This window comes from Lynx rufus, unplaced genomic scaffold (genome assembly GCF_022079265.1).
Source record: "Lynx rufus isolate CCGP_SWC_20201006 ecotype Redwood Valley unplaced genomic scaffold, mLynRuf1.p SCAF_1, whole genome shotgun sequence".
Lineage (NCBI taxonomy): Eukaryota > Metazoa > Chordata > Mammalia > Carnivora > Felidae > Lynx > Lynx rufus.
In genome coordinates, this window is record NW_025814823.1 from 187831770 (window position 1) to 187903858 (window position 72089).

A 72089-nucleotide genomic window follows, 5' to 3' on the forward strand; every position below is an offset into this window, starting at 1 on the left:
AACCAGGCCACCAGGCCTTTATCAATGATATTCTTTTTCTTTTTAATGTTTATTTATTTTTGAGAGAGAGAAAGACACAGAGCGTGAACAGGGGAGGGGCAGAGAGAGAGAGAGGGAGACCCAGAGTCTGAAGCAGGCTCCAGACTCTGAGCTATCAGCACATAGCCCGATGCGGGGCTCGAACCCACAGACTGAGATCATGACCTGAGCCGAAGTTGGATGCCTAACCAACTGAGCCACCCAGGTGCCCCTGTCCATGATATTCTTTCTCCATCCTTCCTCCCTATCTGCCTGGAGAACTTCTACCCATCCTTTAAAACTACTATCACTTCTTATCAAAACTTCTTATCAAAAATCCTCTCCCACATACCTCCTCAGAGCAAACACAGCAGCACATCTAAGACTCCATTTCATCACTACTATTTCTCATTCCCTATGCCCTATTCACTGAATTTCCAAGAGACCCTTTTAACAGAATCCTGGCTCCACCCTGAGAATGAGACTTTCTCTAAAGACTCTTCCAGTATGGACTGTACTGTCTCCCCTCCACCAGACCTGCAGACAGGGTAGTATCCTTTATCCTTTCTTCTAGACTACTCCCCTTCCTTCCTCAGTAAAACCCCTGCAGCTTTGAATTACCAGTTATCAGATTACACCACTCACCACCCCTCCTTATTACAGTCCACTCCCTAGGTCCCACCCTTTATTCCTAAAATGTTTACCCCTGGCTTATCTTCCCTCCCTCCAGTACCAGTTCTGTCTTAATTATTGGTGATTTCCACATCTACATTGTTGACCCTTCCAATATCCTGTTCACTCACTTCCTTTACTTTTCTCACCTGCAGTGAACTGGTTCTCCATCCCACTTCACCAGTCACTTCCATGGCCTCATCCCAGACTCTAGACTTTGTCATTACCAATCACTGAAACCTCTCCAAACTCTCACTTGCAAGCATACCACTTTCCAAGGGAGGACATGACACAGGGGACAGGATGAGTGACAGTGACAGAGGCTCAGATTCCCTAGTCCATTGTCATCATTGCTCCCTCTTGTCCAATTCTCTGGCCTCTTCACTTTGTCATACTGGCTAAACAACACATCTCTTCATTGGAATTAAGTCTCTGCCTGCTCAACCCACAACCTGAGAGCTAAGAGTTGCTAGAGAGAAATATAACCATGCTGACTGGGTCGCCGAAGTCTTGATTGTAAACCTCAAGCAGGAGCCCATTCATTCTTCCACCCCCCTTGATGATTCTTTCATGACTTTTCCTCTTTGCAAACCCCAAGTCCCCTTCTCAATTTTCAGCCCTTGACTTGACTTCTCTAAATTATTAAGAAAATAAAGGCAATCAGGAACTTCCACTAGCTCCCATGTCATCTCACTCTCCTGCCTGCCGACCTACATTCTCCAATGGGTGTGATGTCACGCTCCAGACACCTTCCACTCTGGCCACCCAAGGATTCCAGACCCTGTAATGCCACTAAGCCACATTCTGCCCTCTTTGAGACAAATTCTCTAGCTCCCCTGGATAGGATGATACCATGGAGACAGCAAATAAACTGTGGTGGGGATGTGGATCTCTTTTCTTCTGTTAAATTAGAAATTTAAATTATTCCTTTGTGCTTTGTATGCAAGTAGAGGATAAGGCCCTTGATATGTTACTATTTCAACAAGTGAAAGGCTAGGCATCCCTATATTGTATTGTTCCCTGTATTGTTCCTCCTATTCATCTGGTTTCTACTTATTTCAAATACAGTGGCCCAGAGAAGACAAATAAAATAGGATTTGAGTCCTTAATGTGTTGTGTGTTTATTTGGATTTACCAAGACCAATTGTTCAATTCAATCAGTAAAAATAAAATCTTATTCAGTCTTTTTCCCTTGTAATCATTGGAGCATCTCAAATGTGAATAGTGTTTGGGGGCGGGAAGTATGTGTGGGGGTGAGATGGAGATTGAAATGTCACTTGATGTGAACTTTCAAAAAAATTCTTCACTTTTCACAGACATTTTTTGAAAAAGAGTACTATATATGATATTTCTCTCCTTCCTTTCTAGCCCTGTCAACAATTCAAATTCCCATTTTCCTATTACATTAGTTAAGGTTATAGGAAAGAATCTTCTAAGGCTATTTGCATTTTAATTTACATTGAACACTTACCATCTGCCTTGGCATTATTCAAGTGCTTTATGTCTGTTATTTCAATCTTTACTCTCATCTTCACAGGATAGGTAGTATTTTATCATCATCCTTATTTACAAATTTGGAAACAGGCTTAGATAAGTTCAGGGATCAGCCCAAGGTCTCTAGCTACTAAGTAGGGGACCTGAAGACCAAACCTACGCAGTCTGACTTTTAAGTGTGTATACCAGGGATGTCCCAACATTTTCCATTTCCCTCTATGTGATTCACTCCTTTGTATCCTTCAGTCCATTGAGTATTTAAGAGGAGAATGGGATAAATGGGGTCCAGTTTCACTGAGAGGATAAAAGATGAGTTAAGTCATACAGAATAGATTGACTTCCTCAGGATAAGAATTAGTAGAGGTAAAATGCAAATTCTGCTGATGGAGAAACCTCTTCCATTTTATTAAGAAAGACATTTTATTTGTTTTTAAATATAATTACATTTGCATAGTAAAATTTCTGAAAACTATATATATTCAAGTGGAAATAGTGCTTATTTATGAGTAATTGACATTTAAATACTTTTTTATAGTTGAGGAACTTTTTGTTTGTCTCAAGTTTTTATTTATACATATCAATATGATGAATCACTAAATTCTACTCCTGAAACTAATATTACACTATATGTTAACTAACTGGTATTTAAATAAAGAAACCTCTTACATTTTAAATTCTTATCTGCTAACACAGTGGCAAGGACAGGACAAGCCCAGTCTCTAAGTATCTTAAGGAGGTAATCTGAGATAGTGATTTCTGGAGTGAAAACTGCCAAGGTTAAAGTCAGGCTTTTCTTACCATGTGAACTTGTGCCACTTACTTAACTCTCAAGTACTTCCTAGGCAAATAAGGATAATAATAATAATAACAGCAACTTCAGAGTCAAGTTGGTACCAAGTGTTCACCAAAGGGACAACATTAAACTGTGAATGCAGCATGAGAGACTAAGAGACAAAGGCTAGATCATCTGTAAAAATAAAATTCTAGCCTACTATCTGCACTCAGCCCAGGAAACCAACCCATTATCTATGGTAATGAGCCCAGGAAACCAGCCTACTCACTATTTATAAGTGAGACTTGCAAAAAGTCAAAAGACCACTAATCTCTAGAAAAAAATCCATGAAACCAAATAACTCCTGAAACAATCATCCCCCAATAGGCAGAACTTCATTAGTAACTTGCACCTTCATTAAATTTTCTCCTTATAACTTAGAACCAACCAGAGAAAGCCAAATAGTCACCCTTAACCAATCACACAAGATGTCCTGCTTCTGGTTAGCCCACTTACAACTTCCTCATGCTAACAGCCTCTAAGTTGGATATACCTGAAGTCTTCCCTTTTCTCCCCTCTAAAGCTTTCCCACTCCTCTGCCTGCTTTTGAGTCACAGCCAAAACAAAAGTAATGGTGGCTGGATCCCTTGATACACAGCAAGCCCTGAATAAATAGCTTTCCCATGTTCCCATTATGTTGGTCTTTATTTTCACAAACCCTAACTAAACTCATTCAGGTGAAAAATCATGGGGTCTTAGATCAAGATGGTAACAATGAAGATGGCAAGAAGTGAGCAGATTCAGATAGAACCTGAAGAGGTGAGGTAAGAGAAAATAAGAATCAAATTCCAGTCAGCTAACTCAGTGGGCAATGGTGCCATGTACAGAGATGGGGAAGGCTGGATACCTGCGTTCCCAAACTGGAAAAACAGTGCTTTAGGCTTTCCTACTCCCTGAACACACAGTAATATAAATAGCTCCAAAAATCTTTAAGAGACCATCTCAGCCAGCCCAACATGTGGGCAGAGGATCATTTCTTTGGATGGAGTTCATGAGTGTCATAAGCTCCCACTGCCATGAACTTCTTCTCCTGCCTCAAAAACAAATCTTTGCAATCCCCTGACTGATACATGAAATTCTACCCTTGGAACTGGCTTCAACCACAATTAAAAAGTTAATAAAACAGCATAATCTTAATTTGTTCTAAAATACATGTATATCTGGAAGGAAATAGAGAAAAATGTTAACGACATTTATTATCTCTGGATAGTGGTATTCTGGGTGATTTAAATTTTCTTCTTAACACATTTCTGTATTTCCTAAGCCTTTAATAATGAGCAAGAACTTTTCTTATTTAAAAAAAAATGCATTTCTTAAAAATAAGATCTCTGGGATAGTTAACAAATTAAAAGCTGTCAGTCATTTCTTCCCAAATGGAGTGTATATCAAGCATGTACAAGTTCTAATGGGGAGTGTAGAATATATGAGAACTGGCTAATAGGGTCAAAGGCACAAGGAGGAATATGTTCCCCAAAACTTCAAAATAAGGCCAAGACAGCCCTGACTGCAGCTATGTGAGAAAAAGTGGCTATAGAGTTCAGCCCAGAGACATGAGCTGTGATACAAACATATGCAGTATTTCCAAACACTTTTTCAGGGGGGTCACTACCAGCCTGAGAACAGGGAACAGCCTATTTTTTAACTAAATAATTAATTTTAAATGCAAACAGAGGCAAATTCAGAAATAGGCTGTCCCAAGAGAAGCCAATTCAGCCCTAAACCAGACCTCTTGACCAAGGCCTGGACTTGGAGAAGCACCAGGGTGTGTGGCCATGTTTTGTTACTTGGATGAGAAAAGGAAGTGAAATGATATCAGGCTCTTCTCCCCTCCCCCAAAATAGAAGAGGAAAGCTGTTATTGCCCAACGGCCACCCCTCATACAACAGGCCCTCTGCTCTAAACTTTACATCATTGGCTTATTTCCACTCATTCTTTGCTAAACTGACAAATATATCTGTTCACTTTGGCTTCAAGCAAAGACTAGACCCCTCCAGGGCCTAGGATTTAAAATGCTCAGCAGTGTGGCTAATTGATGCTGGGAGGATTATTGAAAGGGAGTTTCTCTTTCCTAGGACAACTTTCTCTGGCATTGTGTACATAGGAGATAGACAGATGGATGGACTCTTGAAGTCAAGGACCCAGAAAAGTCCAGAAGCACATTTTCCTGCTCAACAGTAACACCAGGGGGACATTCAGACACATTTTTTTCCAACACATCCCATACTAATCCCAAATTATCCAAAACTTGGAAATAAATTGAAGTGAGAAATGTTTGTCCTTTCAATGCCATTGTTTCTCAGACTCATGAGAGGATCATTTAATTAGGACTTTGATCTTGCCTTTCACTACTTGTTTAGGGAACAAACATTGTGAAAAGGATGTTAACTTATAGATTTCTGTCCCAAAGGTTACAATTTCATTGCCCTGTAGAACATTAACCAATTTTGTATCTTTTAGCAAATTCATTTCCACATTCCTTGTGACTCGCTTATGATATCAATGTCTGTTCTTCAAATTTTCTTTTTGAACCACCTCTACCCTCTTACTGAGTCAGTCATTAACGAGTTGAGTCAAATCTTTACACATGCTTATTGTCTTTCATATGAGTCATGGTTCAGGGAGCAAAACTTTTCCTCTACCCTCTCACATTCAGAAATTAGAGTCTACAAATTAAACCAAATGGGAAGATCAGCAAGAGAGAAAACAGATTTTAATCCCATATGTATGGTAGTTTATACAAAAAGATGTGACCAAAGGGTTTATATATCATCTTAATAGGGGAGGTGGAGGGGGAATAGGCACTTGTGGGAAGAAAATGACTTCTTAGAAGGACAGCAGGAGGGGCGCCTGGGTGGCTCAGTCAGTTGAGCATCCAACTTCAGCTCAGGTCACGATCTCGTGGTTCACGAGTTCGAGCCCCGCGTCAGGCTCTGGTCTGACAGCTCAGAGCCTGGAGCCTGCTTTGGATTCTGTGTCTCCCTCTATCTCTGCCCCTCCCCCGCTCATGCTCTGTCTGTCTCTCTCTCTCTCTGTCAAAAATAAATAAAACATTTTAAAAAAGTAAAAAAAAAAAAAAAGGAATGCAGGAAAAGAGCACTTAGAAGAAATGGGGATATGATAGTTTTGTGACAATGCCTGTTTTGATGTGGTACCAACTTCTCATCACCAAGATTAGAAGGAAAGGATTTGTGACCATTGAGTTCTCCTGAGTTCTTTTGAAAGTCTCTTCTCTTAGGCAGATAAGGGAGTTGAGGATCTCAAATCCTTCTGCTCGAAGTAACTTTTATGCAACCATAGCATATTCTATACCTTCACATGTATTAATTTTTTTTGGAAACTTAATTTTCCAATTTTCAGGAAATTTAAGTCTCAAGGATAGCAGAAGAGCCACACCTCAGCAGAATAAAAGCCATACTTTAAAACAAGTTCTGACACTAAAGTTCTTCCCACATTGCCAAACTAAATAGCTTGTGGCCTTAACCAAGTCACTTTCCCTCTCTGGGCTCAGTTTCTTCAGATGTAAACTAGGGCGGGTAGAAGAGGTGATCTCCACAGTTCCTTCCAGATCCAGTGATCTTTGATAAAGTTAATTCCTTGGCAAAACGATAGAAACAAGCCAGACTGATCTTTATGTCCTCTTCCCATTCCACTCCTAATGATGTCATTTCATAGATGAGCCCATGGTCCTGAATTTTCTCTCTCCATCAAGACTGTGTCCTATCCATCAGGGTACCTTTCCAACAGGGAATCTTGTCATGTTATAAACTATAAAGTAATCAATACCAAGGGAAATGGCTCTTAAGAGATTAAGGTCTCATGCACATATACATACTATCCTTTAAAAGGTATCTATATTTACATTCCAAGAAAGATAAAAATTTTTACCCCGTTGAGTGGTAGAATCCCAGGCAATGTGACAAGCAAGTAGGGTAGATTAGTGAGAGCAGGAGAATTTTAACACTTCTACACCAAATGTATTTGGAGGGTTGAGTTTTTGTCAAAACAGGCCAGCAATGAGTCTTGGCCAGTATCAGTCCCCATGACACACCAGCTGTTATATGTTTTGGACATTACCCTTGCTTTTTTGTCTTGGTTCGTTGAGTCACATCTGCCTCCAAATACATACAACGATGATAAAATCTCTGCATCTGTTGCTAGGCATTCATCTTCTCCAACCCAAAATGTAACATTTGCACACTGCATTTGATTAAGATGATTACACTTCATTCTCATTATTCTTCATTAAATAAAAAATAGATGCTTACGTAGTTTTCTTTTTACTTATTAATCTGTCCTAATGTTTCTACACTGAATATTTCTTCAATGTTAGAGTTTAAATAATGAAAACAACTAACACAGAGACTCTATTAAGGATAAGGAATGAGCTACCATCCTGATCCCTTCAATGAAGCTTATCTTTTTAATGCTCTTTTCCCCTTCTCCCTAGCAATTAAAAGACAAGCATCGGTGCTGCAGAAGGGTGTGTGTGTGTGTGTGTGTGTGTGTGTGTGTGTGTGTTTCAGAGCAGAGGAGAACTAGTAGGACAGTTTTTTCCACTGCCAAAGTTGTAACAACATACCATGTCTTGACTTACAGGAGAATTATTTCAACATCGATTTTAATAAAGATATTGATGGGTCATCTTTTGGGTTAGCATCAGTTCTCAAGGGAATGTCCTGGCCTAGACAAGACACAGCACAAGTGGTCAAAGATGCATGTACAACAATATTTCTCAATCCTGGCTGCACATTGGAATCACCTGAGGACAATTTCTTTTTTTTTTTTTTCATATATGAAATTTGTCAAATTGGTTTCCATACAACACCCAGTGCTCATCCCAAAAGGTGCCCTCCTCAATATCCATCACCCACCCTCCCCTCCCTCCCACCCCCCATCAACCCTCAGTTTGTTCTCAGTTTTTAAGAGTCTCTTATGCTTTGGCTCTCTCCCACTCTAACCTCTTTTTTTTTTCCTTCCACTCCCCCATGGTTTTCTGTTAAGTTTCTCAGAATCCACATAAGAGTGAAAACATATGGTGTCTGTCTTTCTCTGTATGGCTTATTTCACTTAGCATCACACTCTCCAGTTCCATCCACGTTGCTACAAAGGGCCACATTTCATTCTTTCTCATTGCCACGTAATATTCCATTGTGTATATAAACCACAATTTCTTTATCCATTCATCAGTTGATGGACATTTAGGCTCTTTCCATAATTTGGCTATTGTTGAGAGTGCTGCTATAAACATTGGGGTACAAGTGCCCCTCTGCATCAGCACTCCTGTATCCCTTGGGTAAATTCCTAGCAGCGCTATTGATGGGTCATAGGGTAGGTCTATTTTTACTTTTTTGAGGAATCTCCACACTGTTTTCCAGAGTGGCTGCACCAATTTCCATTCCCACCAACAGTGTAAGAGGGTTCCCGTTTCTCCACATCCTCGCTAGCATCTATAGTCTCCTGATTTGTTCATTTTGGCCACTCTGACTGGCGTGAGGTGATAGCTGAGTGTGGTTTTGATTTGTATTTCCCTGATGAGGAGCGACGTTGAGCATCTTTTCATGTGCCTGTTGGCCATCTGGATGTCTTCTTTAGAGAAGTGTCTATTCATGTTTCCTGCCCATTTCTTCACTGGGTTATTTGTTTTTCAGGTGTGGAGTTTGGTGAGCTCTTTATAGATTTTGGATACTAGCCCTTTGTCTGATATGTCATTTGCAAATATCTTTTCCCATTCCGTTGGTTGCCTTTTAGTTTTGTTGGTTGTTTCCTTTGCTGTGCAGAAGCTTTTTATCTTCATAAGGTCCCAATAGTTCATTTTTGCTTTTAATTCCCTTGCCTTTGGGGATGTGTCAAGTAAGAAATTGCTACGGCTGAGGTCAGAGAGGTCTTTTCCTGCTTTCTCCTCTAGGGTTTGGATGGTTTCCTGTCTCACATTCAGGTCCTTTCTCCATTTTGAGTTTATTTTTGTGAATGGTGTGAGAAAGTGGTCTAGTTTCTACCTTCTGCATGTTGCTGTCCAGTTCTCCCAGCACCATTTGTTAAAGAGACTGTCTTTTGGGGCGCCTGGGTGGCTCAGTCGGTTAAGCGTCCGACTTCAGCCAGGTCACGATCTCGCGGTCCGTGAGTTCGAGCCCCGCGTCGGGCTCTGGGCTGATGGCTCAGAGCCTGGAGCCTGTTTCTGATTCTGTGTCTCCCTCTCTCTCTGCCCCTCCCCCGTTCATGCTCTGTCTCTCTCTGTCCCAAAAATAAATAAACGTTGAAAAAAAAAATTAAAAAAAAAAAAAAAGAGACTGTCTTTTTTCCATTGGATGTTCTTTCCTGCTTTGTCAAAGATGAGTTGGCCATACATTTGTGGGTCTAGTTCTGGGGTTTCTATTCTATTCCCTTGGTCTATGTGTCTGTTTTTGTGCCAATACCATGCTGTCTTGATGATGACAGCTTTGTAGTAGAGACTAAAGTCTGCGATTGTGATGCCTCCTGCTTTGGTCTTCTTCTTCAAAATTACTTTGGCTATTCGGGGCCTTTTGTGGTTCCATATGAATTTTAGGATTGCTTGTTCTAGTTTAGAGAAGAATGCTGGTGCCATTTTGATTGGGATTGCATTGAATGTGTAGATAGCTTTGGGTAGTATTGACATTTTGACAATATTTCTTCTTCCAATCCATGAGCACGGAATGTTTTTCCATTTCTTTATATCTTCTTCAATTTCCTTCATGAGCTTTCTATAGTTTTCAGCATACAGATCTTTTACATCTTTGGTTAGATTTATTCCTAGGTATTTTATGCTTCTTGGTGCAATTGTGAATGGGATCGGTTTCTTTATTTGTCTTTCTGTTGCTTCATTACAAGTGTATAAGAATGCAACTGATTTCTGTACATTGAGTTTGTATCCTGCAACTTTGCTGAATTCATGTATCAGTTCTAGCAGACTTTTGGTGGAGTCTATCGGATTTTCCGTGTATAATATCATGTCATCTGCAAAAAGTGAAAGCTTGACTTCATCTTTGCCAATTTTGACGCCTTTGATTTCCTTTTGTTGTCTGATTGCTGATGCTAGAACTTCCAGCACTATGTTAACAGCAGTGAGAGTGGACATCCCTGTCGTGTTCCTGATCTCAGGGAAAAAGCTCTCAGTTTTCCCCCATTGACGATGATGTTAGCTGTGGGCTTTTTATAAATGGCTTTTATGATGTTTAAGTATGTTCCTTCTATCCCGACTTTCTCGAGGGTTTTATTAAGAAAGGTTGCTGAATTTTGTCAAATGCCTTTTCTGCATCGATTGACAGGATCATATGGTTCTTATCTTTTCTTTTATTAATGTGATATATCATGTTGATTGATGTGCGAATGTTGAGCAAGCCCTGCATCCCAGGAATGAATCCCACTTGATCATGGTGAATAATTCCTTTTACGTGCTGTTGAATTCGATTTGCTAGTATCTTATTGAGAATTTTTGCATCCAAATTCATCAGGGATATTGGCCTGTAGTTCTCTTTTTTTACTGGGTCTCTGGTTTAGGAATCAAAGTAATACTGGCTTCATAGAATGAGTCTGGAAGTTTTCCTTCCCTTTCTATTTTTTGGAATAGCTTGAGAAGGATAGGGATTATCTCTGCTTTAAACATCTGGTAGAACTCCCCTGGGAAGCCATGTGGTCCTGGTCTCTTATTTGTTGGGAGATTTTTGATAACTGATTCAATTTCTTTGCTGGTTATGGGTCTGTTCAAGCTTTCTATTTCCTCTGGATTGAGTTTTGGAAGCGTGTGGGTGTTTAGGAATTTGTCCATTTCTCCCAGGTTGTCCAGTTTGTTGGCATATAATTTTTCATACTATTCCCTGATAATTGCTTGTATCTCTGAGGGATTGGTTGTAATAATTCCATTTTCATTCATGATGTTATCTATTTCGGTCATCTCCCTTTTCTTTTTGAGAAGCCTGGCTAGAGGTTTATCAATTTTGTTTATTTTTTCAATAAACCAACTCTTGGTTTCATTGATCGGCTCTACAGTTTTTTTAGATTCTATATTGTTTATTTCTGCTCTGATCTTTATTATTTCTCTTCTTCTGCTGGGTTTAGGCTGCCTTTGCTGTTCTGCTTCTATTTCCTTTAGGTGTGCTGTTACATTTTGTATTGGGGGTTTTTCTTGTATCTTGAGATAGGCCTGGATTGCAATGTATTTTCCTCTCAGGACTGCCTTCGCTGCATCCCAAAGCGTTTGGATTGTTGTATTTTCATTTTCGTTTGTTTCCATGTATTTTTTAATTTCTTCTCTAATTGCCTGGTTGATCCACTCATTCTTTAGTCGGGTGTTCTTTAACCTGCATGCTTTTGAAGGTTTTGCAGACTTTTTCCTGTGGTTGATTTCAAGCTTCATAGCATTGTGGTCTGAAAGTATGCATGGTATGATCTCAATTCTTGTATACTTATGAAGGGCTGTTTTGTGACCCAGTATGTGATCTAGCTTGGAGAATGTTCCATGTGCACTCGAGAAGAAGGTATATTCTGTTGCTTTGGGATGCAGAGTTCTAAATATATCTGTCAAGTCCATCTGATCCAATGTATCATTCAGGGCCCTTGTTTCTTTATTGACCATGTGTCTAGATGATCTATCCATATCTGTAAGTGGAGTGTTAAAGTCCCCTGCAATTACCACATTCTTATCAATAAGGTTGCTTATGTTTGTGAGTAATTGTTTTATATTTTTGGGGGCTCACGTATTCGGCACATAGACATTTATAATTGTTAGCTCTTCCTGATGGATAGACCCTGTGATTATTATATAATGCCCTTCTTCATCTCTTGTTACAGCCTTTAATTTAAAGTCTAGTTTGTCTGGTAGAAGTATGGCTACTCCAGCTTTCTTTTGACTTCCAGTGGCATGATAAATAGTTCTCCATCCCCTCACTCTCAATCTGAAGGTGTCCTCAGGTCTAAAATGAGTGTCTTGTAGACAGCAAATAGATGCGTCTTGTTTTTTCTATCCATTCTGATACCCTATGTCTTTGGTTGGCGCATTTAGTCCATTTACATTCAGTGTTATTATAGAAAGATATGGGTTTAGAGTCATTGTGATGTCCATAGGTTTCATGCTTGTAGCGATGTGTCTGGTACTTTGTCTCACAGGATCCCCCTTAGGATCTCTTGTAGGGCTGGTTTAGTGGTGACAAATTCCTTCAGTTTTTGTTTGTTTGGGAAGACCTTTAGCTCTCCTTCTATTCTAAATGACAGACTTGCTGGATAAAGGATTCTCGGCTGCACATTTTTTTCTGTTCATCACTTTGAAGATCTCCTGCCATTCCTTTCTGGCCTGCCAAGTTTCAGTAGAGAGATCTGTCACGAGTCTTATAGGTCTCCCTGTATATGTTAGAGCACGTTTATCTCTAGCTACTTTCAGAATTTTCTCTTTATCCTTGTATTTTGCCAGTTTCACTATGATATGTAGTGCAGAAGATCAATTCAAGTTACGTCTGAAGGGAGTTCTCTGTGCCTCTTGGATTTCAATGCCTCTTCCTTCCCCAGTTTAAGGAAGTTCTCAGCTATTATTTCTTCATGTACACCTTCAACACCTTTCCCTCTCTCTTCCTCCTCTGGAATACCAATTATGCGTAGATTATTTCTCTTTAGTGCATCACTTAGTTCTCTAATTTTCCCCTCATACTCCTGGATTTTTTTTATCTCTCTTTTTCTCAGCTTTCTCTTTTTCCATAATTTTATCTTCTAGTTCACCTATTCTCTCCTCTGCCTCCTCAATCCGAGCCGTGGTCATTTCCATGTTATTTTGCAGCTCATTTATAGAATTTTTTTAGCTCCTCCTGACTATTCCTTAGTCTCTTGATCTCTGTAGCAATAGATTCTCTGCTGTCCTCTATACTGTTTTCAAGCCCAGCGATTAATTTTATGACTATTATTCTAAATTCACTTTCTGTTATATTGTTTAAATCCTTTTTGATCAGTTCCTTAGCTGTTGTTATTTCCTGGAGATTCTTTCAAGGGGAATTCTTCCGTTTGGTCATTTTGGATAGTCCCTGGAGTGGTGCGGAACTGCAGGGCACTTCCCCTGTGCTGTCTTGAATAACTGGAGTAGGTGGGTGGGGCCGCAGTCAGACCTGATGTCTGCCCCCAGCCCACCACTGGGGCCACAGTCAGACTGGTGTGTACCTTCTCTTCCCCTCTCCTAGGGGCAGGATTCACTGTGGGGTGGCGTGGCCATCTGGGCTACTTGCACACTGCCAGGTTTGTGGTGCTGGGGATCTGGCGTATTAGCTGGGGTGGATAGGCAAGGTGCACGGGTGCGGGAGGGGCAGGCTTAGCTCGCTTCTCCTTTGGTGATCCGCTTCAGGAGGGGCCCTGTGACAGCGGGAGGGAGTCAGACCTGCCGCCAGAGGGATGGATCCGCAGAAGCACAGCGTTAGGTGTTTGCGCAGTGCAAGCAAATTCCCTAGCAGGAACTGGTTCCCTTTGGGATTTTGGCTGGGGGATGGGCGAGGGGGATGGGCGAGGGAGATGGCGCTGGTGAGCGCCTTTGTTCCCCGCCAAACTGAGCTCTGTCATCCTGGGGCTCAGCAACTCTTCCTCTCCTTGTCCTCCAGCCTTCCTGCTCTCCGAGCAGAGCTGTTAACTTATAACCTTCCAGATGTTAAGTCCCGCTTGCTGTCAGAGCACACTCCATCTGGCCCCTCCGCTTTTGCAAGCAAGACTCGGGGGCTCTGCTTGGCGAGTGGGCCGCCCCTCTGCCCCGGCTCCCTCCCGCCAGTCCGTGCAGCGCGCACCTCCTCTCAGCCCTTCCCACCCTCTTCCGTGGGCCTCTCATCTGCGCTTGGCTCCGGAGACTCCGTTCTGCTAGTCTTCTGGCGGTTTTCTGGGTTATTTAGGCAGGTGTAGGTGGAATCTAAGTGATCGGCAGGACGCGGTGGGCCCAGCGTCCTCCTCCGCCGCCATCTTCCCTAGCTCCTCCACCTGAGGACATTTTTAAAAATCTCCATGCCTGGGGCACCTGGGTGGCTCAGTCAGTTAAGCGTCTGACTTCAGCTCTGGTCATGATTTTACAGTTCGTGAGTTCGAGCCCCGCATCCAGCTCTGTGCTGACAGTTCAGAGCCTGGAGCCTGTTTCAGATTCTGTGTCTCCCTCTCTCTCTGCCCCGCCCCCTCTCTCATTCTCTCTCTCTCTCTCTGACTCTCTTTCTCAAAAATAAATATTAAAAATAAATAATCCTCATGTCTGGGCAGCACTCAGACCAATAAAATCAGAACCTCTCGTAGTAGGTCCAAGCATAAGAATAGTAAAACTCTACAGGTGATTCTAATGTACAGTCAGAAGTGTGAACCCTTGATACAGAAGGGTGTTCACTGAGGTTTTGCTTATGGAAGGAAAACAATGCAAACAACTTATAGTTTATTGATTGGGTATGATTAATTAAATTATGGTGTATCCACACAATGAGATACTTACCAGTCTTTGAAAAAATAACGATAATAAAGCAAATCTATAGGTATTGGGCAAAGCCATTCTATCAATGCTTTGAGCATAATAATTAAGGTTTATAAATGTTAGATACCTGAAAAAAATGTTGATTACAAAATATAAAAATAAAACTGCAAAGTTGCAATGAATAAATGTTGCTCTATAAAACATAATATGATATCACCTTCAGTAATTATTAGGTTTGGTATTCATAAAATGTTTTATTACATTTGAAAACAATTGGTAAGTTATATTCTCACCTTAAGAATTCCAAGTATGCATGATCAGTGTTCTCAAATTGTGGCTTCCAGAACAGCGACATCAGTCTCACCTAAGAACTGCTAGAAATGAAAACTTTTAGGCCTCACCTCAAAGCTACTAAATCAGAAACTCTGACGATGGAGCCCAATTATCTGTTTGCACAAGCCCTTCAAGTGATTCTGATATATGTGTAAATATGAAAATGATTGTGCTAGATGATTACCAAAATAAAAAATAATAATAATAATATTATGTGATTAAAATTAAAATAACCAATCATGAATTAAATAATAGCAAGTAGCCAAGTAAATTTACAAAGTGCAATTTGAAAATCCTTTCAAAATTTCTACTGGGAAAAAATATACCCTCAAAAAGTTAAACATAAAATTACCATATGATCTACCAATTCTACTCCTAGAGCTATGCCCAAAAGAAATGCAGGAATTCAAACAGATACTTATACATCAATGTTTGCAACAGCATTATTCACAATAGCCAAAAGGTGGAAATAACCCAAGTGTCCATCAATAGAAGAATTAATAAACAAAATGTGATCTATATATGCAACAGATTATTTGGCCATAAGAAGGAATGAAATTCTGATACATGCTATAACATGTATGAACCTAAAAACATTATGCTAGGGGTACGTGGGTGGCTCAGTCAATTAAGTGTCCAACTCTTGATTTTTGCTCAGGTCATGATCCTAGGGTTATGAGATAAAGCCCCATGTCAGGGTCCATGATGAGTGTGGAGCTTGTTTGGAATTCTCTCTCTCCCTCTCTCTCTGCCCCTCCCCTGCTCATTCATTCTCTGTCTCTCTCTCTCTAAGATTTTTTTTATTTTTTTTTAAATTAAAAAAAAACATTATGCTAACTGAAGTAAGTCAACACAAAAGGGCAAATAATGCAGTATACAACTTATTTGAGGTACCTAGAATAGGCAAATTCATAGAAGCAGAAAGGAGAAAAAAGGCTACCAGGAACTAGGCAGGAGAGGAGATTTAATAAGTAGAGTTCCTGTGTGGGGTGATAAAAAAGTTCTGGAAATGGATAGTGGCATAGTTGCACAACAGTGTGGATGTACTTAATGTCATTGAATTGTGCACTTAAAAATGGCTAAAATGATGAAAATTAGTGTTGCATACATTTTACCACAATAAAAAAATACAAGCTGGGAGAACCAAGAAAGCCAGCGATGTAATTCAGCCTAAGCGGACCCAGTGGACCAATGATGTAAGTCCCAGTCCAAGTCTGAAGGCTCGAGAACCAGGAATGCTGGTGGCTGAGGGCAGGAGAAAATAGATATCCCAGCTCCAGCAAAGAAAATAAATTGGTCCTTCCCTCCTGCCTTTTGTACTACTCAGGTCCTCAGTGGATTGGATGATGTCCACCCACATTGGTGAGGGAGGACTTCTTTACTCAGTTTACCAACTAATGCTAATCACTAATGTGATTAGCTAAGGCTAATCAAATGCTAATCACTGGCAGAAACATCCTTACACTCAGAAATAATGTTTTACCAGCTATCTGGGCATCCCTTAGCCCAGGCAAGTTGACATATAAAATTTACCATCCTATGTCCACTCCCACCACTTTTATTCAACATAGTACTGGAGGTCCTAGACACAGCAATCAGAAAATAAAAAGACATAAAAGGCATCCAAATCAGCAAGGAAGAAATCTAACTTTCACTATTTGCAGATGACATGATACTATATATAAAAAACCTTCATGAATGACTCCACCAAAAAAAACCTACTAGAACCGATAAATGAATTCAGTAAGTCACAGGATACAAAATCAATGTACAGAAATCTGTTGCATTTCTGTACAACAATAATGAAGCTTCATAAGGAAAAATTAAGGAATCTATTTCAATAACAATTGCACCAAAAACAATAAGATACCTAGGAATAAACCTAACTAAAGAGGTGAAAGACCTGTACTCTGAAAACTATAAAACACTGTTGGAAGAAATTGAAGACGACACAAAGAAATGGAAAGACATTCCATGCTCATGGATTGGAAGAACTAACATTGTTAAAATGTTTAAACTACCCAAAGCAATCTACACATTTAATGCAATCCCTATAAAATACCAACAGCACTTTTCACAGAGCTAGAACAAACAATCCTAAAATTTGTATGGAACTGTAAAAGACTGAAAATAGCCAAAGTAATATTAAAAAAAAAAAAAGCAAAACTGAAGACATCACAATTCCAGATTTATATATTACAAAGCTGCAGTCATCAAAACAGTATGGTACTGGCACAAAAATAGACACACAGATCAATGGAACAGAATAGAAATCCCAGAACTGAACCCACAATTATATGGCCAGTTAATCATCAACAAAGCAGGAAAGAATGTCCAATGAGAAAAAGAGTCTCTTCAACAAATGGGTGTTGGGAAAACTGGACAGCAACATGCAAAAGAATGAAACTGGACCACTTTCTTATACCATATAAAAAATAAAATATATTAAAGACCTAAATGTGAAACCTGAAAGCATAAAATTCCTAGAAGAGGACACGAGTAGTAACGCCTTTGACATCTGTTGTAGCAACTTCTTTTTAGATTCCATCTCCTCAGGCAGGGGAAACAAAAGCAAAAATGAAGTATTGGGACTACATCAAAATAAAAAGTTTCTGCACAATGAAGGAAACAATCAACAAAACTAAAAGGCAACCTACATAATGGAAAAAGATATTTGCAAATAATACATCTAATAAAAGGTTAGAATCCAAAATATATGCAAAACTTATAAAACTCAATGCCCAGAAAACAAATAATCCAATTTAAAAATGGGCAGAAGACATGATTAGAGATGTTCCCAAAGAAGGCATACAGATGGCCAACAGACACATGAAAAGATGCTCAATATCACTTATCAGGGAAATGAAAATCAAAACTAGAGTGAGATATCACCTCACACCTGTTAGAATGGCTAAAATCAACAACACAAGGCAAGGATGGGGAGAAAGGAGCACCCTCTTGCACTGTTGGTGGGAATGCAAACTGGTATAGCCACTCAGTGTGGAGGTTCCTCAAAAAATTAAAAATAGAACTACCATATGATCCAACAATTGCACTACCAGGTATTTACCAAGAGAATACAAAAATACTAATTCAAAGGGATACAGGCACCCCGATGTTTACAGTAGCATTATCTACAATAGCCAAATTATGAAAATACCCCAAGTGTCTATCAGCTGATGAATGGATAAAGAAGATGTGGTACATCCATACACATACACACACACACACACAATAGAATATTACTCAGCCATCAAAAAGAATGAAATCTTACCAATTGCAATGACATGGATGGATCTAGAGAGTATAATGCCAAGTGAAATAGAGAAAGACAAACACCATATGATTTCACTCATATGCAGATTTTAAGAAACAAAACAAATGAGCAAAGGGAAAAAGAGAGAGAGAGAGGTAAACCAAAAAAAACAGACTCTTAACCATAGGGAACACACTGATGGTTACCAAAAGGGAGGTGGGGGAGGGGGGAGGCATATGTAAAATAGGTGATAGGGATAAAGGAGTACATGTGTTGTGATGAGCACCAGGTGATGTATGAAAGTGTTGAATAACTAAATTGTATACCTGAAACTAGTATTACACTGTATGTTAACTAACTGGAATTTAAATAAAAACTTTAAACATTTTTGCCATCACATATGATCTATTTACCCTATATAAGCTTGGACTACAAATTCCTTGAGGGCAGGGACCATTGTTCATAAGTCTCCAATATCTAACACAGCACCTGGATCATGCCAGTTAATAGTAAATGAATCAAAAAGCGAATAAGTGAAGGAGCAAGTAAGTAAATAAATGAGTAACATAAATAAATGATTGTCACATAAGTCTTTAGGTGGTCTAGCATCCACTGAGCTTGTGTGCAAAATGTTGTGCATCCATGAGTTTTTCAGAAAAAGGGACTGCACCTTTCATTAGATTATCAGTGGGACATAGGCCCTCTAAGTGCTTAGAACCACTGGTATAGAGACAGGGAGAGGGTAAGGTGAACTAAATGGTTTCTCAGTGTAGCTTACTCTACCACTCACCAATCCCACTGATTCTTAAGAGGACTCAAGCATAGGGAAACCAAGACTCCTGGAAACCCCAGATGCTATCTTTTTTCCTCCTGCTATTTACAGAGAGTATGTTGGAAACATTGGCAAAACATTCTACCACAGAGGGAAGAACATAATGCCTTTGACCTAGCTTCCACATGTAGCCCCATAATCCCCATCTCAAACCACCTAAGGAATATAATTTATCTCTGTTTCCAGAAAAGTGGGTGTTAGAGGGCAAATGTTACCTGGATGCTGAAGACAGAAACCAATTCAGAAACATGGCCTTTGATGCAAGAGGTATCTTGACCATTATTGTATGAGAAAGAAACTTGGAAATAAACCTCACTAGGATGGTTCGTCTAGTCTTCTGCCTCTCTTGGGCTAAATGCTTAAAGCAGCCTCAAGAGCTCAGATCTAGGGAAATAATTTTCTATTGTTCTCCTGAGACTATTTAAAACTTTGACTCAGGAGAGCTATGAACTTTTGGATGGAGGAGACCAGAGACGTAAAAGGGAAACTACAATTGTACACAAAGTTTTTAAGAGTAGAACCCAAATATGACTACTTTGTACATAATTTTAAAATATCAACATAGTTCCACTTACTAATTATGTGCCTTATCCAAGTTGCTTAAAAACTTCAGTTTCTCTGTAAGGATTATAGCAGAACCTACTTTCATAGGGCCATTGTCAATGAAATAATCATTGTGAAGCATTAAGCACATAATGGATAGCTCATTATTTACAAAACTTTTCCTTTTATTTTCTAGCCAATAAAATTTATTAAGCCCTTTTGTGTTCACTAAACTAGCCCTAGGGAATAAAAATTAAACATAGATTTCAAATTTTTTAAAGCTGAGCAATAACTTGGATAACATCCAGTCCATATTTGCTGAATCAAATCTTAGTTATAACACATAGCCAAAAAAAAAAATAGTAATTAAAAAAGTAATTAAAAAGAGAGCTGTTCTACTGGGAGAGGTTGGTAAATGGAGACCTGCCCTCTTGCCCTCCCCAGGGAACCACAGGGTACCAAAAAGCACAGTTTGAAACCACAATTCATCTAATCTTTTCATCTCCCAGATGAGGACTATGGGACCTAATGGTCTAATTTCCACCCAAGGTCACACAGCTAATCAGACACAAACTGCCTGGGCTAGAAGCTGGATCTCCAATACCAAGGAACTTATCCACTAGCTATGGAAATGAATTTGTGCATGCTAGAATGTGGAAGAGAATTTAGGCTGTTTTTCAAGTTGCATTATCAAAGCCTGGGACTTGGCCAAGTCCGTTGTTCTTTGGGTTTCAGTTTCTTGACTGAACTTTCTGTTCTTAATAACATATGTCTAAGTATCTATTACCACAAAAAGAGTGATCGCTTACATGTTCGGTCACACCACTTTTTCAGTGAATACACTTATGAATTCGTGGATTTGTTGTGAATTTAAATATGAATGTGAAATAAAAATGTTGACATTACAATTAAGGAAAATTGTTTCAAATAAAACATCATTGTATAATTTGGAAAAACATAAAAAAAAACTCAGAGCAAGTATTATGTCTTATTTCTGTTATCTTCTCTGTGCTTTGAACAATGAAATTTATATCATTTTTATGAAATGATACTCTGAAACTTAATATTTTAAAACTTACTGAGAAATATGTCAAATGTACAGAATAAATTCTACTTTCTCTGATGGCCTATTCTAATAGTGGTAGTAAAGCTAGTTGCTTTGGTTAAATGTGATTCTTGCCTAATGGCAGGACTGAAGATAAAATGATTTTGAAGATTGGGTATCTTCATAACTTCCTCCTAGGGCAGGAATGACCAGAGGGATAAGAGACTGCTTAGCATCCTCTGGGTCCCCCCGTAAATATCTCTCAATATTGCATTAACTTTCCTTAGAAAACCACAGACATCCTAGTCTATGTTTTGAATCCTATTTAAGAGACCTCAAACAGAAGCAGAGAGGAGCTTCCACCAGAGCCCAGAACAAATGAAGTGGGGTTCATTTCCCTTCCATCAACATCTCCTCCTCCTCCGACCACTGGACAAATGGTTCTTGCCCAAAATACACACTTAATGACAAAGGAAGGCCAAAGGTCCAGACCTTTGGTTTATCATCTACGTTAAAAGATTTGAACACATAGACATTAAAAGGGAACAAACACTTGAGGGGAAGACATTTGATGCCAAGTGAGGTGAATGAATTGTATGCCATGGGGCTCTAAACCACAGAGAAATCATTACTGATATTTATAGAAAAGACAGCTGAAAGAGATGGAGCAGGAGCTAGGCCTTAAATAATGGCAGGAATTGGAAGGACAGGAGTGAGGGTGTTCCTAAAGGGGGAAACAGTGAACAAGGGACCCAAAAAGGGAAAATGATGAGATGTATAAAAGTAAGTGGGATGGTTTCTCTGAACTCATATAGGCTGTTTGATTACAGATAGAAATGGAGGCCAAACCATGAAGGGTCTTAAGGACCAGACAGAAGAGTTCATACCTGCCCTTGCTCCCTCCATCCACTGGTGACACTAATCCGATGAAATAACTCACAAACAGGGCTTAATGACAGATGCCTTGCATCCTCACCCTCAGAAACCCAAGAATGGAAAAGACCTTTCCCGTTCCATGCAAAATCCCATGTATTTGGTTAAGGCTGTAAGAACTGTACTGAGAAAGATTCTAAGGTTACGCCTAAGCTCATCGTGAATGTTGTGATTTATAATTACCACCTGTCAGGAATTGCAGTAGAAATAACAGTGCAGATGCTTTGTATTTGCCAACTCTGCTATATCCAAAAAGGATAACTATCATGGTGGGAAATTCAGGCATTAAGGCTGCTTAATGGGGAAAGTGTTATGGAGTAGGAAAGGTCTTACAATTTCTGTCAGTTAGGTTAACTACCAACTCTACCTATGCTTAAGACCAACCCAAAAAGACTGTTCTGCCCCAAACTATAAGTAAAAATATGTAAGCACTCATGCTAACATCTGGCCTTGGTAGAATACTATAACTGACTAGTGCTGTCTGCCATGGGCTCAGCAGTAAGAAGTAATGCTATGCATACACCATACTTACTATGCCTACCTTGACCAAAAGGACCACATTAAAAGTATTTCATGCATCAGAACCAACTGATGCAAGAAGTTGGGTATTCTTGTTTGGTTTTGTTTCATTTTTCAAATTATATATGTTTTTCAAATTTTATAACTAAGTTGGCAGGTATGCCTTCTCTATACTTATGTAATTAATGCATAAGATCAGCCCAAAATAGATGTTATGCCCTAGAATGAATTCAAGGCAGGACCACAGAGCTCACTCACAAGAGAGTTCAAGGAATTTAAAGGCTTTAATCATAGCAGCTGTGTTTATCTTAACCTGTTTTTTCCGTGAGACCTAGAGACCTACCCAGCACTTGAAAACCTGCAGCCCCCACCTGCCCATGATTCCTGGTGCAGATCAGCCCTAATCTTTTATCTCCCTGCCTCTAATTTTCTCTCCTGTTGGAAGCCCTTCATCTCCTTCCCTACCACACTCTTGGGGACAATGGAGTTTGTCAGCAGGGAGAGCAGGTTTTTTTCTTCTTTTTATTCTTCCTGTAAATGCAAACAAGCAACCAACACTACAAGAACTTTCATATTTGCAAACACCCCAGGGTGTTTCACAAAAATCAATCTGACCAAAAACCATAAAATATAAATTCACCTGATACAAGCACATGATGACTATGGAGATTTCTCCCCCTCCCCACCTCTGCATTACACAGTGTCCATACAAATGACTCTGGAAACTGCACCAATTACTAGAGCCACTGGGTAAATCTCAAGGTCAGGAGAATTTGCAGGAAAAAGAAAGCAAATGAAACGCATCTTTAAAGAGGGCCCTCTGCCCAGGAGAGGCTGCTCTGGAGCACATTCAAACAAAAGTAGATGCTTTGGGCAAGATATTTTTCACCTTCCCTTTATGATACTGGAGGTATCTGGGAATCACAGCCCCACCATCCATTCCCAGTGGCTTTTCCTAATAGGAGTCTATGCGATGTGCCTCTATGATTGTGGAAGAAATGAGCATTGCGCTGGACACAGGAAAAGGCAGACCAGAGGAGCATAGCTGCTGAATATTTTTGCATATAAAATCTTTACCTTTTTCTGATCATAAGAAAAATTCTTACTTCGTGTTGAAATTTTATAAAGTACAAGGACAAAAACTAAGATCATTCCTAATCTTTCTCCAACCATTGCTTAGTGGTCTCCCAAGGCCAGAGCAGAATTTACTTGTGCACTCACAGAATGAAGATTCATGGGCCTACAGAAGCCACAGCTTCTGTGGCCACAGATTCATGGGCCACAGCTGCAGAAGCCAGATATCTGGGGGTGGATGGGTCCCCAGTACCTGCATTTTTTAAAGGCCCACCCAGCAATTTTTATAAGATCCTAATGCAGATATCTGTTTCTTTTATTCATCACTGTATTCCAAAGGTTGAATAAGTAAACAAATTCTATCTTTTCTCCTTGCACATAGACTTTTCTTCCCTTTTTTCTGAAACATGTCCTCACAGCTTTCACTCAATGATAGGTAAGGCACTTGTCATATACTTATCATTGTCCTATGAGTTTGGGGAGCACTTACAACAAACTCATAAAGCAATTATTATTTATGCCCCCTATTTCTTTTTTTTTAAGTTTATTTATTTTTATTTTGAAAAAGAGAGAGAGCACTAGCAGGGGAGGGGCAGAGGGAAGGAGAGACAGAATCCCAAGCAGGCTCCACACTGTCAATGCAGAGCCCAATGTGGGGCTCAGACTCACAAACCATGAGATCATGACCTGAGCCAAGATCAAGAGTCAGATGCTTAACTGACTGAGCTACCCAGGCACCCTGATACTCCCTATTTCTGATGAAGAATCCTAGATACAGAGAAGTCAGGTAATTTGTCCGACATCACACAGATAGGAAATAGTAAAAGCAGGTTTAAACCTCAATGGTGTAAGTCCAGAGTCTTTGTGCCTCACATCTGCATCCAAATTGAAACTTTTCTCAGGTTTTCAATAACATTCTACATTTTTTAATGGTAACATAGTATTCTACCTTACAGATTTAAGAAATTATTGGACAGTTCCTCTCTGTTTTTACACTATATAAAAAGCATGTTAATTAAATTTTCCCATAACCATATTTTTCCCTTAGAATCACTTCCTGAAAGTGGAATTACTATATCAAAAAATCTGAACACTTTTTGGGCTCTTGATTCATATTGACAAATTGTCCTAAGAAATTTTAATAAGATACACATCTCCAGTAGCACAAAAGTGCCTAATTTGAATATCACTAAAAATATATATTTGTGGCTGCTGTGCTTGGGGAGTATTTTAGTTCTTTTTTAACAGGGACACTTCTCACAGGACAGGATCCTTACAGTACCCATGGACAAAGAATTAAGCAAGAAGACACAGTTCTTTCCCATATCTCCTGAAAACACCCTAGGTACTCCTCCCCCCACAAGTTTTGGGGGGGTTCATATGGTTTGATTTGGTTTTACCTCTGCACCTTTACTTATGTTACACACCCAAGACGTTTTCATTTCTATGCATTCCACAAATTCACCTCCTCATGGTTCCAGTCTTGGCAATCATGCTTCTCACAAGATTTATGAATCTTTGAATGCTAAGAACCAACAGAAGCCCTGTCTACTGTGACTATCCACAGACTCCTAATAAAGAAACTGAAGCTCAGCCAGGCTGAATAAATTGCCTAGGGTCACACAGCACAGCCTGGATTCTGAGTAGACACTCTTCACCACCACCCTCCACTGCCACTTTCTTGGCAGAACATGCCATCTGTGAGAGAAATCCCAGGCTGTGAATCAACCATTCCCGGGGCTGACTAACCTGGTATACTGCAAAAACAAAAACAAACAAACAAACAAACAACGCTGACTTCTCCCTATGCAGAGGAGGAGAGAAGGAAAGAGTCTACTCTTTGCCGGAGCACTGTAAATGTAACCATCCCTCCTCCCGTCACTGGCTTCCAACACTTTGCCTCTGGTGTAACTGAAATCATTATCGATCCAGAGCGTTCTCTAAATGAGCTCACAATCTACTACGGTCTGCAGACCAGCCAGGCTCCTAGGAGCAGCTGCTTCCTTGATCAGTTCTTCCTGGCTCATATTTACTCTGAGAAATTGGAAGTTAAAAGTAAAAGCAAATAAAGATGGAATTTAATTATGTGGAGCAAAGACAGTGTGCAGGGAATGCTGTTCTTCTCTTCTGATAAGCAAAAGACAAAGGTTGAGTTGGCACCCAGGCATTGCCTGAGTTGACAACTTCGCTCTGGACTGATCCCCACCTCTTTCTCACCCATTGATTGCATGTAAGCTCCCTGGGGGCAGGGACTCACTCCTCTCATTCACCATGATGGTATCTGTTAAGACTGATAAAGAGGTTTAGAGTAACTTAAACCATTCTGAGTTGATTGTTTTCTAAGTGAGCCCAGAGGAAGGCAGCCTGAGGTTGGTCTGACAGCTCAACCAAGTCATCAGGATCCAGTCTGTCCTATATTTCTGTTCTAACATCCTCATGTTGGTTCTCTCTATGGAAGCTTAATGCGCCAGTCTCTCGAGCTCTAGGCATCAACTCCCCGCTCAAGGAAGGAGAACAGGAGAAGGACTGGCACCACCTTTCATGTCTGCCCTTTTTGTCCAGAAAGAAAATGCTTCCCCAGAAGCAGCCATCCTTCCTCTTACATCTCATCTAGCTTAGGATCACGTGGCTACTAGATTGGGGGTTGGGGGAGAGGAGGAGAGAATATTCTTCTCAGTTTACAATAATCACAAGTCTTCACTGAGTCAGACAAATTCTTGCCCCAGTAGAATTTCCCATAAAATTGAAGTTCTATGAGAAAAGAAGAAAAGAGGGTTTGGCAAATAATAACTAATGCCCAGCACACAGCAGAAGGCCTGGAACTTAGCAAGCACTCAATGAAAACATATTCAATAAGTCAATAAACGCCTTTGTTCTGTAGCTAAGAATGGAGAGAGGAGTGTGGATTGAGTTCAAAGAGGAAAACAGAGGAGGATGGAAGGAATGGGGTGGCATCTGCTTCCCATCTATTCTTGGAATAGGTTTAAGCTGCTATGGTTAAGGCAATGAAAGCCAGAAATTGATAGAATCATAATTCATGATCATGACCATAACTCCTGGTGATATTTTGGATAAGGGATGATGGCTAGGGGCTCCTGACACTATTCACAAGGATCCAGTGATTTCAGGGCACAGGGCTGGCAAGGGGCCCTTCTCTGGGCCACCACATAACCCAGCAATGCTCTGCACATAAGAAGTTGCAAGCTTTGAGAGCATCCAGAGAACCCCCTTTGGCATGGAAAGCCTACAATGTCCTCATGATGGGCACTGAGGAAGCTTCAGCAGGTGGCTTCCCAGGCAGCAGACCCTATCGGGTGGGAGCAGAAGAGAGGTGAGAGGAGGCCATGTAGACACTGCAGCTGATAGACTGGATGTAGGAGAACCTGAGATGAGACTTGGCAATCCCAGAAATCACCAGGGAAGACCTTGAGGGGACAAATGCTGTCAGCCAAGCAGGTGAAGGCTTGTGCCAACACAATTTGTATTTCCAGGCTGGTGGCATTTGGGTTGCAAGTGGACAAGACAGAGTTGGCTACAGTTTTCCCATACAGAGGAATGTGGCCTACCTAGATTCTCAGAGCAGGTGACACTGTCAGTGAGAAGCCTACCTGGGAAGCCAGAGTTCGACTTCTCTCTTAGGATTTGATGATTATGTAGACAGAGCAGGTATCAGGAGAATGGCTGGCAGCCAGGACCCCCACTACCTCTAGGCTGTACAAGATCCACTTCTTTGTAACTGGTACAGATGGTCCTTTCTCCTCTCCTGAGCCTCAATTTCCTCACTTATAAGGAAAAGGGATCACATTACATCTCTAAGGTCCTCTCAATGCTAGCAGTCTATTTTGCTAAAGAATCTACAAACAAGAAAAAAGTTAAAATAAATCAGAGTGACTGGATTGAACATATGAATAAAGTTGTGGCCAGACCAACAGGCAGTAAGATGCAGTGGTTGAGAATTCAGGCTCTAGACTCAGCCAGACCTGGGCTTAGGGCCAAGATCTGTCACTTAGTATATGATCTCATGCTTTTAAGCCTGAGATGGGTTTTCCTTGTCAAATGGAAATAATAATAGCAATCTCATGAGGTAGTGTTGAGAACTCATATTGCCTAGCAAAGTAGCAGGCAAATACTAGGTGCCTGATAAATGCACCTTTCAACAAACCAAAGAGATGAATCCCTAAGTAATAGTCTTCCTTTAGGACTTCAGAAATCTAAATATCCTGGTTTTGGTTTCCAAATTTGTGTTCCAAAAGGACTCCCCATTTTCTGACTACCAACTTTGAGTTCAAGGAAAGAACCAGAACCATCATATCTTCCTGAAAGCTTGATGACTGCGTGTTTTATATAAGGTATTGCCAGGGTTAACTCTAGACCCAGAAAGGTGTGCAGAGGCCCTCGATTCTGGGAAGGGCCCACACTTTTTCCTTTCATGGGCCTTGTCTTGTTGGATAGCCAAATAATAGGCTCTGCCCACTCACATTCAAAAATCTATTCATTAATTGGATGCAATTCACATTATGAGCCACTAATTACCCTAGTAAGGCAGTAAAAATTAATAAGGAACCTGAGTTTAATTGTTTGATAATGACAGGGAGTTCCAAAGTGCCCCCTTGAGTAATAAAATTAACATTTAAACTAGTTCAGCCAAAGAACCTTCCCTTAAATATAACTCTTCACTATTAGTATGGTATATTTATTTATTTTAATCTTTGGGCAGCTCTAAAATATCACAAATTTATACTGAACTTTGAGAATCTGCCTAATGTTCCAGGACTGTAACTAGCGTATTTGCAGTGTTTTAGGTGAACTATGGATGGACCCCACCATACACATGCACAGAAAATAAAATCAGATTGTCCTACATTTGTTTAGCCAAAGGTAGAGAAACTTCTTAGAAGCCACAACATCTGGGAGATAGAGGCTGGAGGAAGCTGCCAAAACACTGCCTAGGATTGGGTCCTACAAAATCTCAAAAAACAAATTGTTACTATAGTGCCTCTCTTTTACATGAGCTTGTATCACTGTTCCAGGGTCCTCTCTGGGCTTTTGTTAAAGGGAATATGGTGGTTTTAAAATATGCCTGTAAAAAGTGGAGTTTAATTTCCTCTCCCTTGAACATAGTGATTTAGTGATTCTCTTCTAACAAATAAAACATGGCAGAAGTGATGCTGTGTGACTTCTAGAATCAGGTTCTAAAATGATTCAGCTTCCACCTGGCTCTTTAGACACTTGCCCTTGGAATCCAATCACTGGGTTGTAGAGAAGCCCAAAGCACATGGAGAAGCTACATCTGGGTGTCCCAGCCAGCTAGGCCCCCAGCCAACAGCATCAACTGCCAGACTTGTAAGTGAATAAGCCTTTAGATGATTCCAACATGCAGCCTTCGACCCTCCCCATCTGAGGCTCCAGAGACACGTCATGCCCCTATGCTCTGTATTTCTAACCCACAGAAACCATGAGAGATATCAAATAACAGTCATTATCTTATGCCACCAAATTCAGGGATAAGCTGTTATGAGGCAATAGATGACTCAAACAGGAAAGTTTACAGACATTGAGCCTCCTGGTTTTAAACATAACGTTAAAGCCAGCAAGACCTCATCCACAGAGGATCAGTCTCAGTTGTCCCTGACCGCTGCCCCAGCCACCAGCCTTTCAACATGCTGGTCACCTTGCTGAGCAATGTTGCAGGGTGCAACAAAAGAAGCTCGTTAGCTCTGAGCAATTTTAAGGTTGAAGGTTTTTCTTATAATTCACAGTGGTAGGGGGCACCTGGGTGACTCAGTCGGTTGGAAGTCCGACTTCAGCTCAGGTCATGATCTCACAGTTCATGAGTTCAAGCCCATGTTAGGCTCTGTGCTGACAGCTCAGAGCCTGGACCCTGGTTCAGATTCTGTGTGTCCCTCTCTCTCTGCCCTCCCCATTCCCCACTCTGTCTCTCTCTCTCTTTCTCTCTCTCTCTCAAAAATAAAATAAACATTAAAAAAATTAATTCACAGAGATAGAACTAAGCACAGATTATCTACCTGGGATGTTTGCTTGCCTTAAAGAGCTAAATATTGGCATGGATAATCCTTGCCAAGTAGCCTTTCAGAGAGTCCCATCATATTGTAGTGCATTTCATTCACACTTGGTAGAGAGGAGAAGCCAGCAAGAAGGAAATGGCTGTATTCTGGGGTGGGCCATGGCCACCCCTCCTCCCTCGGTCCCAACTCCACACCCCATGTCCACTGTCTTTCACACCAGCACTGTGGTATCCTCCTAGTCAGGCCAGCTGTCTTCTCATTCAGCCATTTGTCCAACATGTACGAGTGCTAAAGTCATCAGGGGAGACAGACATTAAACAACTAATCATATAAATAAAGAACTCCACTTGTCATAAGCACTAGTAAGGGGATATACAGGGTCCTCTGAGGAGCTAGGGATATTTAAGCTGAAACCTGAAAAATCAGAACTAGTAAGGCAGACAGGGGAGAGGTGGGGCATAAGGAAAGCCTTCCAAACAAAAGACCACACAATAGGAAGAAAGTGTGTGTATGTGGGGATCTAAGGAAAGATCAGTCAGGATGCCAGGAGTGGAGGAAACAAGAGAGAGGATGCCCCAGAAGAGTCTGAGGAGGGAGGCAGCAACCAGATCATGTGGGGCCATGTAAACAGATTTTGTCTGTATTCTAAGGACAGACAGCTATAAAGTATTGAAAACAGGAGCATGACACAGTCAAATTTCTTCTGTCAAATCACTGCAATCCACCTAACCCCATCATTTCCCATCTGTGTGTACACCTCTCATTAACCAGGTCACATTCTATTATAGCTAGCTGCTTAGGTATCTTTTCTCCCTGACCAGGCTGATAGCCTCTTGAGAGCAGAGACCATGTCCTAACCATATCTGTAATTCCATTAGGCTTCCTACTGCCCTGGGTATCAAGTGCAAACTACTCTTGTGGCCTGGCACCATATGTCCCTTGCCCACCTCTGCAGAATCACCTTGAGTCACCTCCTCTGCTCCCCACTGATCCATCATAGTCCAGCCACACCAACAGGTACATTACTTTCTAGGGGGCCAAGATGCCCTAACTAGAATAGCACAACTGCTTGATATTCTCAGAGCAACCAATGCTTCCCCATCACAGCACCTACCAGAATTTTTATTGCTACTTATATACATTATTGATTTGATTCTGTCTCCCCTCCTAGACTGTCCATTTCATAAAACCAAAGAACTTCTCAGCCTTCATCACTGTTAGATCCCCAGTACCTGGCACTGTGGTGCTCATAGTTGGCATTCCACAAAGAGTTGTTGAATGACAGAATAAATGAATATGAATGCATGAATAGGTAAATGAATGGATGACTTAATGCATGATCCCAGTGGCCACCCAGGCCAATTCCATAGCTCTCTACTTGTGCTCTCCAGTACCTTCAATGACATAACCTCTTTGCTGGCCTCACTGATTGTCCACTGGAAGGAATCAATGCCAATGAAGGCTTTATGGAATAAATGGAAAGTAGAAATGAATAGAGAAGGCCAGAAAGGCATTTCTGGCAAACTCTGAGTAGTTATTATCTTAGTCTTTCTGCCAAGCAAGAGGAGGAAAGCTGGCAAACACCCACATTCAGTGAACAAGTCCATGTAAATGTTGATGTGCATAGGACTTTGGCTGCATACATAAGCTCCCCAAGTCCAGGGCATTTCAAAATCTTTCCCAGGAACTAATGGGGTCAAATAGATCCCTCCAGGTCAGTTCATCTCAAACTATCTCTGGTAAGGGGCCAGGTTTTATTTTCATTTTCAATCCATCAGAGATCCATACTTTACAAAATACAGAAATTATTCACTTGGATGAGGCAGCGATGTCAAATTGCTATAAAGTTTCTAAACGCTTACTTCCCATTTCTGTAGTCATTTCATCATAGGTAACAAATATTTCGTAGGCCTACATCCAACTGCCAACCACACTTTAAAAGCACTGATTCAGGGGCGCCTGGGTGGCACAGTCGGTTAAGCGTCCGACTTCAGCCAGGTCACGATCTCGCGGTCCGTGAGTTCGAGCCCCGCGTCGGGCTCTGGGCTGATGGCTCAGAGCCTGGAGCCTGTTTCTGATTCTGTGTCTCCCTCTCTCTCTGCCCCTCCCCCGTTCATACTCTGTCTCTCTCTGTCCCAAAAATAAATAAACGTTGAAAAAAAAAATTTATAAAATAAAAAAAAAAAAAAAAGCACTGATTCAGGTCCGTACGTATGCTCCCAATACATAATTCCTAGCCATAGCAGACATTGCTAATCAATAATCAATCGTTACACATTTCCTCATCAAGCCCATGTCCAGCCTTAAAATCTTTCTCTTCCTAGTGCTCAAAACAGTCACCGCCATGCAATTAATCAGGGATCCCACAGGAAGTTAAACCTATTTACGATCCCTTGCTCTAAATGGCCCACAGACTGGCCATTTACCATATTCATCCCCAGGATAGGGAAATGTCTATATTTTTGTCTCTAGCCTAAAGAAAATTTCATGAAGAATGGTCATTTCATCAAAAAGAGTCCTTCCTGGACTCATTCAGTCCATTAACAATCTTTTTGCAGCTTGAGAATCCCTTAATTCATATGTAATAAGAGAAGATGTAGCAATCTATACCACATACAGAAATTTCTGGTGTGTTCTCAGGTTTGAACTGTGTGGATCACATTTGGGAACAAAATCACTGGCCCTTGACTGTTTTGACTCTTCCTTGCCTCAAATTCTCCATTCCTATGACTCCACGTGCCTTTATTCAAGTTGTCACAGGGGCTCATTCACAGCGGTTGTTTGCATTTCTCATTATTCTCTTTGTCAAAACAGTGAAGGTGTTCATTCCTTCTACATTCAATCTTTTCCCAAGCAAGATTAAAACTCCTTAGCCCTTCTCTGGTAACAACCAAGCTGTAACCCAACCTCCAGTCGTTGTCCCTGAGAGGCTGCAGAAGAATAGATAAGGGTGAAAGAATTAATCTGTTGTCTCTGGCTACATATCTGAAGTTCATGCTGAAGAAATACAAGTTTCACTTTGAACCTTTTCTCTCAACCTTGCCTATAAATTTCCCTTTGAAACATTTTTGCAACTTCTTCTTGGTCCCTGAAAACCACAGATTCACATACTGTTAGAGCTGGAATGTGTCATCCAGAGCATCTGGCTAACCTGGAGCCCTCTTTAGACTAGGGGAGAAACAATGAGGCTTGTCTGAGGAGTCAGAAAGCTGAGGCCTCTCACTGACCAGCTAGATGACCTCAGAAGAGCTAATTCACCTCTCAGAGACCATTTCCAAAGAAACAGGTAAGATCCCTAAAACGGATTGTGACCCACTCACAGGGCTAGTTGAGAACTAGATGGGGCAAGGTGAACAAAAGTACTTTGGCAATGAGAGTCCCATGTGAATGTGGGTGTCTTATCTGTCCTTCTGATAGCACTGCAGTGAACAGAAAGCCAGCACCAGAGTAGAAACCCTAAGAGCAGAAAGAAGGGAATGGATGATCCAACATGCCCTTTGACAAAGACCATTTAAGGAAAAGAATTGGGTGGGGCCAGGGGTGGGGAAGATGTCCCATTTGCAGCCAAGGCAAGAGATGACCGTAACTTGAACTAGGATGGAAGGAAACATGAAAGGAAAGTGGACAGATTCAATAATATTCATTAGGCAAAATCATCCAGGCTAGGTGATGGATTGGACATGAGAAGGAAGAAGGAGGGGGCATGTTCAGGATGACACTTCTGTTTCACTTTGGTGTGATTCGATGAAATAAGAAACAACAGGAGAGACCCAGGTAGGCAGGGCACAGATGAGAGATCAGACTTGCTTTCAGTGTGTTGAGTTTGAGGCACTTTTGAGACATCCAAGTAGAAATGTCAAACAGGCCACTGGAGCTGAGTATATATTGTGGCTCAAGATATAAAATACCAACTACACCTACATAGGTGGGAATTAGAGTCATTGGCCAGGATAAGATCACCTAGAGACAAGGTACAAGATAAGAAAAGAAGTGGACCTAGGACCAAGTCTTGAGGAACCATCACATTTAATGACAGAGTGGGATGAACCTCTAGAGAAACCAGAGAGACAGAAGGAAAAGCAGAATAGTGTTTTTAACCAAGGAAAAAGCATAATTCAAGAACAAAGAAATGGCCTTACCACCAAGTACTGATAAGGGTTCATTTAAGATTGAGGCTGAGGGGTGCCTGTGTGGCTCAGTCAGCTGAGCATCCGACTCTTGATTTGGCTCAGGTCATGATCCCACCCCGTGTCAGGCTCCACACTAAGCATGGAGCTGGCCTGGGATTTTCTCTCTCTCTCTCTCTCTCTCTCTCTCCCTCTGCCCCTCTCCCCGATTCACTCTCTATCTCTCTCTAAAAATAAAAATAAATTAAATAGTTTGTTTAAAAGGCTGAAAAATACCCATCAGATTAGCAATGGAGGCCATCAGTGCCCTTTGCCCTTTCATGACAGAGATCAAAATCCAGGTCCTTTCCAAACACAGTATATTGCCTATTCCTTGTTCCCATTACCACCCAAGGTTCAGAATGGACCTCTAATCACTGGGAAAACCAATCTTCCTTGGGGTCCTGAACAATATGGCTGTTTCAATACAACAATTAGCTTCAGCTAAGCCTATAACTTTCAGGCAGCTGTACTCTGCCCTACATGCTAAGAAATCCTATCTACTGACACTGGTTTCCTCCAGATCACAGATGGCAAATGTGCAGCATGCATATTAACACTCACCAAACTGGGTCCACCCGACATCATTAATCAATCAGAAGTCTTCACCTAAAAGCATGTGCCTCTGGAGGTCACTATCCCAATATCTCATGGTGCAGGATGGCTGTACAGTACAGAATCCTGAATCCCTGACCACCTCATTGTTCCCCATTCACTATCCTCCCCTGAGGGAGACGAGACACAGAGGAGACAGAGATGAGACACATTCCACACCCAGTGTCCCTTTGTCCCCGGTTCCATGTCCCTGGATGACTGGCTGCACACAACTGTTGGCCACACCGTTGCATCGATTCCCAATGTTGATGTGATTTGCAGTGATTTGCTTTGAAACTCAAAGCTGGGGATTGTGGGCTTTATCTGGAAAGCAGTCCTGCTGCACTAGAAACGGGGAATGACTCGGCTCACAGCACAGCAGTGTCTGTTTGGCATCTCCTGTCAGACACGAAAACCCAGGTCCTGCCCAGCACGGACAATGCTCATGCCACCTCTCCAGCCTGATTTGGGAGAGTAATAAGTTGAACAAAAGAGCAGATGATCATAGAGGCTTATTTGCAGTTTGCACAGTTTATATTTAGCCATCTTGTGACTGGATTGCAGGCCCTGTGTGGCAGTCACCCTTGGGAAATTCAATTCTGGGGGGAGGGGGTTGCAGAGGTGGGACAGGCCTGGGAGAGGGTAAGGAGGGCTTAAAATGCCACTTTAGGGCACAGGAAAGAAGGTCAGAACAATACGCTGTCCAGCTGGGGACAGTAGAGACTCACTGGTTAGAAGTGAACGTGAAAATGTGTAAGGGGACATTTTTAATAGTCTGTAAACTGCCCAGTACAAAGGCACTGAAGACTCTTCACCTTCCCTTTGAGTCTATCCAGTCTACCATCGGTTAGATGCTATTTCTCTGTCTGTAAAATGAACAGGCTAGAGAGGATGATGCTGTGACTCCATCCATGATAAGGTAAAGAGAGGTAACCTATGGAGTGTGCAATGGGTGGGGTGAGTGGGGAACTTTGGGCTTGTTAACACCCTGGGGCAGTCATAACAGAATATTCTGTCATCATTAAAAATGGCAGTGTTGATGCCACCCAAAACAAAACATGAACCTCCATTAAAATGTATCTCAAGAGATTAAAGAGTACACACTCACACACTCACACACAAATATATCTCAAAACTAAGATAATCGTTAGAGAGAAAAATGACAGTGCTCATCTGTATTAACTGAAATTGAAAGTATTGATAATATCTTGCTAAGTGAGAATGGCACAGCCTTGTGAAGTGGCCATTTATTGCCAACAAGGCAGCAGTGGGATGGGAGACAGTGATCACCGGAGGTGGGAGGAGGCTCCCCAAAAAGGAAGAAGAATGCAAGCCCAGCCTCACCTCACCCCTGCCGACCCCTCCCACTCTGTATTTTGGGACTAAGGTGTCTGGAAATGTGAATGCCAGAAACTGATGCTGCCAGAGACAGTAGGTTTTTATATACAGTTTTTGTTGTCACATGTTTTGATTTGGTTTGTTTGTTTGTTTTGTCTCTGTGATGTTTGGTAGCAGGATACTTGGAAGGAGAGCCCAATCCACCATGTTTCCCCAGCCTGAGGCAGCACAGGAAGCGTAAACAGGAGCGTGGGTCCTTAGGGACCCAGTCTGGTGGGGCCCTTCTTAGAACAAAGACTGTGGCTTTAGGCCAAAGCTGCTCCAGTCTCTTGGTGAGACCCAGTCTCCTAGAGATGGTCTTGTCTGGGCAGAAATCTTGTAATTCTACAATGACAAAGCAGAAAGGGCCTTATAGATGAGGCGTCACTCCCAGAGCGGTCCTGTTTCCATGCTGTTCTCAAGCCAGCGGCCTTCTGAGCTAGTCCAATAAGGCTCTGGATTCCAGGATAACCGAGGGTTTAATGCAAGTTTCAGGGAGAGACCTGCTTCTCACAGATATTCAGCCAGTCCCCACAGCAGATCCAATGCCTCATCCCCATTAAAGGCAAAGCGGATTCTGTCATGGTGTGATTTGAAAGAGCCAAGGATTTCTCTCTCTCCACTTGCCAAAACTCCACCCGTAGCTCTTCATTCCTTTGTGTTAAAGTATATTCATCTGCTAAAATGAAAGGAGGTATGAGTCAGAAAACAAAACTCCGTCATATGAAAGAGCCCCCAGAATTAGAAATTACACAAATGGGCATCTAAGGGGGGAGGTGGAAGGGAGCAGTTCTCCAGGCTCATCTTAACCCCTTGGCTTCTTTGAATCCAAAGGGTCTTTTCACATCTTTGCATGTTTTAACGAAAGAGCGATTTAGGTCCAGAGGGGTTAGGTCTCTTAAGCAAGGTCACACAACACACTGGGAACCAGGAATGGAGTCCTCTGGTTCCGATGCATCTTTCAAAGGACTCTTAAAGATTAAATTTTAATCCAAGACCCTTTTGTTTTACAGACAATAGGAACCTTCCTCACCAAAAGTCCCCTTTAAAAATTTCTCTTCTGGCACTAGCATCTGTAGCGAATGGAACTGCCATTGTAGGTACGCTTCGTGTATGTGAACCGAGACAGGAAGAGCTTGGGCTTGGGAACTTGACCCGTCCGACAGCATCGCAAACCCGGTCGGACTGCGGGTGTTACCTGCCGGCTTCAGCTGCCTTCTTCCAGGGCCTTAGTCGTTTGCCGTGGCGCTCCTGCCCCCTAGTGGCAGCAAGCTTTGCTGCAGTCACATTCACCGGACCAAGGATAGGAAAGGAAATTGGATGAGAAGAGATAGAGGCAGCCCGCATCCTTCTCTAAGAGGCAGGCCTGGTTATGGGGACATTTTTTAACCTCACACACAAAAACGCGACGAACTAGACATTAGCCTGCATCAGATTTGAACCTGCAGACAGGTGAGGCCAAAGCACTAAGGAACCTCCTGGGTTGAAAACAGATTATATAACTGACTCAGGGACTCGTGAGACTCGGAGGCTCTGAGAATCCCACGGAAGCAGGAACAGAGGACCCAAAATAGCAGAAGAGCGGGACATTGCCATATGGTGCCCCCCCACCACATCCAGTAATCACTAGCATGAATGAATTCAAAGCCCTGCCCGCCAACTCCTCCCAGGCTGTGCTGCATGTTCAAACCCCTGGTCCCCACTCTTTGCTTAGCTGACTCCTGCTCCTGCGTGTCTCAGTTCAGAGCGTCCCTCCTTCAGCAGAGATGCAGCCTCATCATAAGCTCTCATGGCACTGAGTGCTTTCCCTTCGTGGTCCTGATTCTGTGTTTCTTTGATTACTTTCATGCCCCCACTGAAGTGTCAGTTCCCTGCGGCACTGAGGCTACTTTATTGACTACTGAATCTATGTCCTTAAAACAGCAATTAGTACATAAGAGACCTTCAATCAGTACTTTTCAATGGAATTAGTAAAATCACAAGTGATAGTTGAAGGACTGAATTATATGCTTACAGGATAAAAAAATAATAATAATAACAGTTCTCATCTCAATAGAAAAAGGAGACCTCATTTCGGGCCACAGGGCTGTGCCACCTAGACTTTGTGATTAGTGTCCTTCTTGCCTGTCTCAGGACCTTCCTCGTCTATGAAAGACACAAAGATCTTCTGAGGGTGAAGTCCTCCCAAATCACCCCAAATGCTCACCAACACCCTTGGGGGCAGGTAGCTGGGCAGGTGTCTTTACCATAATTACACTTTTTGACGATCAGGCTCCACAAGCTCAGCTTTAAAGCATCCCTGCTGGGGGCGCCTGGGTGGCTCAGTCGGTTAAGCGGCCGACTTCGGCTCAGGTCACCATCTCGAGATCCGTGAGTTCGAGCCCCGCGTCGGGCTCTGTGCTGACAGCTCAGAGCCTGGAGCCTGTTTCAGATTCTGTGTCTCCCTCTCTCTCTGACCCTCCCCTGTTCATGCTCTGTCTCTCTCTGTCTCAAAAATAAATAAACGTTAAAAAAAATTAAAAAAAAAAAAAGCATCCCTGCTGTAGTCAGAAAATCTGCCTGAGAACTGACCTTCAGGGCTGCCTCTCTGTGTGAAAATCTGCCTGAGAACTGACCTTCAGGGCTGCCTCTCTGTGTGACCTTGGATGGTGCTTCCTACAGTGGCTTTCCATTGCCCCGTTTGTAAAATAAGGATCTTGGGGTATGCAACATCAAAGTCACTGGTTTTCAGGTGTCCAAAAACCCAACTTAAACTGCCTTAAGGGAGGGGTGAAAGGGGGATATGTATTGCTCATGAAACTGAAAAGCCATTGATTCGGGGCTGACTCAATCCAGGATATTGAGCAAGTTCATCTAAGCCCGGTTTCTCTTCTCCATCCTTCAGCTCTGCTTCCCTCTGTGTTTCTCCCCTCACTGGAAGGTTCCTTATAGATGGGGGTCTCCAGCAGCTCCAGGCTTTCATCCCCTCAGCAGGAAAATAGAGGGGCTTTCTCTCAAGAGTACTGGACAAAAGTCCCAGGACTGCCCCCACTAGTGCCTTTGGGCCACATGCTCATCTGTGTCACTGTAGTCAGGGGAAATTCTGGGCTCCACCTGAACCACATGGATTGATACAATCAGAGGCTCAGTCCCTGGAAGGTGATCAGGGGAACACCCTCAGAACGTGGGGGAACAGTTGCTAGACAAGCAAACACAAAAATGGCACTGCAGAGTGAGTGATCTTGAAGGACTTTTGCAACTTTGAATACCCTGATGTGACTGATTTGATGGCAGGGAAGTGAAAGGGAGAACAAAGCCACAGGCATGCTTTAGAGTTAGCCCAACTCCAAACCCTTTCAAAAAGCCTACATGCCAAATAAGAGCCTCACCGCCTCTGAAGGGAGAGGAGGGTGATATGAGCAGCCCTAGAAAGCAAGCAGTGACGCTGACCCTCTAGAAGCTGAGGGGCATAAAATGAATGGTGTTTTGATAACGCTGCTAAAATGGAACATTTCTATTTCCCAAAAAGATGGACACTGTCAGTGAGATTCATAAAAAAAATTTTTTTTAAATCTTATTAAACTTTCCCTTTCACTGCTTCTTTGTATCTCTGGTTGAAATGGAGCAGGATGCACGTTGCCATGGTGATGGCTGAATTTTAAATAACAGGGCTCAGGAGCCCGGGCTGCTGGCTGTACCCGCCCCAGGCAGGAAACGTTGGGGGAAGGAGAGAGTCAAAGTGAGCAAAGGAAGAAAGCTGCTGGGCTCATCCCAGGATGCTAACTTCTTCAACTTGTTCTCCTTTGCACTAGGAATAAGGCCCCAAAATCACAGACTCTGGCTTCTTCATAGAATGAGAGAATGTGGAGCCCAAATGCATAAGGACAGAACCCCGAAAATCACTTTGTCCAGTCCCTCCCTGATTCACTCTTGTGACAAACGGATTTCTCTACACTTACACTCCTTCCCGGGAGCAATGGGCCCAACCCACCCACGTTTTCGAAGGGCCACTGGAAATTTGACCCTAAGAGAAACGTTTGAAAACCTAGAGACCTTGAAAGTGAGAACCTTATAGGGTTTTTAAGTGAAAGAGGAATTTGAGGGTAAAAGTCCAGTAGCTGTCAATTCAAAGAGCCCTGGCCACAAATTCCAGTTCTGCTCTTCTCTCTAGAACCATCTAAGAATGAAATGAAGAAATTCAGGAAATGTGAGTTCCCTGTGACTGGACATACTCAGGCCAGCATAGGCCAGGGAGGAGCTGACTGGCAGGAATGGTTTGTTTGTTTGTTTGTTTGTTTTTTAATGTTTATTTATTTTTGAGAGAGAGAGAAAGCACAAACAGCAGAGAGGCATAAAGAGAAGGAGAACAGAGGATCTGAAGCAGGCTCCGTGCTGTTAGTGCAGAGCCCGATGCGGGGCTCAAACGCACAGACTGTGAGATTATGACCTCAGTCCAAGTCTGACACTTAACCAACTGAGCCACCTGGTGCCCAGGAATGTTTTTACATAGTGGCAGGCATCAGAGAGGCCGGGCCTTGCTGAGGGAAGCTCAGAGAAGCGGCACAGCAAGGCCTTCCCCCAGAATCCTTCTAAAGTCCAGGCCAAGGAAAGAGGAAACCAGACAGTACAGCTGGAGAGAACCAGCAACCAGGAAGCAGGAACTCTGCTCTGCCGCCTAAACACCATGGGAACTGGCCCTGACAGGGATGGTCTAGTTTCAGTGGCCTCTCTCTGCTTGCCCCCACAGACCCCAGGAAGAACTTGCATTCTCAGCTGGCCCATCGCTCGTCTCCCAAACAAAATGGCTATTCCATATATGTTACAGTCAAGGCCATTCTGTATATGTCAGAGAATGGCTTCTAGAAGTTAAATGGTGGTAGTAGTAATAATAATAATAAACACACAAAGAAATGTTCCTCGAAGCTGGGAAAGGGCAAGATTATTGAAGCTGAATGAGTCTGTCATTTCCCACAGAAGCTGAGTGAGCAGAGGCACCAGGAGAAAGGGGTAGAGCCAAGCAGATGGGGCCCTTGGGCCTGAGACCTACACCTTCGTGACCTGCATCCCCACACCCATCCTGTGCCCCAGGCCTGATAATACAGCAGCTTGGGGCCTAGGATTCCCCCATCAGCGTTCCCCAGGCAGATTGGAATGAGGAGGGGAATGGCAGCACCTTAAGAAAGAGAATAAAAGTCAGACTCAGAGCGAAGGGAAGTGGCCCTGCATTCATACCAGCAGCTCATACTCCTGTGCCTTCCTGAACAACATCAAGAACTCAAAGGCCCGCAGCCCCAAGGTGGCAGACGCAGCCATCCAACACTGGCCTTGGTCCATCACTGGTGGCCCATGACCTACTGGCCTCTCTTTTCAAGGGCAAGCTTAGGTCCCAAACCACCACTTCTGCCCTCATAAAGTCAGCCCTGCCTGTCCTGCATGTGCACACACACACACACACACACACGCCTGGAACAGGGGCAGAGCAGCATGCAGTCTTAGAAATAGCACCCAGTAATCTATACACGCTAGGCTTGTACAGGCATGAAAGCTCCTGAAGGAAGCCTGGAATCCATCAGCAGAAAGGCATCAGGAGACCTGAGGTTAGAGCCATGGGAAGGAAGGGGATGTATTTTCCACTACACACCTTTTTGAAAACATTTTCTCACATGCATATATGCCTTTTCAAAAAATAAATTCTGTTCCTCTTTCTATAAAGAGGCCACTCAAGGTCAGGAAAACCAAGTCTCAGTTCTATTCTGCCACTAATACTGAAGCAGTGTGCTGCCAGCCTGGGTCTTAACCACTGTTTGCCTCAGCTCCTGGGGCTGCAAAATGGGGTTGGAGAACCCTACTCTACTCCTGTCACAGACACTTCAGGAGTTCGATGAGACACAACAATAATAGCAATGATAATAGCTAAATATATTGATTGCTTATCATAGCACAGTGCTATTATCTCAATCATAAAACAAGCCTATAACATTTACTATAAATCTCATTTTAAAAGACAAGAAAAGCAAGGCACAGAGAAATAACTTGCTCAAAGGCATGCAATTACATATCCTGCTTTCAGAACCAACACTGTTGATTAATATTCATTATTCTAGATGCAGCTTCTTGTCCCAAGAGGTTTGGGTGAGTGAGCAGATAAGCTCCACCTGTTTTCCCCAATATCGGAGTCTCTGCCTTTGCTGAAGACAGTTTAATGAGTCACTAGAATATAGAGATAGGGATATAAGCCAAGTGGGATCCTGGTCCTGGATGTTAGGATCTATTTCATGGCAGACACCATGATGGCAGATGTGTCTCTAATGGCAAGAAGCCCCACATGAGGCTCCTATACACACAAGTAACTTGTTACGGCCCCACCCTCTGTCACCATGGCAATGAGGGACATAGGATGCCAGGGCTCAATGGCTGTTCCTGATTTACAGAGCCTTCCTAATTCACACTTCCCCTTTCAATGTCCTCTTCTCTCTCCCATGGACTTCACAACCCACTGCAATATCTACCAACTGACAGTCATACAGCCCCTCCTTGAACACCAGGAGGGACAAGAAGCACACCGTTCACCGGGCCCAAACCATTCTCAACCCACGCTGACCTGCTTGCAAAGTCTCCTTTCTGTTGCCCTAAAATCTGTCTCCTCATGTTGTCTAGCTCTCTGCCTCTTCTTCCACTGTCTCTGCTGCTGCCACACATTCCTTATCGCCTCTCCCCTTGTAGATTGTCCCTGCCTCAAAGCTTCTGCTTCCTCATTCTTGCTTCTGTTTTCTTACATTCTGTATGCCCCCTCTTGGCCTTTATAATGGCATCTCTCTGTGAACATTTCAGTTGCTGGGTCTGCCACCAGCTGCCTGATTTGCTCTCCCCCCCCCCCCCGCCCCAGTTCAAATTCCCAAAAGAGACAATCAGATTGAATGAAGTTGTCCCAGTTTGGATAAAGCTCTTCAAACAGTCTATAGATTGCCAGCCCTTGGGTCCACATCCAATCTGTTGTGGTTGGTAAAAGGTTGGACCATATGATGGAAGTATGGGCTGCCCCCGAGAAGATCCTAGGAATGGCCTGTGGGCTATTGGCTACCAATATGTTTCATCTTACATACCAACTGCATTCAAAAAAAATTGGCTAGCCAATAAGTTTCATCCTACATACCAACTGCATTCAAAAAATATTGGCTGATTTACAGACTGTGTTGAGAAGGACTCAGGAGTTACATCTGAAGTCGATGAAATATGATTAATGAGTTTTATTTGCTATGAGCGCACAAAAAAAGCCTCAGCCTACATGCCAGTTGTTCACCATTTTAGTGTTAGGCCATCTGATCAGATGAGGACAAAGTAAGTTGAGGCATCACCTTCCTCATTTTGAATTTCCTGCTTCTCTTTATAAGGGTAAAATTACAGTTGCTAATTTATATGGCTGGATTACACCATAACTTCACATTGAAATTCAGCCACATAAAACCCCTAAGCCTTTTCATACCTGCTATTAAAACACATACCATACTATACCAAAAAAAATAAAGAAAGAGGGGTGCCAAAGTGGTTCAGTTGGTTAAGCATTGGACTTCGGCTTAGGTCATGATCTCACCATTTGTGAGTTCGAGCCTCGCATTGGACTCTGTGCTGACAGCTCAGAGACTGGAGCCTGCTTCAGATTCTGTCTCCATCTCTCTCTACCCTTTGCTGGCTCACATTCTGTCTCTCTCTCTCTCTCTCTCAAAAATAAACAAACGTGAAGAAAAAAAATCTTAAAAGAAAGAAACTAAACAGTTAAATTTTACATTTTTCCCTAATAAAACTCACCTTGTTTAATTTAGCCTGTCACTCCAGCTTACTGAGATCTTACTACACATGATATCCTTTTTCCAGCCTGTTTGAAAAATTGTTCATACTGTGTCTGCAAGCCTCTACCCAAGAAATAGAGGTTAAATGTTTACACTATCTTCCTCACATGACTGACACAATGGAAAGTTTCGTTTATTTGTTTCCATGGACCTACTTTTCACCGTTTGGGGGCCAACCACTCAATAATTTCAGAAAATTATTTTAGACCCCCAAGTACCTATGGGTATTTGTCCGTTGTGTCCACAGTGAAGATAACCAGAAACAGTTCAACTATTTCATGGAGGAGGCTCCTTTATTAGAACAATAGCTACTGTTCATTGAGCAACCATTCTGGGTGATAGATGCTTTCACACATTATTTCTAACCCTTACAACAATTTCAAGAGGTAGGTTTTATTACTTTTTTTTCTTTTTTTTTTTTTTTTAGGGATTAGACAACTGAGGCATAAAGCATTTAATCACTTTCTGAGATCACACAGCTGCTGTGCCATAGGGCTGAATCCCAACCCCAGTCCACCTGGCCCAAACCCTGCGTCCCTTCCACTGCTCCACACAGCTTCTCCTTCTCCCTTGGTGTGCCTCTCTGAGTGACAGAAAAACTTGCTGTCAATGACTGAAGGCAGAGACTGGGGGTTCAGGAATATAGTTACCAATGGGTCATGTTTTATAAAAGCCCACCTGTATTAGGTCCTTCAAGGTATGAATATTACACAGTTATTACAAAGAACGAGGTAGGGAGGCCTGGGTGGCTTAGTCAGTGAAGCGTCTGACTTCGGCTCAGGTCATAATCTTGTGGTTCACAAGTTCAAGCCCTGTTTCGGGCTCTGTGCTGGCTCTGAGCTGTCAGCAAAGAGCCTGGAGTCTGCATCAGATTCTGTGTCTCCCTCTTTCTCTCTGCTCCTCCCCTGCTCATGCTCTGTCTGTCTCTCTCTCAAAAATAAATTAAAACATCAAAAAATTTTTAAAAAGAACCAGGTAGATCTACATGTATTCATACAAAACATATCCAAGATATTAAGCATGTCTATTCTGATCCTGTTTTTTTTAACATTACATTCACATGTGCAGGTGAGAAGTGAAGAATTATAGGAGACTTCCAGTTTCTACTCGTAATATTTCCATTTTGATTGAATTTTTACATTTGTGTGTTACTTTTGGAGTCAAAAAAAGAATTTAGGAAGACAATTTGTGAAAATCAGCAGTTTCTTTTGCCCTTCAAGTCCTGAAGATCATGCATCTGTCTGTGGGATACACAAAGATCTGAGCCTCCTGGACCTGTGGCAACAATACAAGAAACGCACTGTCTCACACATGAAACTATGAGGTAGGAGAGCACCTGGGTTGGTTACCTCAGTGGTTGACTGAATTGTGATGTCCTAAAGCATCTTTGCACCCTGAATCTCCAGCATACCACCTGGCTCCCTTTAATCATTAACTGGCTGCCACAGCAGTAGGCGTCCCAAACAATTATGGTAATATCCAGTGACAGAAGAGACAACTACTTATTAGCAGCAAGAAGAACCTATCTAGAAATATCCACAGCAGACTTCTCACATCCTGCTAGTCAGAATTGCATCCCCTGCCCCCTGCTAATCCAACCACTGACAAATGGGATGAGGTCATCAAGCTTGAAACCGGACAAATGATTTGCTCCCTGGGACTAGAGAGGCCAGCCCTCTTTGAGGCATGTCACTTGCCTACTCTCTGAACCATACTGGGGTTCTGTTAACAGGGAAAAAGGGGGGGAAGTCTGTTACAACTATTCCCTAAATCTGTAATGATACCATGCTCCTCTTATGAGTGTTCTCACCCAGCAATTCCTCATCCCTCCCGACCCACCCCTACCCCCATGCATTCTCACAAGCACATTGCTTCGGAGCCAGGTATGCTAGCTTTATAAACTATTTGAATACCAAAGTGTCCCCTAAAGCGCTCCTGATTTTGTTACCATTACTTATGCTGAAAGGACTATTGACAAAGCCTCTACTGAAGATCCAAAGCCATGGTCCAGTTAGTTTCAGAAACTGAGAATTCTAAAAGCAGGCAAGCAAGTGACTTTTTGGGGTTGTAATATATGGCTCAGTTTAACAGGATATGCAGTTTTTGATAAGAAGAACTAAGCTGAATAGATTTTAGGGGAGAAATTTAAAAACAAACAGACCTGTCTTAGATGTTTTATGGTACAGCTTTCTACAGGTAGGGTTCAATGAGCTCTGAACCTGAAGAGCTCTTTTCCTCTGAAAAACTAGAAGGTACCACCCTGCATGGTTCAGCCTTTTGTCCATTTGGGAAGTCACCAAAAGTCCCAAGCCCCACATCATAAACTTGAGGAATCTCTGATATGGGATTGATTTTTCTGGTACAGGAGGTTGCTGAGCGTGGCTGCCAGGGAGAGAGAGTGAGGAAGAGGAGCTGTTTCCCCAGCCCCATCAGAGCTGGACCTTGAATTCAGTTATCTTAACGTCTTCCCCTACCCCCATCATCACTATCTGTCCCCTAAAATGCCCTTGGCTTTGAGTTGCCCCTTGTGCTAGATGCCTTCCTTTGCTCCTCCCCATCCACTCTCCTCTATTCCCCATCCTGCTTTGTGCCCTCAGAGGCTGACCTGCAAGAGTGTATCAATGGGTTCCTTGCCCTCTGACTTCCAGCTGGGTCTGGGACTGGCAGGAGATCAACGGGAAGAAGCAGAGAGCACTTGGTGAGTTGGGGTGTTTATTCTCCAAGTTTCCTCCCTTTGGGATCCCCAAGCTCTGGCTTCATCAGGAGTTCTCAGTGAATAGTCCTATTTCCCCAATCCCAGTAACCCACCCCCTCATCTGCCATAGCAGGGGTAATGGAGCCCCACTATTGCTAATCTGGGGCTCTTTGCTATGCCTTGTGGTTTCTCTACACCCTGCCCACACCTTTGTAAATAGCTTTTTTATGAAATTCTGCTTGAGTTATCCTAATTTGAGGGTACCATCTGTTTCCTGCTAACACACCTCTCTAATTTGATCTTATATGGGCTGAATGTTTTGCTTGGTGATATTTCTATGTTCCTGCCTCCCGAATCACTGTTCTGCACAGGGGCAAACACCTCAGCCCCTGAAGTCTCATAGAAGTGGGTTCAAACCCCCAATCCACCTTCTATAGCTAGAAAACCTCAGACCAGTCCCTTTACCTCTCTGAGCCTCAGTTTCTTCATCTGCAATATGGTAGTAGTAATAATAATAGTGGTATGCTCTCCATGGGGACCCTATGAGAATCAAAGGACAATAGGGAGTGGTGGAGAGTGGGACAAAGTACAGAGCTCACACCACATCCTCATGGGAGCTGCCAGTTCCCCAGATTCTAGTGATGGTTGTCATGAAGAAAAGCCAACCCAGAGTTGCCAGTTCTTCTGATACTTCAAGAAGCCAGAAACCTAGATTTCTTTTTCTTTTTAGATTTTTTTTAATGTTTATTTATTTTCTTGGGGGAGAGGGGGCAGTGCAGAGAGAGAAGGAGAGAGAATCTCAAGCAGGCTCCACACTCAGCACAGAGCCCAACATGGGCCTCAGTCTCACAACTGCAAGGTAATAACCTGAGCCAAAAATCAAGAGTCAATCACTTAACCGACTGAGCCACCCAGGTGCCCCAGAAACCTAGATTTCTATATCAAATCTCTCCTTTACTACTGTATCAGTACCATAAGGACAGTAATGACTATTTTATTCATTACTATATCCTAGTGACTAGAATAGCACCCAGAGCATAGAAATGATCAAAAAACCTTTGTGGAATAATTTTTCCAATTTTTGAACACTAGCAACTAGTGAGGGTGAAACCAAACCAGGGCCAGGCAAGTGCTGCGAGACTGTGAGGGAGTGCGCCCCTCCTTGACTTTTGTACCCTAGGCGTATCATCACCCCAGGCCTGGCCCTGCACACAGCACTCCTGTGAGTTGCTACTTTAGGCTTCTGCTCTAGAACTAACCACAATAGAAAGGTACAAATAAATAATGGACACTTTGGGGGCCCCTAATAATTAGACCAGGCCATATTCTCATCAAGTGGAGTGTAGCCATTATCTGCAGAATATGCAGTGGACACAGAGCTCACCTGCAACCACACACTTAATCATTGTGCCCAGGGCTGTGAGGATATGCAGCAATTTTTTCAGCACAAACAGCTCACGGATCCTCCTCTCCCTCTACCACAGCCTGAGGATACAGACCCAGTGAGCTGCAGATTTGTTACCCAGTTTAGAAATGCCAAGGAGACAGCTCTCCAGCAAAAGAATGACTCGGTGGACACACTGCAGATAAATAATGTATGAAACCACTTCTATTTTAACGGCACTTTGCAATGACACTAATATTGATGAAAAATGTTAGCATGTGTTAGATGGTGCTATATCCAGTGAGAGATTGGGTTTGGCAGGCTCTGGGCCACTTCTAGTCTGGGCCAGAGATGTGAGAAACAGCAATCCCTAGATGATGGGTGTGAAATAGGCTCATTGGGTCAAGTAAGACAAACACTTGACCTTGGCAAGTAGCTTGTGGTGACTACTGTTGGCTGGCTGACCCAACAGTCATTACCAAATCCCTCTCCTGGTCTTCCACTCCACAGGTTGAAGAAGTTTCCAGCATTGGGACGCCTGGGTGGCTCAGTTGGTTAGGCGTCCGACTTCAGCTCAGGTCATGATCTCGCTGTTTGTGAGTTCAAGCCCCTCGTCGGGCTCTGTGCTGACAGCTCAGAGCCTGGAGCCTACTTCAGATTCTGTGTTTCCTTCTCTCTCTGCCTCTCCCCTGCTCATGCTCTCTGTCTCAAAAATAAATAAAACATTTAAAAAAAATTTTTTTAAGTTTCCATCCTCATATATTTGGCAGTGGTCACATAAAACACAGTGAATCATGAGTGGGATTCTGGGAAGAAAATGTGCTTTTCTGATAAAAGGGGCAAAAGTTTACACTCCTAAGGCCATTGCAAATAATGCCTGAATCAATGTAAGCAAAAAGCTAAAAGGAAATAGATACAGATACATGGCATAAATAAATAGATGATAGATAGATAGATAAATAGATAGATAGATAGATAGATGATAAATGAATGCATGCAGGAGATTTGGGGTCCAGGAGATACAGGGCCTAAATGTCCAATAATACAGAAATGATCATGTAAAGAAAAGAACATTCATTCCATGAACTACATATGCAGCCATTTAAAATGCACAGTAAAGACCATAGAAGGACATGGGGAAATGCTTGTGATAAAATTTTAAATAACAAAAAACAGAACACACAGACATACAAATTACATTTAATGGATGATCCCAATTGTATTTTTAAAAAGAGTGAAAATGAAAAAAAATAACCCGAAATGAAAATCTCTGGATATCTATGGATAACTTTTTTCTCCTTTATGATTTTCTATACTTTCCCAGTAAAAAAGAATACATAATAATTTGTATAACACAAATTTTTATATGATTTTAATTTCTTCTTTTATGGTTTTCTTGCCTTTTCAAAATTCTTTGCAGTAAACTCATACTATTTATTTAATAAGAAAATTAATTGTTTTTATTTTTTTTAAGTTTGTTTATTTATTTTGAGAGAGAGCATACACACAAGTGGAGGAGGGGCAGAGGGAGAGGGAATCCCAAGCAAGCCCCACGTTGTCAGCACAGAGCCCAATGCAGGGTTCGATTCCACAACCCTGGGATCATGCATGACCTGAGCCAAAATCAAGAGTCAGATGCTTAACCAACTGAGCCACCTGGGTGCCCTAAGAATTTCATTTTTATTTTTTTATTTTAACTTTATTTTTTTTTAATTTACATCCAAATTAGTTAGCATATAGTGAAACAATGATTTCAGGAGTAGATTCCTTAGTGGCCCTTACCCATTTAGCCCATCACCCCTCCCACAACCCCTCCAGTAACCCTCAGTTTGTTCTCCATATTTATGAGTCTCTTCTGTTTTGTCCCCCTCCCTGTTTTTATATTATTTTTGCTTCCCTTCCCTTATGTTAATCTGTTTTGTCTCTTAAAGTCCTCAGATGAGTGAAGTCATATGACTTTTGTCTTTCTCTGACTAATTTCACTTAGCATAATACCCTCCAGTTCCATCCATGTAGTTGCAAATGGCAAGATTTCATTCTTTTTGATTGCCAAGTAATACTCCAGTGTGTGTGTGTGTGTGTGTGTGTGTGTGTGTGTGTGTGTGTGTGTATCACATCTTCTTTATCCATTCATCCATCGATGGACATTTGGGCTCTTTCCATACGTTGGCTATTGTTGATAGTGCTGCTATAAACATGGGGGTGCATGTGTCCCTTCAAAACAGCACACCTGTATCCCTTGGATAAATGCCTAGTAGTGCAATTGCTGGGTCGTACGGTAGTTCTATTTTTAGTTTTTTGAGGAACCTCCATACTGTTTTCCAGAGTGGCTGCACCAGCTTGCATTCCCAATTAATTTCATTTTTAAAACAAAGAAAGACATTTGTTGCCCAGAGACAAATGGAATCTGACCAGTCTTTAGTAGCATCACAGGACCCAGAACAAAAATACATTATGGTTTCTTAAAAGCTACCAACAATGTAATTTTAACATATTTTAAAGTATGGCTGTGCACCAGAGGGTGAAATTGGTCGTGTATAAGGCTTCACTCCTACTTACCAAAGACATGGGCAGAGGAATAAGTCAGAGTGGCCTCAATGTATACTGTTCTCTTTTTATTTTTTATTTTTTTTATACTGTTCTCTTTTTAGTCACACTGGAGAAATGGATGCAGGGGATTCTTTTTCTTTCCTTCCTTCTAAGTTTATGTGTACTCCTATGATTTTTTAGACAAAAACTATCTTTTTATTATAGAGATTTTGGATTTGAGGGTCGGCTTCACCAGTTATTAGCTGCATGACATAGAGAATAGAAAAGTCACCCAACCTTTTGAAAACACCATTTCCCCATCTCTAAAATTATGGCTATATCGACTTCACTGGGAAATGCCGTGTTGAGCAAAGATGATGTGTGTTATAAACTTTGGCAAATAGAACACAGGCTCTCATTAGGCAGCCTTGATTAACATCCTGGCTGTGACACTAAATAGTGTGTGAAATTTTAGCCAGGTATATAATCTCCCTGAGCTTCAGTTTTCTCATCTAGAAAGTAGAGGTAATATCTTTCCTTATAGATAAGGCACCTGGAGCATTGTAAACACCTAACATAGGAAAGCTGCAATTATATTGTCTGCACTTTCTCAAGGACAATCAAACTTAGCTCTTCTACTTCAAAGAGCTGCCCCAGGAGATAGGAGCAAGATAGGAGTTCCTTAAAAACAGTTCCCAAAAGTACTTTAGTGCTATGAAGAGCAAAGGGGAACTAGGGAAGATGTCTGGTTCCCTACCCATGCCCCCCCACCCAGAGCATTTTCCCAGACTCTCTAATCAACCAGACACTCAAGCTCTGAGCTATCACTCTGAAATACTATCAAAAAAGAAAGCAAGAGATTCTAGATGCAAAAATGTATACCATAAAACCTTGATTTACAAGCATAATTCATTCCGGAAACATGCTTATAATCCAAAGCACTGGTACATCAAAGTGCATTTCAATAACCGATTGGCTCAGTTGTGATCATGTGACGTTTGCTGTCACATACTACTTGTATTGCAAGACATCGCTAGTTTATTAAGTTAAAATTTATTAGAAATGCTTGCTGGTCTTGCAGAACACTCACAGAACAAGTTACTTGTAACCCAAGGTTGTACTGTATATGTGAAAAAGAAATTGTGTAGGTTAATTTTTTGTGTCTACTTGACTGAACCACAGGGTGCCAAGATATTTGGTTAAATATTATTCTGGGTTGTCTGTGAGGATGTTTTTAGATATGACTAAAATTGGAATTGGTCGCCTAAGTAAAGCAGATTGTCCTCCCTAATGTGGGTGGGCCTCATCTAATTAGTTGAAGGCCTCTTTCAACTGACCTCCTGGGAGTAAGAGGAAATTCCTTCTTGATTTCTTGGACATTAGTTTTTCCCTGTTTTCAGACTCAAACTGAAACTTCAGCTCTTTGTGGGTCTTGAAACTGCAGCCTTCAGACTGGTACTACACCGTGGTTCTTAGGCCTTCAGGTTCAGACTCCTAGGTCTCCAGCTTGCTGACTCACCCAGCAGATCTTGGGAACTGCCACTCTCCATAATCAATATGAGTCACTTCTCTATAATAAATCTATCTACTACCTATCTGAATAGATAGATGATAGATAGATAGATAAATAGAATAGATATACATATATACCATATCTCTGGAGAAGCCTAAGCAGGAATCTTCACCTTAACTGACAGAGATTTAACTGCAAGAGGACTTGAGGAGCCACTGTGTTCCTGAATTACACGTCTCCACAGCCACACAGCATGATTAGGCAGCAACTACTGAATAGTGTGTCCAGCTTCCCACTGTGTCTCATCAACATGAGCTGATAAATCATGACCTCCCCCTATTATTTGAGGATGGCAAATCAATACTTCCATTATTATTATTACTCCCAAGGCACCTTTCCAGGAGCATCTGACCTGCTCTCTCCCAAGCACAGAGCAGAAAGGATGATGAATCTGCTTCTGAGACCTCATCAATCACAGCAGGAGGGAAAGGAGAAGATAGGAAGAAGAGACATAAGGTTCAGAAGAAAGAAAGAAAGAAAGAAAGAAAGAAAGAAAGAAAGAAAGAAAGAAAGAAAGAAAGAAAGAAAGAGCAAGCAGACATGTGAAAAGTAAAAGCTCAGTGTTTTCCTAGAACTTCCTTGATGGAAGCCCTTATGGGTGATGGTCAAAATGGCAGAACCCTGGGAAAAGATGCCAAGTCTATAGGTCAGGGGAATGACCCAAAAATTTGCCTTAATGAACCACCTCTTCATGTGACTCTGCGCATCTAAAGTCTGTAGCTTAAAAACTTAGAGATCTGCTATTCACTTCTGAAACGATCACTGGTGAGGATCTTGAGGTTTTGCAGTCCTGCAAGCCATCTCTCAGAGATAGGTCTTGCAGAATACCTGTATGCACCTTTGTAAGAATGGGACAGCAACTTTTGTGTCAACATGAGCTGCCTTCCAGTTTAGTGCAGTGGGGATGTCCCTGGACTGACACGTATGGTTCTAAAACCCTAGTGTGCATTAGTCAGTCAAAGGGCTTGTTAAAACAGAAAGTGCTAAGCCCCACTCCCAGAGTTTCTTATTCAGTAGGTCTTGGGTGGAGCTTGAGAATTTACATTTCTAAGTTCTCAGGTGATACTAATGTTGCTTGTTCAGGAAACACACTTTGAAAACCACTGGTTTACATAGTAGATGGATTCTTGGAAAGCAGCACATACATTGAGGGTTCTTTGGGGGGAGGGGCAGAAAAACATAAGTAACAGAGAAAAAAAATCACCTACTACTTGAACAAAACACACTATATATATTGGACTATGCTTACCTTCTTCACTGAACACATCAGGGAACTCCCTCCACTCTTCTTTGACACACCCCTGCAACATAACTTCCAACAAATGCATAGCACTAACGTTGTCTAGATTCATTGGAATTGTGTGTGAAATTTCCTTCAATAACTTTACTGTTTCAATTAAATATGGTCAGTGTAAGAACTAAACAATAGAGAAAAATACAAAGAAGGGAAAATGCATCTCAATTCCCATCACCCCAAAGATGATCCCTGTTAATAAACTGATGTATATCTTTCAAAGCATATATTCTCAAATATATTTATAATTTTACATAAATTAGAATCATGTAATCTATTTTATAACCTGTTTTTTTCTTCTTACATAAGTTATGATAAAGCAAATACAAATTTAAAAATCCTCAGGAAATGTATTACTTAATGGAATCTTTTCTTTCTTTCTTTTTTTTTTTTTTTTTTGAGAGAGAGAGGGAGAGAGCCTGGGGAAAGAGGGAGAGGGAGAGACAGAGAGAATCTCACGCAGCCTCCACACCCAGCCCAGAGCCCAAGGCAGGGCTCGATCTCACAACCATGAGGTCATGACCTGAGCTGAAATCAAGAGTTGATCACTTAACTAATTGAGCCACCCAGGCGCCCACTTAATGAATATTAATTCAAATCCTCTTAGGAAATAAAACAGTCTTTTATTTTTTCAATTTTTTTATTTTATTTTAGAGAGAGAGAGCAAAAGGGCAGAAGGGGGGAGAGAGAGAGGGAGAGACAGAGACAGAGAGAGAGAGAGAGAGAGAGAGAGAGAGAGAGAGAATCTTAAGCAGGCTCCATGCTTAGCATGGAGCCCAATGTGGTGCTCAGTCCCATGACCCTGGGATCATGACCTGAGCCAAAATCAAGAGTCAGACGCTCAACCGACTGAGCCACCCAGGCACCCTGAAACAGTCTTGTATATGGCAAACATGTACTCAGAGATCCACGGTGCTATCATTTTTCAGTGCCTGTGTGCGTGCATGTGTTTGTGTGTATTCCATATTTCATCATCAGGTTTGCTCTAGGAAGACTCACCTGTGGTAAGGATGAGCCTTTTGTAGTAAGTCAGAGTTCTGGGTCTGAGTGTTCACAGCACAGATGGTCTGAAACCCAGAGCATTTGGAGCTTTTGGTGTCAATTCTGGATTTTCTCCAACAATCTAGGTGTAAAGACGCTGATCTCTGGTCTCAGTTGAGCTTCACCAATGTTCTGGTTCAAGAATGAGTCACTGACTAAGTAAGGGTCTAGTAAGCAAAGGACGGAAGTGGGCAGGGTGTGATGGGTGGGGGAGGCTCTTGATACTATCGGCACAGCCCCGAGAGGACGCACAGGCTCCACACCCATGCCAGAGCACTTTCACAACAACCAAGCACCTCTTTACATCCATAGAGTGTGGTTACAATATCCCTTTGCAAACAGTCCCTGTTTTCCAGATGAGGCTTGGTGTGAATGTAAGCTATGCCCTGAGGACAGTGGCCAACCCATGGTAGGCACTCAATAAACCTCAGGGTCACTGAGAAGAAAGTGTGAGAATGCACATGCTCTGGGGTCGCCCGCTTTGTGCCTGCCTCTCCTCTCTGGGCCAGACCACACTTTACTTCTGTAGACTATACAGAGATGGACCTTTCAGGACACCAAGAGACATTGATGCATCAAGGAGTTTCCAAGGGATGAGACTTCGTATTCCCATCCAATCTAAAACCTGATGAAAGTCCAAGTATTACTTATACAGCCCAAGCACTCTGCCTAAAGGTGGAAATTGTCATCATCATACCACACGTGAGCCTCAAAATAGACCTAACTGACTTGGTGACAGAGGAAGACAATGAAAGGGGCTTGACCCACCACATACAGCTAACCATGCCAGCAAATGGAGGGAGCCTTCAAAACCTCTGTATCCCTTTTCCCAGGGAGAAACTAGGGATCCTGGTAAAGTCTAATTACAACCTATTTTGCCTTGCTTATAACACAAAGACAATGTATCCTAATGTATTTATAAAAGGCAAGGAAGTAGATATCCAAATAAAAAGACAGGAGACCGTAAGAGGGATGTACCCATGATTCTCATCTTTAAAAGGGACCAGTTATCTCAGCAATCCATGCTAAAGAACAACCGTCACATTCTATTAATGCTGTCTGATCCCACGAAGAGGGGGAAATATCGTTACATGTCAGTTCTGGGTGTCCCAAGCTTCATTAGTGATTTCCCCCCAGAGTCTCCTATAGCAGCATGTAAAGCACTTAGTACAGTACCTGGACTGCCAGCAGTAATCAATATATGTAAAGTAGTAGCGGCCGCAACTGTAGCAAGAATGACTTGCAGACAGCAGTTAGCTGCTTGGAAAACTGCTCAGCATAGAATTCAAGTTTTCTCACAATCAAATGACTGCTTTTCCCATGAGCACACCCTCCCTATTCCTTCAGAGTCTGAGACCCCATCTGCTCCAGTTTTCCGAATCCTTCGGCCACCCTTGGGTCTGCTCTCTGCAGTATCCCCGAGTCCACGACGACAGAGATATCCCAGCTGAAGAACTGAACTTCACAGGTCTGACACTGACACAACCCATGGAATTCAGTTCTCAAAGCTGAGGATACACAACCAGCCTTCCGGGAGTCAGCACAAAGCCCCCCTCCTTGCGGTCCTGGCTCATCCCAGCCCTGCAAGACATGAGAGAGAAAAGGCAGGTGAATCCAGATCAGGTGATGGCACTCACAAGTTCTAAGCATCAGGAGGGCTGTGTGAGGTGGACGTTACCAGCATTAAGCAGCATTAAACAGTAGAGCCGCTCTCGCCTGCCTCGTGTCCCTGAGACATGTCATCCCTCTTGCCTGGAAAACTCCTCCCTCTCTTTAACACCAACTCATCCTTAGGTTCTCACCTTCCATGTCATCTCCTCAGAGAGGCCATCCATGGCAGAGACTGCTAGCTACTCACCCAACCTCTGTTTCCCACCCCCCCGCCCCCCGTTCAGAGTAAAAGAACCCCAGAATTTAATCTGCACACATGAACACCTGGGACATCCCGGCCTCGTGTGACTGAGTTCTGGCTCTGAGCAGAAGTGATGAACCTTCCGGTGCCTCTTCCCTCCTTCTCATTGCTTGGACTGTAGACATAGTAGGAAGCCCCTCCAAAGGAGGGAAAGAGCAACATGTTAGTAGAAATTGTAGGGCTTCCGTATGACCCCTAGACTGCTTACAGCTACCATACTGCACCAGCGAGGATTAAACATCTGCCTCATCTAAGCCAGTGTTATTTGGGGCTCTCTGCTGGAGCACCTGAATGTTAGAGTTTTTCTAATACCTTTTCTCTAACCCCCATTAGCCTCCTGCTATTCTCTTTTATAATATCCACTTCTTTCCCTTCATAGCACTTACCATACTTTGTAACTATAAATCTCTCTGAATAATTATTTGATTAGTATTTATCTTCCCAGCAAGACTGTGTTTTCCACAAGGGCAAAGACCATGCTAGGGTTTTTAAAATATATATAATAGGGGGTGCCTGGGTGGCTCAGGCAGTTCAGCATCTGACTCTTGATTTTGGCTCAGGCCATGCTCTCATGGTCGTGAGATCAAGCCCCAAACACTGTGATGGGCTCCCCACTGAGCACGGAGCTTGCTTGGGATTCTCTCTCTCCCTCTCCCTCTGCCCCTCCCCAGTTCTTTCTCCCTCTCAAAAAAATAATAAATAAAAAATAAAATATATATAATAGGATTGAGATATAATTCATTTTCCATGTTATTCACTTATACAATACAGTGGTTTTTAGTATATTCACAGACAGTGCAACCATCAACATAATCAACTTTACAACACTTTCGCCATCCCTAAAATAACCCCAGTACCCATTAGCGGTCACTCCCCATTTTCCTCAGCCCTAGGCAATCACGAATCTATTTTCTGTTTCTAAAGATTTGTTCATTCTATGCATTTTATGTCAGTGAAACCATACAATACATGACCTTTTGTGGTTGACTTCTTTTACTTAGCATGATGTTTTCAAAGTTTATCTATGTTTTAGCATGTAGGAGTACTTCATTACTTTTGTGGATGCATAACATTCCATTCCGTTGTATGGACATACCACATTTTGTTTATCCATCCATCAGTTGATGGGCATTTGGGTTGTTGCCATTTTTTGCCTATTATGCATAAGGCTTCTGGGAACACTCGTGTACAGTCTTCTGTGTAGACATGTTTTCGTGTCTCTTGGGTATATACCTACGAGTAGAATTGCTGTATCATATAGTAACTCTACAGTTGACCTTTTGACGAACTGCCAGACTGTTTTCCAAAGTGACTGTACTATTTTACAACTCTACTAGAAGTATATGAGGGTTTCAATTTCTCCACCAATACTTGTTATTCTCTTTCTTTTGATCATAGCCATCCTACTGGGTGTGAAGTGGTATCTCACTGTGGTTTTGATTTGCATCTCCCTGGTGGTTAGTGATATTGAGTATCCTTTCATGTGCTTACTGGCCATTTGTATATCTTCTTTGAAAAAATGTCTATTCAGATCCTTTGCTAATTTCTTAAGTGGGTTGTCTTTTGTAACAGTTCCTTATATGTTCTGGATACAATCCATATAAATATGATTTGCAAATATTTTTTCCCATTCTGTGGGTTGTCTTTTAGCTTTCTTGATGAGTGTGTGTGTGTGTGTGTGTGTGTGTGTGTGTATTTTCCATAACATTATTTCCAAATTTAGCTGTATAGACTCTGTAGGTACTCCAGAGTTAAGACAGGAAGACAAGAAGGCAGGAAGAAAGGAAGGGAAGGAGGAAGTTAGTTTTAGAGATCATGTGGTTTAATGTCCTTATTTTATAGATGGGGAAACTGAAAGCCTAAAGACATTAAGATGTCAGCATGATGAGTAAGAAAAACAAGGAACTAGAAGTTGGAACTGGGTTCTAGTCCCAGCTTGTCTCCTACCACTGTAAAACTTAGGCAAGTCACGTAACCTCTCTGCACATCACAGACCTCCTCTTTCCAATCAGGTGCTAGCAGGAGCAAAGTGAACCACACATGAGAAAGCACTGCTTGACCAGGAGTTATAATTGAGGCCCAAGATCGCACAGCTTAATCAATCAAGTCAGAAAAAGGTGGTGACTGGCCCAATTTTGATTCAGGGTGCATCCTGGGGCATCATAGTTCATTTTCCAGGTTGTTGCTCATTTCCATCATCAATTGGGAAACTTTCTGATTCAATGCAAGGAAGGGGGCAGGCACTAAGTCCCACATTACATAAATTCTGAGTCTTCCTACCCACTGATGGTCCTAAACAAGAAGTTATCCTTCCACTCAGTAGAGCCCTGAGCAGGGATTATGTCTTATTCACTATTGAATCCTTAGCACTTAACACTGTGCCTGGCATATGGTAGATGCACCAAAGTATTGTTTAATTAGCGAACGAATGAATGAACGAATGAATGTTAACTGTAATATGAACCCGGATCTCAAAATCTTAATGAACCAGATTCTGAGGTAGCATCTGCGCATATCTAGAGGCAGTAACACAAAATGATTAGAGAGCAGGCTTTTGAGTTTGGCTGCCAAAGTTCTACTCCCAGCTCTGCCACCAGCCAGCTGCGTGATCCTGGACAAGTTACTGACCTCTCTGAGACTCACTTTTCTCACCTGTACTTTAAGGATAATAATAGATCTATGTCACGGAGTTGTTGGGATTCAGCCAGGTAATGTTTCTAGAACATAGTGCCTAGTATGTTTATTGAGTCAACACTCAATAAATGGTAATTTTATATCAGAATCAGGAATGAATGATGTGATGGATTAACAAAGTCTGTCACAAATACAGAGAGGGAAAGAGGCAGCCACATATTTTCATCTCTGCTTATACTTACATTTGGTTCTATCTATCGCTGTCCTACACCCATGCCTTTCACTCCTGTTCTATGCCAGGCTGCAGGCTCTGTTCATCCATGGCCCTAAGCCAAAGCTCCAGGCATTTTTTATTCTGGTTGGATCCACACAATTTGGTGATTACTATATACACATCTTGCATGGCTCATGCAGCACCTACTCAGAATGATCCACGGGGCGCTCACTTCCCTGTGGGGCATGTAATGGCTTCTCCAGCACCCTCAACTCAATGTAGCCTTTTATACTTAGAATACAATGTAATGCACAATGTAAATTCCAGCACTGGAGGGCCTCCACTGTTTCATTTCTTAAGTAAGTCTTGCTTCCCCCTTTTATGTGAAGGAAAACCAAGACATGGAAGGGGGAAAAGTGATACCCTCACTCTAAAGTGATCCAACATAGATGACCCTGAGATAGGAGAGCCAGCAACACAAAAATATAATGGGAAATAGGGAGCCACACAACATAGTAACTGCCAAGAGCCAACAGTCGCCAGACCCAAACAAGCCACCTCACGTGCAAATCTCACTTTACTCTCACAAGCCACAGGAGCAGATACTGTTGCCATCTCTACTTGACAAGGGGGAAGAAAATTAAGGAGGAAGTGGAGGAAGAAAACAGGAAGAAGGAGGAGTAGAAGGTAAATGGTTAAAACCTCACCCTAGCACACATTTCTAACCATTCTGCCCCATACCTGCCTCTTGGAAAAGTTAAAAAAAAAAAAAAAATTCTTCCATAAAGAAAAATAAGGTGGCATGCTATAGCGATGAAAAATAAGTAACCGTAGGAGGCAACATATAACACATACTCAGGCTGGCCTCGTAAAAAAGGGGCCAGCAGCTGGTGGAAGGAAGACCTCACTCTAAGACTGGCCCCTGGGAAGATAACCCTCCTCCCACAGTCCACCTCGGCTCAGTAAATGGAATCCAGAGGACTAGGCTAAAACTGTGGCATATTTGACTCATTTCTTTCACACCCTCCATTCAACCCTCTGCAAGTCCTGAGAACTCTTCCTTCACAGCACAGGAAACCTAACAGGCAACCCTGCCACCATCACCTGCCCCCTAGACCCCAGCAGCCACCTCCTCACTACCCCCTTCCACTCTTGCCTTTACAGTCCACCCTCAAACAGCAGCCAGAGGGATCTGATCAGCAGGTAAATCAGATCATGCCACTTCCCTGAAGAAACCTCTCCAACGGCTTCCTTCACATCCAGTGCAAAATCCAGACCCCTTAGCATGACCTGCAGGGCTTGTGTGGTCGGGCCCCATCCCATCTCCAGGATCATTCTCTACCATCCTTCCCTCACTCATCCACTCCCACCCAACTGGCTTCCTTGCTGTTTTGGTTCCCCTAGGCTACTTCCTTTTCCTGGAATGCTCTTCATCCAAATATTTGCCATGTTCACCTCTCACTTCGGCCAGACTCAAGGGTCACCTCATCAGGATCACCTGACCCCGGAGCCAAAATAACCACAAACATGCCCCTGTGTGCTCCATGTCCTCACCCTGCTTTCCTTCTTCATAAAATGTCTTATTCTGTGATAGTTATGGTTACTTACTTGTTTATTGCCTGCCTCATAAGAATGAAAACTCCATGGGGGAGACTGGGTGGCTCAGTTGGTTGAGCATCCCACTCTTGATTTCAGCTCAGGTCATGATCTCACAGTTTGTGAGTCTGAGCCCCACACTGGCCTCTGCACTATCAGTGCAAAGCCTGCTTGGGAGTCCCTGTCTCTCTCTCTCTCTCTCTCTCTCTCTCTCTCTCTCCTTTATCTCTCTCTCTCTCTCTCTCTCTCTCTCTTCTTTCTCTCTCTCTTCTTTCTCTCTCTCTTTCTTTCTCTTTCTCTCTGTCTCTCTCTCTCCCTCCCTCCCTCTCTTTCCCTCCCTCCCTCCCTCTCTCCCACGCCTTTCTCTCAAAATTAATAAACTTAAAAAAAAAAGTCCATGAGGCTATGCCCTTTGACCAGAATCATGCCTGGTATAGAGTCAGTCAGTTTGCAATCTGAGAACTTTCTTTTCATTATCATCCCCTGAATGAGCCCTTTTATCCCAATCACCTAATGATTTTTCTAATCACCCTATGAAATTTTACTATCACAGATATACTGTATGCTGTTTATGTGCCATTTGTATAGCTGTGCTTCATACAAAAAAACACTAAGATTTTTTTCAACCCCCAAGAGCCAATTTCCGCACTCCGGGGGCATGTGCCCCCCACTGGGAATGCATGGAACAGGTGCTTGATAAATATTTGTTAAATGGCTAAAGCTCATGAGATGAACAGCAAGCTGAAATACAGACATCATACAAGGTATTAAGTGCAGCTGGGGAAATTCCAAGCGGGCCCCCCACCCCACCCCAACCCTCTAATCTATAGTATGAGTACATCCTGTCAAGCTGTGTCTGGTGGCTACCCAGGATTTTTCTAATTCAGGTTTTCAGATTGGTTTTTTTAACCCTAATCACGTTTGCATCCTGACTCTTACGGCTATTTCAGATGCTTACATTCACTTTTCCTCCACCTTCCTCTCATCCCCAAGCATGCTTTAAAACCCAGAGAAGTCCCCCTCCATTCATGCCCAATGCATTCTCCATCCCATAAGCCATCACAGAGCTTTTGTGTGAGCTACACCCTGGGGATAAGATGATTATGCCCTTTAGGAGCTTATGGGTACATGAGGGTAGACAAGCAGGACGTTTAGTACAACATACCAAATGCCTAGTAGGAGAGACAATTTGCTTTGAAAGGACAACTGCATCCACTGGGATCTCTCCTTCCACAACATCCAACCACCCATTCATTCATTCATTCATTCATCTGTTCATTTACTCATTCTCAGTCATTTAGGGAGCACCTGTTCCATGTCAGGCCCTGGGACAAATGCTGAAGGTAGAGCAGGGAGCAAGAGGAACACGGCTCTTGCCTCTGACCCCATGGAGATCACCAAATAACAGGAGAGACTAAAATCTCAGAAACAATCATACAAAACAAGTGAGCTCAAATGTGATCTGTGCCAACCAATGGAAAAGCACAAAATCCTATGAAGCACCTGGTGGATAGAAAGAAGTGACATTTAAGAAATCCTGGGGACACCTGCCTGGCTCAGTCTGTAGAGGTCTTGATCTCGGAGTTGTGAATTCAAGCCCCACATTTGGTTTAGAGATTACTTAAAAAAATAAAATCTTAAAAAAAAAAAAAAAGCGGAAGGTGCCTGGGTGGCTCAGTTGGTTAAGCGCCCAACTCCCTTTAAAAAAATTTTTTTTTAATGTTTATTTATTTTTGAGAGAGAGAGACACAGACTGTGAGCAGAGAAGGGGCAAGAGAGAGGGGGAGACACAGAATCTGAAGCAGGCTCCAGGCTCTGAGCTGTCAGCACAGAGCCCAATACGGGGCTTGAACTCGCGAGCTGTAAGATCATGACCTGAGCTGACATTGGACACTTAACTAAGCCACTCAGGTGCCCCTTAAGCACCCAACTCTTGATTTCAGCTCAAGTCATTATCTCATGGTTCATGAGCTAGAGCCCCATATGGGGCGCTCGCTCTCTCTCTCTCTCTCTCTCTGCCTATCCTCTGCCCTTATTCTCTCTCTCTCTCAAAAATAAATAAATAAACTAAAAATCTATGTATTTTAAAAATAATTTTAAAAAGAAGAGGAAGGAATCCTGAAGGATAAACAGTCTGTGGTCTGGTGAAGAACAGGCAAAGAGCATACAGGCAGAGGGAACAGAATGTTCAAATACTCTGAGATAGGATGTGACCAGGCACAAGTGGGGACTGGCAGAGGTCCCTCTGCTGGGGCCAGTAATGAGACCAGGGATAGCGTGGAAGTAAGGGAGGCCCAAACAGCCAAGGGCCAGTTCCCATCAGCCTTACTCAGGAATTTGGAGTTGACCCTGATAGAAGACAGAGGAAACAGGGAAATAATGTGATCCCCATTGCACTTTTTAAATATTCTGGATGCATTTGGCAAAAATTGGGATGGGGACAAGAAAAAGTCCTGTGTTGGGGTGCCTGGGTGGCTCAGTCGGTTAAGCGGCCGACTTCGGCTCAGGTCATGATCTCGCAGTCTGTGAGTTCGAGCTCCGCGTCAGGCTCTGTGCTGACAGCTCAGAGCCTGGAGCCTGTTTCGGATTCTGTGTCTCCCTCTCTCTGACCCTCCCCCGTTCATGCTCTGTCTCTCTCTGTCTCAAAAATAAATAAACGTTAAAAAAAAAAAAAAGTTTAAAAAAAGAAATAGTCCTGTGTATCCATCACCTAATCACACAAGTCAACACTTGATCCCACAAAGTCTTGACTCTATCAGTGTAAGTCCTGTACGACTGTGAAGTCCTCAAAGGTAGGTATGATGTTTTCAGCCTCTTTACCTCCACCCCATAATAGCAGTGCCTTGTACATGGTAGATGATTAGAAAAGGTGTCTTGAGTAATTATTTTGTAATAAACTCTAGGCTTTGGTTATAATTAACAACTCCTCTCTGCCCATGGAAAGATCATCTCTTGTTCCCACTCTCCCACCCTCTGCCCAACTGACACATTCTTGTTCCATAGCTCACCATAACAGTCAGATGACCTGCCCACAGGCTCTCTGAACAGTTACTACATTGCGAGGACAGGGGACATCAGAAGCTCTGCCTGTACCAAGGCATGCAGACCCTCCAACCTCAGGTTCCTCAACGTCTGCATCTCCAACAAGGCAGTAGTTCGCTCCTGGGCTGCCGACACAGCCAGGTCAACACAAACTTAAACTGCACAGCCAGAATCATCTCTCAGCCAGAATGGAGAGCAGGACGGAGCAACTCAGAAAAGGAATTGCCTCCTATTTACCAGAATGTACTCTGCGCTATGAGCCATTTTGTCAACTTCATGAGATTTGTGGTCAGAAAACATGGACACACACACATACACACAAAATACAAAGAAAGGATTTTTAACCACTGACCATTTACATTTATCAACACTACTGTTCTCACCATTATTAGCATTTCCCCAGTGTAGAGCCCAGGAAAACTAAAGCTGTATTAAATCAATAAAAAGTTAAATTCATTTTTAAGACAGAATTCTATTATGTAACTCTACGGAGCAAATGTATAATTGATCTTATGAAAAGAAATCCCTCACCTGATTTGGTCTTGGTACACTCTGATAGTAAAGTTATTCACTTCTATTTCCAAGAATCCATCCCCTTCTCTCTGATGTATTTTTCCCACCATTTGAGGGAAAAATAAAAACTAACCCAAAAGTTGTTGCAAATATAATCTCACCAAACAAAATTACTACTGTGACATTCTGCTTTTGCTATATAGGATTAGAAGAAAGGAATGCATTTTCAGTATGTAAGGCTTTTAGGAAATCTACTAATCTGTTATAACTTTACAGAGCTAAAATCTTTTCAAAGCTAAATTAATCCTTGTCTTCCAGTTCACTCCCAAAAGGTGTAAAGGAAATGCATCCAAAGTGCTTTATATGCTCACTATAAAAAAAAAAAAAAGTTCCTTACATAGCACTTTATTTTTAAAAAGTTTTTAAATAGTCTGCATAATTATCTCATTTAGATCTCTGCTTATAGCCTTAGGAGGAAAGCTGGAGCAGACATGGTGACACTAAAGAAACAGGGTCAACAAATCTTTGCCAGTAAGAAACTGCAGCATTCTCCTCCAGTGTTGAACTTCTCCAGTCCTTTGTGTAAAACAAAATCCCCTTATAACCATGAGGTGCTTTCTTGTAATGAGAAAAGAGACTTAACAGAACACAACTCCCCAAACAAATGATTGCAGCCTCCAGGTATTCAGTACCTCTAGGCTCTGGGGCCCAGTCAGCCAGGAAGCAGACAGAGCCTAGCCTAATGCAAACTATGCTTAAAGTCTGCAGAAAATGTCTGATGGCTGGATTCACTCAGCAAAAATGGACAATCCTTTTCTCTCTGGTCTTCCAGCCTATCCACTTCAAATTTGGTAATTGTTTCCTATTTCGGGGAAAAATCATTCAAAGCATCACACACCTGCGTCAGTGGCCTTGAATGTCTGTCCCCTGCGTATAGGCTCTGCCCATGTCTAGGGTCCATGCCCTTGTGGTTACTAAGGTACCATCACTGGGGACTTCTCTGACTCCCTCCGACTTACACAGCTTTCAAGGTTCACCTATCCAGACACTCTAATTCGCAGGCTTTATTTCCCTTTCAGAGGCACAAAATGTCTTATCTGACCTGGATGAGTCCCCCACCCCTTGCACAGTGCCCAGCTCATGAAGGACACTCAAATAAATAATAATCATAACAATTATCATAATAGCTAAGATGTATAAGTACTTATGCGCCAGCCACTGGGCTAAATGAATCATCTCCTTTAAAATTCACAACAAAGCTAAGAGGTAGGTATTATGATCGACTTCACTTTTCGAGGAGAAAAGGTTATGTGATTTGCCCAAGGCCATGCAGTCAGCAAGTTAAAGAACTGGAATTTTGGCTTAATTATTTCAGTTCCAGAACCAAAGGCTGCCAACTACCCAGCTGCACTGCCTAAGTAAATTAACCAAGCCTCACCAAGGTCATCAAACTAATAGCCTTGCCTGGCCTACTGACCCTCTGGCCCAGGCCAGGGCATTCGTCTCTCCTCTGCAAACCAAGTCCTGCTTTCACGGGAGGAAGTGAGCCCTCTGGACAAAGGCAGAGACAGTCCACATGCCCCATGTCACCCAGATTTTCTTAAACACTAAAATAATCATCCCCACAAGACAGGCTCTCCGGCAAGCTTAATAGCAAACATTATGGTTTTACAAAAGCTGCTATGAAAAAAAGGAAGGGGGGGGGTACTAAGTAACCTGAATTGTCTTCCATCCACTCCCCTCTGCATCTTAGGGTGATGGTGCATTTCAACAGAAAATGAACACAGTGTCCCCAATGCCATCAAGTAAATAAGTCATGTAAATCATCAGTCTTCTCCTTTCCCAGATTTCTCTCTTCCCACTGTCATTACCACCTTGCTTAGAAAATCATTTCTGGGCTTTTCTGCTGCTCACAGAGCTGGATTGGCATTTAAAAGCCTGTTAACTAACTGGAATTGCTCTTCAGTAGATGCAAATAAAATTCACACGCAGCTCAGATTGAGTTTATCATGGGAGCTGATTAATTAGCAGTTATAGAGCCCTGAAAATAGAGTTCCATTTCATTAACGAAGACGTGTAATTTTTTGGCAAATACTGTTGATTTAAATACAGTTGCTCCATGGTGGGGAAGATACGGAGGTAGGAGAAAAATGGGAAGTCTGTGCGGTTATTAGGAATGAGAAGAAACATAACAGATTTTTTAAATAATAGTAATAGCTACCATTAAGCTAGGGTCTGTTCTACCAGGGTCTGTTTTGAGTGCTTCATGTGTATTTGTTCCTTTGGCCCTCAGGACCATCCTGGGAGACAGGCAGATGAATTATTTGCATTCTACATGGGAGGAAATGCATGCACATAGCTACTAAGCAGCAGAACCACAGCCAACCCTCACGCAGTTTGACTTCAGAGCAGTGCTTCTCAATTCCTGAGGGGGAGGAGGGGTAGACACCTAAGCACACTTGCAAGGTCTGCAGAAAATTTTTATTATCTTGAGTAGTAAAGGGTGCTAATGACATGTGGTAGTGGGTGGAGGCCAGAGATCCTGCTAAACATTGCATAATGCACAGGACAGTTCCCACAGCCAAGAATGATCAGTCCCAAAATATCAACAGTACTGAGGAGAAACTCTACTCCAGAGTCTCATCCTTGCCACTGTGTCTAAGGCTTGTGCTCAGAGAATAGGGTGTGCTGTATAAGGGGCAGGTCGCTAATGATGACCTCCTTCCTTATGTACTGGAGAAATGCACGTGTTCCTTCCTGGCCAGCCACCTCAGCAGCAACAACATCCACAAACAGGGTTACTAATGCTTTAACCAGCCTGAAGTCTGGATGTGACCCCTTAAAAGCCCCGTGAGATCTCAGGTTTCCTACCAAAAGCTATGAACTCTCCAGAAATAATATTAATTAAACATATGACACTGGGACAGAAATAGCAAAACCATCAACAAAATAAAAGTGAGATTCTAGAAAGACACTGTCTATGCAAGAAATTAGGACCAGGCAAAAATATGCTTTCAAATCAAAAACCAGCTGAAGGGATATATAGGAACTGTCTGTACTACCTATGCAACTTCTCTACAATTCTAAAACTATCCTAAAGTTAAAAAGTTATTAAAAAAAAAAAAAGCAGAGGGAAAAACTGACATCCACAAAGGAAAAAATTAACATCAGATCTGTCTCACATCATATCAAAAATACACTTCAGATGGGTAAAAGAGCTAACTGCAAATAAACAATGGATAGCAACTAAAACCATAAAGTTTCCTAAGTAAAGGTAAGAATAACTCTTTATAACCTTCCCTTTGGAAGAGCCTTCCAAAACAAGGCACAAAACCCATTAAGAAACAGACTGACAAGTCCGAGACCACCTAGGCAGTGATACAATTGCCTGTTGAAGAAGGAAGGAGTATCGATTCAGTGCAGAAGTAATCAAAACGGTTTTTGCAGCTTTCCTCTGGGAGAAATTTCATAGCCAAAGCTTCAAATCTCCAATTACAGAAGTCAAAGGGAAAGGCCCTTGGGCGGATACCCACTGGCATTCCTCTCTGATTAGCTTGAGATTTAGGAGGGAAATTCTCCTTCCTTCTCTCTGCTCCTGGTGTCACGAGGTTGAAGGAAGTCCCTGGCATGCAGATGGAATGTTGTTAGTGCATGGCTGCAACCCTATAGCCTAAGCGTCAGCCCTGGTAGAACAAGGGGCTCTTATCTTATTATTTTAATATCTGAGCTGATCGGGGTGACATTTCCTCCAGCAGAGTGAGAGCAGGTGCTACAGGCCAGACAACTGTGATCCCTGCACACCAGGTCCCCCCCCAAAATGGTGGCATGCATGACTCTCCCCAGTACCGTGAGAGACGAAGCTAGAGAAATTCCTCAGCGCCACACCTGACGCTCTGGTGTTACCTTCCCCTGACATCTATGCGATTTAACGCCCAAACCTCTAAGAAATATTAAAATCCAAAACAGTCATTTTTTCATCATGATCTTGTGTTTTTATCCCTAATAAGTAATGTATCCAAATATTCATGTCCTTAAGGACATAAATTTCTGGCAGAGTAAGAAACCTAAGAAAAATCTATACAGAGGGGTAGGCAAGGCTCTCTGTTGCCCCTTCGATAGTATAACCATCTGTCTGCATGTCCCCAGAATCTTTTTTTAGGGAATCACAGATACTTTCCTAGAGAAAGGACAACAAATAGCATGTTAAACACTATTATCAGAGGTGGTCTATAGTGGAAAAAGTCAGAAAATATGAGTTTGAGTCCCTCCTGGGCAGTGGGGCCTTGAGTGGGCCACTTGACCTCTTTAGGTCTCAATTTCCTTAACAGTAAAATGGGTGTAATTTATTCACTCAACAAATATTTAATAAACTCCCATTATGTGCTAATTCTACTTGTCTCTACTAACCTTACAAATTTTACGGAAGAATTACATGACCTATGAAAAATGCTTTGCAAACTGTAAATCATAAAAATACTTCATTATTGTTAAAATCTTTTCATTTGTTGTTGTTGCTATTATTATGATTATTATTATTAAGAACGAGGCCAGAACCAAACTAAGGACATTTTGCCACAATCTAGAACCACCAGTGGGAAGAATCACCATTTGAATCCCAAAAAATGTCCAAAAGCTGGCTTTTAGGGACCACGCCCAAGACTGTAAATTGCTGACAGCCAAAGGAAATAAATATTTGCTACAGATTTAACCCAAAGGCCTACACTGAAAAGATGAGACTCCAATGAATTTCCACAGGGCCCTTGGAAAAAGTGCGATGACAGGAATTCAGAGACAGGATGACCAAGTCACTGGCCTTTCAGCCAGCACTGCACCTCCACTGCATACCCAGGCCTGGCAGAATCCTAAAAGAAGCCTCCACCACCACCTACCCCATGCCCTAGCAATCCAAGCAATTCCAAACAGTTCAAGAGAACCCCAAAGTCAAGGTTTCCACCTTCTTCTTCCTCCATGAGCTCCAACCATAAAGACTTTCTTGTAGAACTGCTTATCTGTTCTGAGGAGTACAATGCATAAGGACAGCAAGGTGGTTTTTATTAAAAACAATTGAAGAGAAATTTGTTCTGTTCAAAAACCCAGACTTAACAAACTTGGGGGCAATGTCAGCACAGCACTGAAATCGAAAGGTTGGGGCAAAACCAAGGGCGAGCCCAAGCAAGCAAATGAAATAAAGGGCACTGACTGTGAAGGTCCCAGATGACAAGAAAATACAATAACACAATAATTAACCTTTCAAGAAAGAAAAGCTGCACTACTTGCCCAATTAATATACAAGTCAAGTTCAGTATGTAAAAAAAAAAAAACCTTAAAAAAACAACCTCTTGTATCAAAGATTGAATCTGAATCAGGAATAGGGAACAATAAACAAAATACAGCAGCCATAATCCCCATAACCCCCCATTCTCTAAGCCCCCAAATTACATCAGACGTACTGTGCAATACTTACATGCTATTGTCACTGCAAGAAAGTTTATGACTTGCTAAACGGAGGCCACAGTCTACAACTCCAGGGTTTAAAGCATATTATTTTATGATCCGTATAGGTACTATGCCACTTCCCAAGCCCACCCTACCCCACCCTGAAAATAACAAAAGGTTAGATTTTCCTTCTGGAAATGGAGCCACATCTTAACTAAAGCAGTGGAAATGTCTCCAAGCCACTGACATTTTTATATTTATAGACCATGACAAGAGTCTCACCTATTTTAACTCTAATGTCATTCAGTATGCCTTAAACATCTTGATTATATCTTTAATGTGCCATTTACTCCGCAATAATCCACTGTACAAAGACTGCTGCCTCTCAGAAGATAAGTACATAATAAATCAGCTCGCAATGATTATTTTTCCCAGCTCATACCCACAGAGAGCTCCTAAAATTTCATTTTACTTCATATTTTCCAGTTCAGCGGCCCGTTCTCCCCCTCCTCATTTTGCTACTTCCTCCTGTCCATCCAGCCCTCCCCTTTGGCATGGCTTCCTGCCCAGGCTTTACCACTCCGCTCGGCCCTGCCGCCGCCGTCCAGGGAGGGAAGAGGGCTGTCAAGTGTCTTGGAGCTAGAGCATCTTTCTGGAGAAAGGCTCTTGCTCACTGGAGTAGAGGAAGGCACGCAAAGGCCTATTTGCATATGCTTTTATTCCATTTCCACACCCTGCACGCAAACGCTCTCTGGAAAGTCCCTTCTCAATTCCCTCCTCAGCGCAGAGAGGGGTGGGGCGGGGGGAAGAGGTTGGGCCGGAATGGAAGGTTCCAGCCTGACAGTGTCAGCTTCTCTCAGCGGGGGAGGCCTCAGCCTCCCTCCTGCTGTTGGCGGGGTCTGGACCCATGGGTTGGGGCCGGGGTCCCTCTTCCAGCGCGCCCCTGGGAACAGACCAGTGCTCGGACCTGCGCGCTCTGGAGACTTCTGAGCAGGATGCCGTGCTCTGCTCCAGCCTCCCCCGAGGAAGTTCTGGTCAGGCGCTGGGTCCCGGGCTTCCTGTCTGTACTCTCCACAGCCCCGCGGGGAAATCCCAAGACCTTTATCCGCGGCCCAACAAGCCTGATGGCTTTTCAAGTATGTGCAGGCTGAGTTTCGGTCAAAACCTCAATTTAACGTTAACCAAAAATAAATAAATAACATGTGTGCAGGCATTTGTTTTAAAAGAAAGAAAGAAAAGAAAGAAAAAAGACAAGAAAAGGGGGAAAAAAAGACTCGGAAAAACAATGAGGCATCAAGCAGAAAGTTCTTTTTCTTGCTGTGGGTACAGGAGGCCTGGATTTGCTGGTCGTTGGGAACAAACGATGCTTTCAAATGTAAACTGACCGCTTGAATGGAATGCTGCTGACCTGGCAGGCAGGAGACCCAGAAATTTCTCTCCTGGTACCCTTCTCCACAATGTAAATGCACAGAGCCATCTTGTGTCTCACTCAGCTAAGGATAACATTATTAGCTAATTTTTAATGGGCACTTAACTGTGCACTCTGTTAAACATTTCACATGCATAGTCTTTCCTGATCGCATAGCAAGCATGTCAGGCAGCCAGTAGTATGATCCCCATATTACTGATGACGGAATTTTATCTGTGAGGAGGCTAGGGTGACTTACCCAAGGTCACACAGTTAGTAACTGCTTCCATGGGTGCTCTTTGCTTCTCCTTTCCCCGAAACGGAAAGGAAAGGCTTTCCCAGGCCCTTGGAATGTGCAACTGCAAAGTAAGGTCCCCAGAAAACATCGGTATAACCTCCCCACGCTGGAAATTTACTCACAGACGGAAAAGAGCCAGTTCAAAGGTTTTTACTTCCAGGTAGAGTTAGTCATACCCCTGGCACCCCCCACCCCCACCCCGCTTCCCAGAAGGTGTTCAATGCTCCCCTTGCTGGGCTCCCAAAAGGTTTTTTTGAACTTCTATTAGAGATAACTTTTTAAAAGACAAATATTTACTGAGCACTTACTATGTGCTATATACTGTACCTACATATGTACATACAGGTTCTTACTCAACCCTCCCAACAACCCTAAAAAGTGGATACTGTTATTAGACTCCATTACAAATGAGGAAACTGAGGCTCAGGGAGATTTAAAAAGTTGCCCCAGGTCACACAGACAAAAGTTAGCAGAGCCAGGTTTCCCCTCAAATCTCTGAATCCTATCTGCTGCATTTCACTGCCTCTCAAGAGGGTCAACATCAAAACTGTTTGCAGATAGGAGACTCTCTGGTGGTAAAGGGAGCTTCTTAGAGGCATGGGCCAGGCCCCAGGCACCCAAGTCCTCTCCTCTCCGAGCTGACCTTCAGGCACTATTCATCATTTGCTAAAGCACTGGATGGATGGGAGGAAGGAAGGATAAGATGACCAGAAGATTTAACAGTACTCCCTAGCCCATCCCACATCGAACTAAGGAGTAAATGACCTATTTGTGAAACTTTTATAAAAGGTTAAGAGCTGCCTAATGTCAATTAGTGATGATCTTGTTTAAAGAAATCTGAAGTCATTTGGATCCAATGTAGGGGCCAAGGGTAGGCTGCCCCAAGATGGGCTACTTTGGCATATTGGTGATTTTAAGTAAAAATTACCAAAGAGACAGCCTGAGACCACTCAGACCCTTTTCTGTCCCTCTGAAAGCAAGAAATAAATCTCCCACAGGAAAAGCACTTTTCCTGGGGGCACCTGGGTGGCTCGGTTGGTTAAGCATCTGACTTCGGCTAAGGTCATGATCTCATGGTTTGTGGGTTTGGGCCCCACTTCGGGCTCTGTGCTGACAGCCTGGAGCCTGCTTCAGATTCTGTATCTCCCTCTCTCTCTCTGCCCCTCCCTCACTTGTGCTCTCTCTCTCTCTCTCTCTCTCTCAAAAATAAACAAAAAAAGTTTAAAAAATAAAAAAATATTTCTAGAAAATATAAGAAAGAAAGAAAGAAAGAAAGAAAGAAAGAAAGAAAGAAAGAAAGAAAGAAAGATAACATCCCTGTACCAGGAGATAAAGAGAGCCTTATCACCAGAGATGGGAAATTTAGAGCCCAGAAGGCTTGTTACTTTTCACTAATTTACTACCCAGCCCAAATTCTGATTGCAGCTCCCAGAGTTAAATTTTCTTTGTCTTGTCGATTCCACACAGACTTATTTGTCTCTTTGTCTAAAAAAGTATAAAAACTGCCTGTCTTGGTCATTTCTTTAGGTCTCAATTTCACTACTGGGCCTCCATG

At 42.4% G+C, this 72089-nt stretch overlaps 2 long non-coding RNA genes across 2 annotated transcripts in view; both read right to left on the reverse strand.

Moving 5' to 3' along the window:
• LOC124520532 (uncharacterized) overlaps positions 1-7770 on the reverse strand; it is a 27701-nt gene extending 19931 nt beyond the window's left edge. The window contains exon 1 of the long non-coding RNA XR_006964335.1: positions 7596-7770. This is a non-coding gene — a long non-coding RNA (uncharacterized LOC124520532). The remainder of the gene's footprint in view (positions 1-7595) is intronic.
• Positions 7771-34378: 26608 nt separating this feature from the next.
• LOC124520537 (uncharacterized) lies at positions 34379-47644 on the reverse strand. The gene is made up of 2 exons (XR_006964337.1): positions 47469-47644; positions 34379-35818 (listed from the first exon to the last, which is right to left on the reverse strand). It is a non-coding gene; the product is annotated as an uncharacterized LOC124520537 (long non-coding RNA).
• Between the last annotated feature and the right edge of the window lie 24445 nt (positions 47645-72089).